The following is a 55,601-nucleotide window of genomic DNA, read 5'->3' as shown; positions in this document are numbered from 1 at the left end:
AATAATAATAATAATAATACAAAAGACTTTGAGGCATTTTTTTAAATAACATCACAAAAGAGAAAACTTTTGTCTAGATTAGTTCTGGAGAGCCGGTACCTCAGGCCAAACGGATCCAAAGAGAGACAGCAGACAGAAGCAGCACAAAACCAAGAGTAAAAAAAAAGACAAAAAGAAACAGATAATATTTCTGTGGGGACTTAATGGACCAAGAACTGATTGATGGATGTAAGCTCCCGCTGATCTCCATCATCGCTGAGTGTTTGTGCTGCCGAGCCTCTTGAGGGGTTTAAAGAAAGACCAACAGGAAAACATCTAAACGCGAAAATGAATGTACAGAATCACAGAGGAGGACAAAAAAGTCCCAATACAAACAGATAGCCAGCAGCGACGCTACATATTAAAACAAAGATTTAAAGGAGAGTATCATTTTTCTTTGCAACTTTCAGGTTTGTAAAAGTGTGAGTGTGTGAAAACTTTTGAAAGGTTTTATGTTTCATTGGACACAATGAAACAAATCTGGAAATCTAAATTCACACATTTTATGTAAATATTGCCAAAAAAAACGTCTCTCCATAAACTGCTTGTATAACAACATAGACAGTGTAACCAACGGTAACACATTCCAAAGATGAAGGAAAACTCTGTGATGTCACAACTAGAGTCATGCTTGTGATGTCATCAGCTCTCTATCTATGTAACAAACTTCTACCTTCTTGTCATTGCTTGCTGCACAACTGAGGAGTTCAGACGCACGCAAAGCGCTTTTACAGTGAGATTGTTAGCAGACTGATTTGAACAAGTACTATTTTGTCAAAACATGGCACATCAAAGCCACAATTGTTCCATCAGTGAGATAGCCAAAGGACGTCAGTATGGGTGGGTAGGGAACAGACCTCCTCCCTTTGATTTCCATATAGAGATACAACGACTTGCCTCTCTTTTAAAAATGGAGAAAGCAAAATTATTTGAGCAGAACCAAAAGCTGGACGACACACAAACAAAACTGGAGGAAACAAAAGCTGAGGTAGAGACGCAGAGAGCTCTTAAGGAGATTTTCATCGGCAGAAGCATCGAGTTGAAGACACAACTACAGGAAATTGAAATGCGCAACAATCCAGAGACTCTCAGCCCTGCAATCATCGATTTCGAGGTGGACAGCGACACAAAACAGCAGCTGCAAGAGGACTTAGACCTAGTGAAGGTAGATCATATTGCCACAGAGCGAGCGTTCATGTCAAGGATTGAGGAATTAAAAGACAAAAACACAGCACTCCAACAAGAGCTGGACGACATGAAGGCTAAATACGAGGAGCTTCAGTCCAAATCTGAAGCAGACATTAGTGAGAGGAAACGTCAGGCTGACCTGCAGATGGTCAATGAAGACAAGATCAGACAGGACCAAAATTTAATACAGAAAATGTCAAAGGAGATCAGCAGCTTCAAGGAAACTGAGAAATACCTGTTGAGAGAACTGGAACAGATTAATGGTTCATACCTAGAACTAAACTCGAGGTATGAAGCAGACGTGACTCATATGACAGAAGCTAATTTGGAAAAAACAAAGCATGATCTCATTGAGCTCATCAAGGCACTCAGAGCAGAGAAGGACAACCTCAACCAGAAAACTGCAGAAGATATCTCTTTCCTCCAATGGCAATCAACTAAGGTAATAAAACATCTGCAATCTGTCGTGGAGTTCGCAACAGTTAATTACCAAGAACTAAAAGCCAGATATGATGGAAATGTTCTGACTCTAATGCAGCAGTTAGAAACATTTAAGCAGCATATACATAAAGAGTTTAAAACTTATTCAGAGCAAATGATGAGTGACCTGAAGATTATCACCGAGCTTAAAGCTGAGAAAGACAGTCTCCTAAAACAACTGACTGCTTTTCAACAACTTCCCTCCAGCTGTGAGCTTAACTCACAGCAGCAAAACATGACAACTGATCATCAACACAAACACGAATTAGGACCTGCGATACAAAAAGAACCAAACGAGAAAGACACTACCCCGGAAAACAAGGTTTCTGACACTGCGTCCTTGGATCAGGACCGTCTGACAGAGGAAACCCTGTCAGAAAACACTGATGTTCCTGATGCCTCTCCCAACCAGGTAAACGACTTTATGGAAAACATGCAGAGAAACATAGAATCCATGGACGTGACGGACCGCTCTGTGGAAAATCTGTCGCAGGAACCAGTGGGGGCAGTCGCCAAGGAAAAATCAGTGTGGAAGAAGATACGACACTGTTTGGGGCTCAGAAAACCACAAATGTTCAAGAAGAAAAGCAAGAAAGCCTCTGAGTCAAGCGACTAGGAAAAAATGTAATTTCTGAACCGTTTGAAACCCCAAAATATATTTCTTATTTTAGATCCCCCCCAAAAAAATGACCGTGGGTTTTTCTCCGGGTGCTCCGGTTTCCCACAGATTTCCAAAACCATATAAATTAGGGTTATTGACCAAAGTAAATTGTCCTCAAAAAAGGTAGTATTAATTTCTGGAAAATTGAATTTGCAAACGGTTCCGATTGGAGAAACATTTGTGGTGAGAAAAGCAAGAAAACCTCTAAAACATGCAACTAGTTAAAGAGTCCAGGTCAGTCCTGAACCATTTTCAAAACCCCAAATTACATCTTACATTTTAGACTAAAAAACAAAAAAGGACAACACGGTGATGCAGTGGTTAGTGCTGCATCTTCACAGAAAAGCGTTCTTCACTCTCAACCAGGCGCCTCTTTCTGTGGGAGTTTGTCTGTTCTCCCCGTGTTAGTGTGGGGTTTTCTCCGGGTGCTCCGGTTCCCCCCAGGATTTCAAAAAGGATGTAAATTAGGGTTATTGACTATAATGTACATTGTCCTCAAAAAGGTAGTAATTTCTAGAAAATTGAATTTGCAAATGGTTCAGATTAGAGAAACATAGTGAGAGTTGCTCTCCACAGGTTGCTCTCCACAGGTTGCTCTCCATAGGTTGCTCTCCACAGGTTGCTCTCCACAGATTGCTCTCCACAGGTTGCCCTCCACAGGTTGCTCTCCATAGGTTGCTCTCCACAGGTTGCTCTCCACAGATTGCTCTCCACAGATTGCTCTCCACAGGTTGCCCTCCACAGGTTGCTCTCCACAGGTTGCTCTCCACAGGTTGCTCTCCACAGGTTGCTCTCCACAGATTGCCCTCCACAGGTTGCTCTCCACAGGTTGCCCTCCACAGGTTGCCCTTTGCCACCAGTTTCTAGATGCAGTCAAGGTTTTTTAATGGGATCCGTTTTAGTGGCCTTAGCATCTCGTCTCTGCTTTTTGCAGATGTGATGAGGTCCTATTGGCTTCATCAGCTGTGGGCAAATAAACTTTGTCGTAGGCCTAACAAGGCGAATGCCTGAACTGGAAAAGGAGGGGCCCTTGCTGTTGCTGTTGAGCCATGTTGCATTGCTTGATAGCTAGTTGTTGCCAGGAATAAACCCAGTCCTGTTTTTTTTCTTTGCAAAAGTTGTTCTCACTGTTGCTTTTGATATATTTTAAAGAAATGTTTATTGTCACAATAGAAGGAGCAAAGAGTCGGGGAGGAGACAACAGACCAGAGGCCAGCAGCAGGACCATGATGTAGGATCTTCTCTTACCTGAGAATAATTTGCTTAAGACGAGCAAATTATTACAGACACACAATTACTTATCTTAGAGATACGTAATAATTTGCTTATTATCTTAGAGATAATTTAATTATCTCTAAGATAATAAGCAAATTATTACTTATTACAGATAATAATAAGCACATTATTACTTATCTTAGAGATACGTAATAATTTGTTTATTAATAATAATTATCTGAATTAATAAGATAATTATTACTTATCTTACAGATATGTAATAATTTGCTTATTATCTTAGAGATAATCCACTTATCTCTAAGATAAGCAAATTATAACTTATCTTAAATATCAGAGATAATTTGCTTATGCCCTAATTTCCACACGACTCACACAAACACAACCCTAATGCGCTTCATGTAAGTGGAGCACAAAATCAACACAATGCTTATGAGCCACACAAATGTGGACACGTTGTGTGTCTGACCCACACAAACACAAACAGGCACATTGCAACACAGGCACACACATATATTCCTACATAGCTTATTTCTTACAAATGAAGTAAATCATAAAAATAGTAAAATAAACCGCAGCTAGTAGATATGAACGCTCCTCTTGCCGGTGCTCAGATTCTGTGTCTGTGACACCCAGAGGAGGTGAAATGATCCCATATGCCCCATTTATATTTTATTTGTAAATATTTCTGACAAAATGTAACTGTTGTTGCACCAATTATTACAGTAGTTTAATTTTTAGCTTCACCGCACAGTCACATTTAGATATAGAAAAATCCATATTGGAATATTGGAATATTGGAATATTCCAATGTTAGCTATTGGAACAGTTAGCATGCCATGACGGCAACACTGTCTTTAGAAGACTGCTTGATACTGGATATTACGACATTTAATTTCTATTTACATTGAACTGAATTGTTGATTTGCTGATGCATATTGGAGCATTAAATATTTGACTAATTCTGACATGTAGCAAGTGGTTTGTGGTTAAAAAATTCAAGCTTATGATTTTTTTACTAAGTGTCCAGATGAAAAGCTAACTGGGACTTAATGGCCAACATGGGAACTGGTACTTTTCCCCACAATTTTAGGAATTACTAGTGATGTTACGTGATGTGCCGAGGCTTCGAGGCGTGTGTCGAGTAATGGAGGGGGCGTATCGAAGCTTGCTTCATTTAGGGGAGGAGCCGAAAACGATGACGTCCGAAGCCTCGCTGCCTGGCTGTACCACGTGACTGCTTCGGGAAGTGGCTCAGATGTTGGCGCGGGGTTTGACAGCTTTAGAAACCCCACAGGCTGCATTCAAAATGTGGGTTGTTGTAGGCGAGTTGCGGTCAGTTGAGAGAGTGGAGAAAGAGGAGGATTTCCCCTATGTGGGAACATTTTGATTTGATAAGCCCTAACAAGGTAAGGTGAACTGAACATTTGCAGATGCATTAGGTTTGCTTATGAGGAACTGTATTTTTCACTGTTTCTTATTTTCTGTAAAGGTGAGGTGTTTATTGTGCTCCAAGGAGTTGGGGTACAATAATAACACCTCATCCATGCTAAGGCACTACTGTGCCTTGCATGAGAATAGGGAGGAAACTGGAGCTTCACCCAGCCAAGGTATTTCATTACTATATTACAAACACACTATCACAATCTTTGCATGCTGATGTTTGCTTGTTGTGCAAATAAAGACAGGTAACAGACACTGTATTTATTCCTTTTTAACCAGCCACCAGAAAACAAGAGCTGGATGAAGCTCTAGTCTCCATGATAGTGAAGGATACCCAGCCTTTCACTATTGTGGATGACGTTGGATGCAGGACATTTGTGTCTAAGCTGGATCCCAATTATGTTCTCCCTACAAGGCAGGTATGGTCCGTCCTGGTCCAGGTGAAAAATCTGGACTCGATGTAGCAGTGTGATGTTATTACACTAGATTGTAAAGTGAGAAGCTATTCCGGTAGGAAATTATATGAGCACCGACAGCTTTTATTTTGAAAAGACGACCAATCCATTTCAAAACAGTGGGTAACTTCCTGTCCCAAAATTATTATCTTTATTCAAATTTAATATGTTGTGAATAAAACTGTGAATTATTACCTTTAATGTTTAACATATTGAGTTCATAGATTGTTGTTTAAAGTATCAGTTCGAAATTTAAAAAGAAAAGTTATTGGGTCATACAATTATAATCTGTGAAAGGTTTTCCCACGCTCTCCGTCGCGCTCTTTCTGTTCGGATTCCGTGGGAGAAGGTATGAAGTTTTGCTTTCTGTGTTTAATAAGTGTATTTTAAGTGTAATAAGTGTTAGTTTTATTACTGTTTTTGTAAAACAATGGGTGTTGAAGCATTTAACCTGCAGTTAGCAGTTACCTAGCTGCTCTTCTGATACATGAAACATTGCTTCATCCATGTGCTGAAAATAGTATTGTTCATGATTAAACAGGCGCTGTGGAACACTGTGAAAAGAAAAGCCTGTTCTTGATTACTATTTTCTGCCATTTGAATGCAGGTATGTGATGTTTCATTATTATTTTTGGTGGGATCATTTGGTTTAATTATTCTGTTTAATTATTTCTTTTCTTATCCATGTACTGTTTAAGATTATTATGTCCATAATAATTTCAAACAAATCTTTGGGCTTAGTTATTAATTAGTGTTGCAATTGTTTTTATTTTGCAAGGTAAATGTGTTACTTTGCATAAGTCACACGCTCTTTCTGTTCGGATTCCGTGGGAGAAGGCGCTGTGGAACACTGTGAAAAGAAAAGCCTGTTCTTGATTACTATTTTCTGCCATTTGAATGCAGGATCATTAAAAGTGCTTTCCAATCAGCTGTGGTCTGGCTGTGGTCACTCTTCTACAAGACACAACGCAGGATCAGCTACGCTACAAAACTGGTGCCGTGACCCGTCGTCTGGTCAGCTGAAGCCGACCGCTGGTGTTGTTGGACGACGCCTTCTGGTTCCATCTGCACCTTGGAGATGCTGTCAGTGCTGAGCTCTTCGGACACTGTTGGTTGGGTTCTTTTTCGTTTTTTTGTTTTTTTACACCGGACTTGTTCATGTCTCATTCCCATAAAGGACGACAGTGAGGACTCCTCATGGAGGGTCAGAATGTGAATGAAATGTCAACTCCTAGTCATAGAGAATTTTCCATGGGTAGGGGGAGAGGGGTCTTGCAGCTAGCAGCTGCTATGCAGTCTACTCCAGAAAATCCAGGGGCTTTGGGCTCAAAATGTTCTGGGTCTAGGAGGCAAAAGAGGTTTGATGACCTGCCTAGTCAAACTTTAAGTTTCACTCCAGGTTTGAGCCCAGTGACTCCTTCGTCCTCTCAAGCGTTTTCTTCTGATGGAGAAGCGGCCTCTGCCCGACTAACTGATCTAATCAGATCCATTGGGTCAGAAATAGGAGAGTCCATCAAAATGTCCTTAATGCGGAACGCTGCTTCGGAGCCTCCACCTGTCTCGATCCCGGATCACAACAAGAACACTTCACAATCATTTCAAGGTTGCACTACTGTTATTGATGCATCAAAACTTAATCTTGTACTACGCTCTGATGTTGATGTTCCACCCTATTTCAGGGGTGACAAGTCTGATAAATGTTCTGTTTTTGAGTGGGAAGACCTCATGCGAGTCTATCTTCGACAGAAAACTTCCACTGATGCTGAACAGGTTGAAGTGGTTATGAACAGATTGATGGGGAGGGCAAGAGATGTTATTAAAGTTTGGATGCGTAGTAATGCAAATGTTACTGATGTTTCTATTATCTCTAACAACCTCAGGCAACATTTTGGTGACACTGTTCATTCAGACCTGCCTCTGGCTGACTTTTATGCTAGCACGCCATACACAAACGAGGGACCCCTTGATTACTGGATAAGGCTTAACAAAGCTGCAGAGGTGGCTGAACGGTGGTTGACTAGTAAGGGGGAATTAATGACTGACCTGAGTTCACACCTGGTTCTCATGTTTATTCGCCATTGTCCTGACAGAGAGCTGGCGCTGGTTTTTAAAACCAAGCCTTCTCGCGACTGGACAGCTAGTGAAATACAAGACCATTTGGATGAGTATTTAAGAGACCATATGGTTGTTCAGAGCCATGGGAAACAGAAAGTGGCAGTTACCACCCTTTCACATGAGGGGGCGGCTGTCAATGAACAAACTGTGTTGCCCACTGCTAGACATGTTCCGGAACCAGAGTGTTCCAAAACAGACATTGAAAACACCACAATGGACAGGGTCTTGAGTCTGTTGGAGACTGCTCTTATCAGTAACACACAGGCTATAAGCAACAGGCCCAATAAGCAGATCTCTAGACGCTCACAGAAATGCCAGGTTTGTGGCAACCTGCAACATGATACTAGGTCACATTGTAGGATGCACAGATTATGCTTTCGATGTTTCTCTCCAGAGCACATCAGTGTTCACTGTACTCAAACTCAGAAACCGCAAACACGCCCAATTGGTCAGAGACAAACTGATTCGCCTCAGGAAAACTAGATGGCCCTCATTTTACGGGGGATGGTGTGGGCCTCTGTAGTGTTTCCCCCAATTTCGACGATGACATTCAGACTGTGTACACGATGGCTTGTGATACAGTATCTAATGATAAAACTGTCATTTTCCAAAATGTGGCAAAACTGCCTATCAGTGACAGCCTATTTTGCACTACAGTGTTAGTTGGCAACAAGATTGAGCTGCGGGGGATGTTAGATAGCGGGTCTATGGCTACATCTGTATGTGGAGACATGATCCCTCAGCTACGTGAGGCAGGAGTAGTGATGGGAGAGGTAATCCCTCCCACTAACATTGTTTTGGTTGGGTGTGGTGGCAAACAGACTATTCCAGTGGGCATCTGTGAACTGAAACTTAAGCTGTTTGGGTTTGACTATGTTGTTCCAGTTTTGGTGGTTGATGGTCAGGCTGATGAGCTCATTGTTGGCACGAATGTGATGAAACCGCTCATGAACCAGTTTAAGTCTGACGGGGCCTATTGGCGGATACTGAGTAGACCTGACTCCACCTGTTTGGATGAAAATAGCAAGTTTGTCAGATTTTTGGCCAATCTTGAACGGTGGAGGGGGGAGGAAATCCCGGAAAAAGTTGGGACTGTCAAACTTAAGAGGGCTGTGACTCTTGAACCGATGAGTGAGCATGTGGTGTGGGGCCGCCTTCCACCTAAGACTGAACTCTCTGTGGGGAGTACTGTTGTTGTTGAACCGAGCACTTCACGCTGCGTGCACCGTAGTGTGATGGTCGGCAGAGTAGTTACTCCACTTTGGGGAGGAGGGTGGCTTCCTGTGAAGGTCATCAATCCTACTATGTCTCCAATCGTGTTGAGAAGGAACGCTAAGGTGGCTGACGTGTATCCATGCATTGCCTTGGAGGATTTTGATGGTGGCTTGGAGGTGAGAGTACATCAGAATGTGGGTAGGGCAGGAAGCTCTCATGGCAGCCTTACAGCCGAGTCAAGTTGCAGTGTTAGTACAATAGGTGGACCTGACAAATTGGCTGATTTGGGGTTGCAGAATCTGTCTGTTGGTGACTGTGAAGTTTCTGACATTGGAGAGAAAAACTGACTGACTTGGTTGTACAGTATGAAGACGTGTTTTCGAGACATCACTTGGACTGCGGTAAGGCTGCTGAGTTTTGCCATCGCATCAGACTTACCGATGAACGCCCTTTTCGTCTGCCTTATCGCAGGCTTTCTCCGGCTCACTATCAAAAGTTGAGAGAGACTTTAGATGATATGGAAGAGCGTGAGATCATCAGGAAGTCGAGCAGTGAGTATGCTTCTCCACTCGTTCTTTGCTGGAAGAAAAATGGTGACTTGAGGTTGTGTACAGATTTCAGATGGTTGAACGCCCGTACAGTCAAAGATGCGCACCCTTTACCGCATCAAGCTGACATCCTTGCAGCGTTGGGAGGTAATGCATTCTTTAGCTCAATGGACTTGACTTCGGGATATTACAATGTCCCCCTTCATGAGGATGATAAGAAATACACTGCTTTCTCCTCTCCTCTCGGACTGCATGAGTATAACCGCATGCCACAGGGTCTGTGTAACAGCCCGGCTACTTTTATGCGAATGATGCTCACGATTTTTGGTGACCAGAACTTTTTAAGCCTTCTTTGTTACTTGGATGATCTGCTGGTTTTTGGCAAGTCTGAGGGGGAAAGCCTGCAGAGACTTGAGATGGTGTTCCAGCGGCTAAGGGAACATAACCTGAAGCTGTCTCCATCCAAGTGTCAGTTTTTGAGAAAGTCAGTCAAGTTCTTGGGTCACATTGTTACAAGAGAAGGAATTGCAACAAACCCTGATAAAGTGCAGGCAATCGTAGGCGTGTCAGAAACAGATCTTATGGAACCTGATGGCACCACGCCATCTCCTAAGAAGATTCGTTCTTTTCTTGGAATGGTGGTGTATTATCAACATTACATTGAGAACTGTTCTGTGATTGCCAAGCCATTATTTCAACTGACTACAGGGACTGCCAAGCCATGGAGGGGAAAGGGCAGAAAGAAACAAGCTTTGTCGCGTAAGCTTGTCGCGGCTGATTGGACCCCGGAATGTAGTGAGGCAATTAGGACTTTGAAAGCTGCATTGACGGAGCAGGTTCTCCTTGCCCACCCCGACTTTACAAAGCCCTTTCTGCTCTCTGTTGATGCGTCATCTTCCGGATTAGGAGCTGTGCTGTCACAGGTACAAGATGGCCACAACATTGCCAGGCCTATTGCCTTTGCTAGTAAGTCGTTGAATCATGCTCAGTCCAAATACCCGGCTCATAGGCTTGAGTTTCTCGCCATGAAATGGGCGATTCATGATAAGTTTAGTCATTGCTTTTTTCCTTGCCTCGCAACCTCCATACGCTACATTATGCTGACCACCACAGTTACAGCATTTCACTTGTACATCCACTCCACATTCATCATATCGATGATCTCCTCCACATTTGGCACGTCTTTGTTTCCCTTTACACACTGCTGCAATATGACCATACCTTTGGCATTTAAAACAGCGCAAAGGGGGAGGGACATATGGTCTCACATAAAAACTCATGAATCCAATTTTAACCTTATCAGGAAGGACTTCTCCTTGAAACTCCAAAAGAATCGATAGACTCTCCATTTTCTCTCCATTCACATGCTTCAACAATCTTTTCAATCTCCGAACTTCTCCCCCTTGTATATTCTTTTTGAGTCTTTCTAAATCCTCCTCCAGCGGAATACCAGTGATAACACCACGTGATACTCTATTTTCCTCCAACAATTACTTTCTCACCAACTACGTTTTTGCAAATGTTGTCAATCATTTATTCTTTTGGTCTACAGATTTGCATTTTATCAACATGTTTCCATCTCGTAATGTTTTAACAAACTCTACCTCTCCTATTTTCTTTTTTATTTCTCTTGAAACTTGTATCGGACTTAAATTAATATTCATATCTTCCTTCCTAAATTTAAGAATTACCTTAAATTCTTCGTTTGTTACTTTCTTCCTAACCGCTCTATTTTCCTCATCTGAGCTACACTCTTCCAAAGTTCGCTTACTATTCTGGCTACCAATTACTCTATCCTCTTTCAAAACTTTCTCTTTACCTCTACCTCTTCCTCTTCCTACCGGAGTCCAATCGTCAAAATCCATATCATCATCCTCACCACCTCCATCTGCCTTAGTTGTCATCCTAATCCAGTCACAAACCAGTTTATGCCCGGAATCCGCCTTCTCCGACGCTGCACCCCGTTCAACGTCAACCGAAGAATGCGACCTCCAGCTGCTTTCTGAGAACATATCAGTTCATCACATCACATGACTGATCATCAGAGTCCAGGTGTGTCTGATCAGCTGCCATTGGTCTGGTTTCCTCAGCTGGTCCAATCAGCTTTCACAGGAGGAGGAACCAAGAGCCCGGCTGCCAGTGTTCAGTACGAGGAGAGGCTGACCTGGGATCAGAACAATCTATGACGTATTAACAGGATGTTGTTCTCTGTGTTACAATAAAACTGCAATCACTATTAAAATACAGAATGTTATTGCATTAACATTCCAGTTGAATAGATTCAATGTGGCAAGAGAAATGTTTGAGGGGGTTTGAAACAGATTAAAATGAAAAGTAAACTGTTTTTAAAAGAACAAAAGTCACAACCACACCTATAATTTACAATTTACAGCACCTGTTTCTGACACTTTGAGCCTCAGAGTTGAGGAAGAAGAAAGGAGCCACTACAAGGTAGTTCTGTTTTCTCTAATGTCATTTCTTTACTATTTGATTTAAGACTTGGTTTATTTTTGAATTCATATAAAATGCATTAACGGTGAAATTTGCAGCACATGGAAAATTAAATAAACTTATCTTTTTGTGGACTTAGTGATCAATAGACAGACGATAACTCTGTCTGTCTGTCTGTCTGTCTGTCTGTTATATACTCATATTACCTAGTACCTGATACTCAGATAATAGAGCATGTGAAAAAAAATGGGAAACATTTTTACTCTACATAACGTCTAAATGGGTTCAACTGTTTTATCTTCATAATGATTAAACTTTTCCGTCTCTTTCCTCTTTATCCGTCACCTTTTTGTTTTCAGGATGGTTCACGAACCACAGAGGTTATCTTTAAAGCCTTTCTTCCAAAAGGTTGTGATTGCTGAATTCATTGTTGGCTTCCTTCTCCTGGTTGACAGCTGCAAAGGTAAACAGAGATACTGGTGACAGCTCTGGCTGAGAGAGAAAAATCATCCATCTACTGTTAACTGTTAATGAAGAAATGGAATAAATGTATATGCCATCAACAAGTAATTAAGACCCTTGATAATTAAAATCTCTGATGGAGAAAAGTTACAAAGTGTTGAATTGATTTCCAGGTGAGTCTCTGGAGACGAAGCGTCCTCGGCTCGTTGCAGCGATGGCCGGTGATGACGTGGTTTTACCGTGTCACCTGGGAGTTACTGTGAACCCCGACGAGTTGGTGGTGGAATGGGGGAGACTGGACCTCAACCCCAGATTTGTGTTTATGTGGTTTGAAGGGAGTGAAAATGTAAAAGAGAAAAACGTCGCATACAAGGGAAGAACGTCTGTGTTCACAGACAGACTGAGAGACGGAGACGTTTCATTGAGGCTGACGGCTGTAAAACACTCTGACAACGGCAGATTCAGATGCTACAATCCTAAAGAGATTCAAGAATATTCTGTTGATCTGCTTGTTGGTAAGAAAACACAACATAACTCTCTTTCTTTGTGCACCGCTTGATGCTTGACAGCAAACATAAAGATAAATAACATCACTGTTGGTAAATGTGATCCACCTGATCTATGGAGCTGTTACTGCAGTGCAGAGCTGCTGCATCCTGGTGCATAAAGAAGCTTTTTCACAAATCCCTTCTTTCAGCTGTTAGATTTTATAACCTTTTTAACCTCATGATTTCCCTTGGATTTAAATATTTACTGAAAAAATATTTATTCACATATGTGTGTGTATAATAAGTTTCCAGACATGACAACTTACACCAGTGGAATGAGGGTCTTTATTATCAGTGAGCACTGAAGGTGTTTATTGTAAATAAGGTAAATATCAGATTTCCTCAAAATGTGGAACATATTTCATATAATGATGTTTCTAGTTTGTCTGTTGTCATTTGCTTTGTTTTATTCATTTTTAAAAGGTGGTTAATGTTTCTTTTACGCCGACTAAAATACCAAATAAAGATTACACCAACATTTGACTTTTAAATTACACATCAGTTTTGCATGGAGACGGTTTAGACTTTTTTTATCTAACACCAAAGTTTTACATTTTATGGAACCAGTGACAATAATGAACATAAAGCAGCTATTCTCTGCATACAGACCACTGCAAATGATCAGTGTCTCTGATTTTACTCTGTATAGGTTTATGTTTGACTAAAATGAACATTGTTCTTTTATTCTATGAACTACTGACAACTTGTCTTCAAAATTCAAAGCAAAAATTTTGTGTTTATTTACAGAAAATGAAACATGGTCAAACATCACCCCATCATTCCTTTATCTGATCATCAGGTTCTGTTTCCTCACCTGGTGTCAGTTTATCTGGACTGGATGTCAGCAGCAGCGGAGTGAAGCTGGACTGCAGCGCTGCAGGCTGGTATCCAGAACCTGAGCTGTTCTGGCTGGACGGAGACGGAAACATCATGTCTGCTGGACCTGCAGAGAAAAGCCCAGATCCTGATGGTGTTTACACTGTTAGCAGCAGAGTGACTGTAGAGAAGAGAAACTACAACAACTTTACCTGCAGAGTCCAACAGAGAGACATCAACCAGAGCAGAGAGACACACATTCATGTTCCAGGTAGGAAACTAAAACATTTTGATCAGTAAACACTTTAGTTATTTCAGTAACGGTTCTGTTTGGTCGTGTTTCAGACGATTTCTTCATGAATGAGTCCAGCTGCTCCGTTTCTATCAGCTTCAATGTGATTTTAGTCGTCATGTTTGTTCTTGGAGTCGCTTTTCTTATTTGGATGAAGCAACAAAATAAAAAGAGTGAGTGTGTTTTATCAGGAAGCCTTTAAAATCTTGAAGAAAATTTCATTCATCATAAGCTTCTTCTTGTTTCTACAGAAAAGAAAAAGCTAGTGTAAACACACACTGCAGTGTGTGTTTACACTTTCTAACCTACAAAAAACAAAATAAACACTTAATAGAAGAAACGCACTATTAACTTTTAAAATCCAGATAAAACAATCCATGCTTGTATTAATTTATATAACAGAAAAAGATCAACAAAACCCATTGGTCAAATGTTTTGAAGGTCCAACAGGACTGAAGTTTATTATGGAGAAATCCAGAACTGTCCAGTCTGCTGTCAGCAGGAAACTGGTTGTTTCTGTTTCTCATTCGCCGTCTGATTGATTATAGAAACAGTTCCACTACTGTCTGAGGAACTGCTGAGATAAAACTGTGACAAGAATCACAACCTTATCTGAGACAAGTTTTAAAGTAATAAAGTCCAGCTTTTATTGTTCATTTCACCCTTGTTTTATTTTCCTGCTCACCACAGTCAGAGCCTGCTGCAGCAGCTCCTCGGCTGACTTCCCCGTCTCGTTCTCATACACGTCGTACCGCAGAACGTCGGGGTTTTCTTTCACTTCATGGTTCCTTTTCTTCACCCCATTAACCAGGACGTATGTGTTGTTGTCATCCATGATGAAATCCCTGAGCTTCACGTCCAGCTTTTTAGCAAATGTACAAACGATGCTATTGAGAGATAATAGTTAGAAGTTATGCCACCTTATGATTTCAGATGTGTTGTTTCAAAATCAGTCAGTCGTGTTCAGATATGAAACTTACCGATGAAAGTCTGGGATCCTCATGGCTCCGATTTCTGCATGCCAGCCCTCCTCGTCATTCCTGTATGTTTCCACTCGTCCACCGATACGCTTGTTAGCTTCTATGATGGTGACCTTTTTTTATTGAAAATTACAGAAATAAAAGATTTAATTGTAACATCATTTGCTTGATGCAGATATTGGATCTAAAAGCAAACAAATATTACTTCTATTAAAACACCAGTATTATTTTTGCTGTATCACATGGCTGTCAAGTCTCCCACTTTGAACGTACCATATTTTAGCCTTTACTTCTGTTTATTCTTTATTTTTTAATCTAAAACTTGACAGGTTTTGTTTTTAATTCTACTGTTTCTGATTTTCAAATTTCACTGATTATCTTTACACCCAAATCTCTAATTAACACCACAAAGTTCATCCACCAGAGAGCGGGAGCTTTTTTATCACGTTGAATTTGTCCAAAATATTGTAATTGTACCTTATGTCCTGCATCCTGCAGGAGTTTTCCTGCTGTCAGGCCAGCCATCCCAGCTCCAACAATAACAACATGGTGACTATGTTTTATCTTTGGCAGGCCGTTTTCTGCTATCTGCATCAGTTCATCGTAGTCGTTGTCCTTCAGACAGTCGTCCAGCTTGTCTTTCAGGCTGACAGCAGAGGAGTAGCTTTGGTGCAGAGTCAGCATCAAGCCAATGACAACTGGTGACACAAAATAAGAAAGAAAGAGGCAATTAAAACCGTAGAATATGCTGTACAGATCACTGATGATTAGATAATACATCATCAAGTACAAGTAATAAAACCTTCCACCTTTTCTAGAAAGAAAAACAAAATCATATACATACTCACATAGAGATGCTTTTACAAGTGATGGATCCATTTTTGCCAACTTTCTGTCTTCTCTGAAATAATACAAACATAAAACTTGTCAATCAAATGGTTTTGAGTTATTTCCTGGTACATTTTAATTTGTAAAATGTGATTAATCTTAACTGTACCACATCAAATGTTAATTTATTTTTCCATTCACAGCTGATTCATCTCACCTGGATACTTTTACTGCATGCAATAAAGCGAAGATATAAAATTGTAAGACAGTAGTTCAAGAGTTTTACTTTGCTTATTTTATTATTTTTAATTCATTTGAGAAAACAACACAAAACAATAATTTTGGGCTATTATATTTTCCACATAACATTAATGTTTAATTATAATTTATAAATCAGTTCTTACCCTGGAGCTGAGCAGGAACTCCTTTAATTACCTGCGGTGGCGTCGGCCCCTTTATATGCTAAAACGTTGGCGGAAATAAGTTGCTTGTCTTGTTTGTCATCATTTCTAGGAACAAAAGCGTTTCTTTCCTTGGAGTTTCTGGAAAACTGTCACTGCAGTAAGATTCCTTGGAAAGCTCTTTGTATTGTTAATTGAGTTTAGCATCTTTATAATAAATAATTATTTAACAATAACACATTTTATATTAATTCATATGTTTGACAGATATTTTTACTCTTGCCTTACTACATGTTTATTTCCATTTTTGCAGTGTTTCAGACTTGAACTAGAAAACCTGCCAACGTTCAGTCATTTCCACAGAATCACTCCAGTTTCTGACAGCTGGACTGTAGTTGTATCCCAGCTCCACACATGGAGCTGAAATTAACCCAACAGTCGTTTGTTGCAAAGAGTTGGAAAAATTTAAAAGAGTCTTTAAATTTGATCAGTGAATTCACAAGCAGACATTCACATTAACTGACTCCACTGGTGAAGATGAGCGTCGATCTGCAGCTTTAGAGCCATAGTGACGAATCTGGAAAATAATAAGTTCAAATTCCTGTCAGAATCTTAGTTTTTTTTTTGTTTTTTTTGTTCTTTCTGGATTTATAGTTGCAGTTTGCTCTGCCCCTTTAAGAGGGAGGAGAAAAACCACATCAAACGCTAAAGGATGATGACATTTCTGCTTTTACAGCCGGAGGGTGTGTGACTGATTATTAGTGTTTTTATGGCGGCACTTCTTTCTTTTTTTAATACCATAATTTTGGTATTATGATGATGATGATGCCCTGCGACAGACTGGCGACCTGTCCAGGGTGACCCCGCCTCTCGCCCGGAACGTAGCTGGAGAAAGACACCGACACACCTGCTGTGAAAACTTCCTACTTTATATGACCAAATTAGAAATTTGTGTAACTGCAAAGCCCTCAGGCTCCACACATTATATTTACTATTTACTTCTGGAAACAGGTAAATATTTGCAGAATATTTACCTGTTTCTGGAAACTTGAAATAGAAACTTCAAGTTTCTGCTTCAGAAACGGTTCCTGTCAGAATCTTAGGTTGGTAAGGTTAATAATAAGTTAATAAGTTAAGTTATAAGTTAAGTTATAAGTTACAAGTTAATAAGTTGATAAGGTTCTTAAGTTTCTGAAGAAATCTACGTTTTCATCTAGGAGAATATTAAAATGTTTCAAGTACGTTGCACACAAAAAGCAACAACATTTCCAGTGAATATTGAGCAACTTAGCAGAAGTTGTTGGATCACTTCTTGTTTTCTCGCCTCCCGTCTTTATAAAAGGAGCTGAATCCAGAACAGGAAACAGGATTCTGGTTCCAGTTGGTCAGGATTTTCTCTTTTTAACACATTAACATGAGCATAAAGTTTATAGGTCAGTTTTATATAATTAGTTGTTGTAAAACCTTTAATCCATTTGAAAGGTAAACTGGAGGTGATTATAGAGATCAATGCTTCCTCAGCAGGCAGCTGGACCTCTGAGAGCAAAACCCAGGAATAAATCTCATCCTTTGGATCTGATGAAGGAACCTTCACTGACATGACAGCTTGGTTTAAAGGTTAATAAAATGTTGTACATTGTCTCTTTATTAGTGAATAAACAGCTAAAACAGCATAAATGCCTGGATCACTGACAGGACATGGACTAATGTGTTGTAATATTTTTATATTGTTCAGAATTGAGCCTGACTTTCTATTAACTGCCTTTTGTCCTCATTTTTCTAATAAATTAACCAGAAAAGAATCAGTTGACTCAAATATTCATGAATTAAAGTTTTTAAACCTGACATGACAATTATTTTTCATTATTTGAGAAAACTGTAATAAGTTTTTGATAAACTGTTATTCAATAATGTAGATCTTCTATTTATCCATTGTATGTTTACTGTTTATAGTTGTTTGGATACTATAACTCGGTTTCTGGAAAATGCTTTTGTTTATTAAGAAAAAAAACATTACAGATAAAAATGACTCTTGTGTGGATCATGTTTGAAACCACTGGGCTTCGTTATAATTAGGTCATTTAATCTCAGGATGGATCCTGCAGAGGTTTGTTCTTTTTTATTATATATTATAATGCTCTGTTTTTTCTTTTGGCTTATTCTTTTCTGTTAGTGCTTTCCTTTTGATTTTTAGATCATTTTATGATTTAGTTCTGGTCTTCCTGAGCCTCAGTATGTAATAGTTTCCCATCATGCCCTGCCTGATCCCTCATCCCTCATGTCATGAATATGTGTGTATGGCTGCACCGATTGCAGTTTTCTGGCCGATCCCTGGTTAACGATCTTTAAAAAGCCTGACCTGCTGATTTTGATTTATATGAATTTTTTTTTGTCTGACTTGTTGCTAAATACAGCAAGAAAGTCTGTAAGTTGGCAACAATGGTGAATATTGTTAACGGTAAACGTTCAGACCTGGTGGGTGGGTCTGTCAGTCAAACCTCTCACTGTAGAGCATAAGAGAACAGAGATTTTTACACCTTTGCTGACAAAGATAAGATCAGGGGATAAGATCAGCTTCACATGTCAGTATCGGCCGATAACGATCCCCCAAAACGAAGGAAATCGGTGCCCAGAAATCAACTGGTCGATAAATGAGTTGGCCAATAAATGTATCCTATTATACATGCATATAATGTAAACAGCACTATCAGATATGCAGGTGTGTGAATGAAATAATGATTGGACTGCTGATTGCTGACAGTCCACATTGTTAGCAGAGATGGAGGGCCCCAAAACCAAATTTTGCTTAAGGCCCCAAGGAGGCTTGGGCCGGCCCTGCTCCCAAACATGTGAAGTCGGTTATGTGTGGGCGTAGGAATGTACAAATTGTTTATTAACCTGCGTCTTTTTAAAATTCTGCACCTGTAGTTCCTTGGAAATGCAAGGAGGCCGTTAAGATTGTGAAACACCACTGAACACCGAAGATTTTCATTGGAAAATCATTTTCCATTGAAAATCTTTTTACAACCATAAAAAACCTGCTTTGCTTCTTTGCTACCCCTCCCTCCTTAACATATAAAAGAGGATGGGATCACTGCAGGAAACGGGACTCAGGGTCTCTGGCTGGGAAAATCTTTGGATCTGAAAGGTAAAGTTTATTCTATCATATTTGTATTTTTTTATTATTATTATTCAAAAAAACATGTTTTCTAGTACGAAAAATTACAAATGTTGTTAAAAAATATTAGATTTTTTAAACTATGATATAAAAATAAATATTTTCTGTATGTATTTAATCACTGCACAATTTGAATTATTGTTATTTCAACACTGTGGCATTTAATGTTGTTATTAATGTGTTTATTCAGAACGGAGCACAAACTTGACAACATGGACCAGATTAAAATAAAACAACATTCATGTGAGTATGTTATAGTTAATCAATACTTTTGTGAAAACCTGTTGGATTAAGATCACTGTTAGAGCAACAAAAATGAGAATTACTCTGTTATTCTTATGAAAGGTTGTGTGCATACAAACCAGACTATGTTTATGCCAGATATGAGGTTTGAAGGAACAGAGAGGGTTGTGTATGAAAATAAATACTTGGATAAAACTTGACACATGAAAAATGCAGCTGAAATATTCAGAAATTTATTTAAGTAAAGTAAAAGTTTACATGATTAGCAATTATAGTGGCTGAACATTATAAATTTAAGATGTAACTGTGAAGGGTGGAGGTTGTGGGTAGATTGGAAAAAGATTTTTGTAGATTCTATGGAGACAGTAAAGACTTTACGTTTACTCTACTTAAATACATTTCTGAATATTTCATCTTGCCAACATCCAGCTGCATTTTTTCATGTGTCAAAAAGGACAAATTTTTGGATTCGTTATTTTAATAGTTTATGTTTTTCATCTTTGTACCTCCAGTTGCTTTGGGCTTGTTGCTGCTGCTGCTGCTGTCTCTGAACCGAAGCCACTCTTCTTCTCCTGAGAGCCTTGCTAGAATCCTGGCAGATTGTTTGAATGATGCAGACTACAAAGCACTAGAAAACATAATGGAGAAAGGCCTTCCAAAAATAACTGAACCTCATCGTGTTGTTATCGTTGGGGCTGGCATGGCTGGACTCACTGCTGCCAAACTTCTGCAAGACGCTGGACATGAGGTAATGACACACAAGAATATATATTTGTATGTGGTGTGTGTGTGTGTGTGTGTGTGTGTGCATGTATAAATTGTATCTGCTTAGATATTATTGACTTTTTTGCTGTTTCTAAATAAGGTAACCATTTTGGAGGCAAGTGAGCGCGTTGGAGGACGGGTGTTGACCCACAGGAATGAAGAAGAGGGCTGGTATGTCGAATATGGGGCCATGAGGATCCCAAGTTCTCATCAGTGAGTAAAAATGTTTTCTAATATAATACTGCTCTGTCTGAAAACATGAGGTGCTGATCTCAGAAATGAAATTTAAGCCTGATGTAGAGCTTAAAGTCACCATGTAAAAACTGTTCCACAGCATTCTGCTGAAGATTATCCACCAACTGAACCTGACAGTGAATACATTCAATATGACTGATGACAACACCTATTACCTGGTGAATGGGAATAGGCACAAGACTTCAGAAGTGATGAAAAATCCCAGCATCCTGAATTATGACCTACCAGCGAACGAGACAAATAAAAACGCCAGTGAGCTGCTGCAGGAGGCATTACTGGAGGTACATGGAGGAAGTGTGGGGTCTGCTAGCTGTGCTTCTACAGACTACTTAGACTTTTAGAAGAACACACAAAAAACTTTTGTTCAGATATTGTTTGTGTATGGATGGAATCCTGTATCCAGTAAACTGATCAAATTCTGCTTCCTGTAGGTGAAAGATTATATTATAAATCATACATGTGAGGAAGCTCTGAAGAAGTTTGATCACTACTCTGTAAAGGTAAGTTTCACTTTGCAGCATCCATGATTTGTATTTTTGCTCTTTTTTTATCTGGTTTTTAAATCCTCATGGGTCAAAACATATTTCTGTGAACAGGAATATCTGCGAGAAGAAACCAATTTGAGTTTAGAAGCCATTAGGATGATGGGAGACATCCTGAATGAAAACAGCATCATGGCCAACGCTCTGACTGAGATGGTTTACCTCATGAATGACGTCAACGACTCTGTGGTGTAAGAACAAAACAAAATGTTATTGTGACAATGCATTTAATAATGTCATGTTCCCCTAAGTATAAACATACCTGGAGTCTCCAGTGGCCTTTCACTTAAAGGAGCTGAGCGTTTTTAGAGCACAAAAGACAAAAAAATTCAGAGTATATATCTCTATCTTATTTGCTACAGTGTTAAAGGATTTGTCTAAACACTTTACTTCCAAATGTTATTAAATTCAAGTGTTATAATCACTTAATCTGTGCAATATATATTTAAAGAATGATTGTTTAACAGAATTTTATGGTAAATTCTTACAAAGGCAGTAAAAGGAATCCACTGATCAAACATTCAGTAACAATTACTTGATTTGTTTCTAATCTCCAGATACAGCGAAGTGACTGGAGGGACAGATCTAATCCCCAAAGCTCTTTACAAAACTCTCAAAAAGGACACAGTCAAAGTAAACTCTACAGTCAAGAAAATCTACCAGTTTGAGAAAAAAGATCGAGTCGTGGTGTCGTATCAGTCTGACCAAACAGACGGTCTTTCTAATATTACAGCTGATGCTGTTCTGGTAACAACCACTGCCAAAGCAGCGCTCTTTATTGATTATGATCTGCCTCTCTCCGCCTCCAAGATGAAGGCTCTGAGGTCAATCCACTATGGAGGCTCCACCAAAGTTGTCCTCACCTTCAGTGAAAAGTTCTGGGAGAAAGAAGGCATCTATGGAGGAAAGAGCGTCACTGACCGACCCTCTCGATTCATCTACTACCCCAGCCACAGCTTTCCAAGAAACGATAAGATCGGCGTCCTCCTGGCTTCCTACACCTGGGCTGAAGACTCCAATCTCCTCCTGAGTTTGAGCGATGAGGATCTGAAAGAGTTGGTCCTGAACGACTTGGCATTGATCCACAGCGACCAGGTCAAGTCCCTCTGCACCGGCATTCTGGTGAAGAAGTGGAGTCTGGACCCCCACAGTCACGGCGCCTTCGCTCTCTTCACTCCTTACGAGCACCTGGAGTACAATGCGGAGCTCCAGAAGAATGAGGGCAGAATTTATTTTGCTGGTGAACACACAGGCTTCCCCCACGCTTGGATTGAGACGGCTATAAAATCTGCAATCCGAGCAGCCAACCACACAAATACTGATGCAAAGAAACACCTAAACTCGGCCAGAGATGAGCTGTAAGGCCTTTAATCCTGAGCCAGTTGCAGATATTAGGGATCTTGATTCATTTCCAATGTTTCTGAGCTAACTCTGGATGTTTATTATTATAGTACATGGTATTGCTATTCTGCATGTTAGTAGTTTTTGGCCCCTGAATGGCACCTTTTATAGTTCTTCTTTGTGCAAGTCAATCTTCACTGATTTTCAAAAATTGATCAAGATAAACAACTTTACATCATTTTAAAAAAGAAACCTTTTTTCCAGGAAACCTTTTTCCACCACTGGTATATGTGGAACCGGTTTTGTTTGTTTGTGGAATTTGTGGGATTGTTTTGGTGCATTTTCTTTCCTTAAAGGCAAATTTTCATCTTTATTTTTGTTTCTGTGCTTATTCTTCAAGATCTAAAGTACCTATTAGCTAAAAGTCCTTGCAGCATTTTTATATAATCTGAAGCATTTTACAAAAGAAAAAAAAAATAAACAGTTGATGTAACAACTATGACTCTTGTGTTTTTCTTTATGGAGGCAGGATGTGAGTTGGCCTGACTTCTGGGTCAGGTTTGGGTTAAAGCCATGAATCTAAACCAGCCACTTCCTGAGGCTAAAAACGTCTCAAAAGCTCGTCAGTCAAATAAGTAATGAAGGATAGAAAGAATGTGACTGTAAAATTATCAATAGGCCTGGAAAGGAAGAGTAGTCATTATTTCCTTTCAAAAAGGAATAACATTAGTAATCCAGAAAACATTTATCAATATACAAAAAGATGCTGGGCCTCTTGTGAAGGATGTGGTGACATGCAGGAATATATTCCTTTATGTATGACAAGATAAAGTCCAAATGTCATTCCTCTTCAAATAAAAGTGAAGAAAATAACTTTAGTTGCAACATGGAGAATTTCTGACATTCCATGAAGGTATCAGTCTCTGGACATGCAAGATCTTATCAGTGAGAAATGTTGCGTCATTTCTATGAAGTTATAATTCACTAGAGCATGTGCATACAGCCTTAAAGTAGAGAAAATGATCAGAAAGTTTTTAAATAAAATGAATAACCACATTTTTCTTTAAGATCTAATTTTGTAAAGCCTTGCAAAGACCTTTCCCACCATGATTGCATGTTACTCCTAACCCATTCCACACAGTGGATTTTCAAAAGAACCTGACTGTTCAAGCACTGCTACATCCTTAATGGAAAGTTGAGTGGAAGGAAAAGATTTTCAAAAAGATGCACAAACTATGGCAATAACTGTAGCCATGAGTGAATTGTAAAACAAAACTTATTCACAAGATTTCTGGGACATTCATTTAGGTTGTGGTACATTCACCACCTGCAGATGGAAACTTTATTTTTTCTTCTTACTGACCCAAAGATAAGGCTGGAAGAAAGTTATCTTGTAAACAATTTCATTTTGGATTTTCATGAGCTGTAATCATGAAAGTAAATATTTCCAAAACATATCTGCCCTAAACTACGGAAGAGGATTAGGGTCACTGAAAAAAAAAAAAGAATTCTGAGATTAAAGTCAGAATTCTGAGATTAAAGTCAGAATCCTGAGTTTAATCTCAGAATTCTTTTTTTTTTTTTTCGGTGGCCCTAATCCTCTTCCATACTAAACACCAGTCAGTGATCAGAGAGTAATTTAAACTGGTTTTACAGCTGGGCTGTTGTAATAACGTAGCTAAAGCCCCTCAGGCTCGGCTCTTCTCTTACTTCCAGGTGATTATTTCACAATCTTTGCATCTTGTTAACGTTTCCTTTAGTTCCTCAGAAAAGCAGCTGAAACTGCAGCATATTGGGTTACTGAGAGATTGAAAACTTTAATAGAATCATTCTGAAAAGGTCAAAGTTTCTATTCATTAATCATTGTTAATGGAATAAATTGTAATCATTTCAGTACTATTCTTCAAATCAAACTTTTTTTTCCAGAAGTTTAAATTTAAAGCTCATCTTTTTTTGTCATCCACTGTCCATTTCTGTTTTTAGAAACATGCAAAAGAGGAAAACATGCAAACTACGTACATGCAGACTTGAACTCAGAACTTTTCTTTCTGCAAGGAAACAGATCAACGCTAAGGAGCCTCATGTACTTTTACCAGAAATATTTATTTTAAAAAAGAGAGAAACTTCAAACTGATTGAAACTGATGTGGTAAAATGTATAACTGAGTTGCATTTATTTTTCATCCTGTAGCAACAAATCAGCTGCTACATATATCAGCTCCAGAAACAAGATTTTCTGCTTTCTGAGTCATTCTGTCATTCAGAGGATCCACAGTGGAAGTTAAACTGGTGCAGAGAGAAAAAGTATCAAACCAGAGGCAGGACAGATCCTAAATAATGAAGATACAACATGCTTTGAATTCAGTCACACTAATATTTACAGTTATAGCAGAAAAATAAAGAATGATTCAATGATTGTGATCAAATTTTGCTGTGAAAACTTCCTACTTTAAATGACCAAATTAGAAATTTGTGTAACTGCAAAGCCCTCAGGCTCCACACGTTATATTTACTATTTACTTCTGGAAACAGGTAAATATTTCCAGAATATTTACCTGTTTCTGGAAACTTGAAATAGAAACTTCAAGTTTCTGCTTCAGAAACGGTTCCTGTCAGAATCTTAGGTTGGTAAGGTTAATAATAAGTTAATAAGTTAAGTTATAAGTTAAGTTATAAGTTACAAGTTAATAAGTTGATAAGGTTCTTAAGTTTCTGAAGAAATCTACGTTTTCATCTAGGAGAATATTAAAATGTTTCAAGTAAGTTGCACACAAAAAGCAACAACATTTCCAGTGAATATTGAGCAACTTAGCAGAAGTTGTTGGATCACTTCTTGTTTTCTCGCCTCCCGTCTTTATAAAAGGAGCTGAATCCAGAACAGGAAACAGGATTCTGGTTCCAGTTGGTCAGGATTTTCTCTTTTTAACACATTAACATGAGCATAAAGTTTATAGGTCAGTTTTATATAATTAGTTGTTGTTGTAAAACCTTTAATCCATTTGAAAGGTAAACTGGAGGTGATTATAGAGATCAATGCTTCCTCAGCAGGCAGCTGGACCTCTGAGAGCAAAACTCAGAAATAAATCTCATCCTTTGGATCTGATGAAGGAACCTTCACTGACATGACAGCTTGGTTTAAATGTTAATAAAATGTTGTACATTGTCTCTTTATTAGTGAATAAACAGCTAAAACAGCATAAATGCCTGGATCACTGACAGGACATGGACTAATGTGTTGTAATATTTTTATATTGTTCAGAATTGAGCCTGACTTTCTATTAACTGCCTTTTGTCCTCATTTTTCTAATAAATTAACCAGAAAAGAATCAGTTGACTCAAATATTCATGAATTAAAGTTTTAAACCTGACATGACAATTATTTTTCATTATTTGAGAAAACTGTAATAAGTTTTTGATAAACTGTTATTCAATAATGTAGATCTTCTATTTATGCATTGAATGTTTACTGTTTATAGTTGTTTGGATACTATAACTCGGTTTCTGGAAAATGCTTTTGTTTATTAAGAAAAAAAACATTACAGATAAAAATGACTCTTGTGTGGATCATGTTTGAAACCACTGGGCTTCGTTATAATTAGGTCATTTAATCTCAGGGTGGATCCTGCAGAGGTTAGTTTGAGAACATCAGAGACGACTGAACGGCCAGATAAGGTTTCTCTTTTGTGTTTAGATTCTTTTTTATTATATATTATAATGCTCTGTTTTTTCTTTTGGCTTATTCTTTTCTGTTAGTGCTTTCCTTTTGATTTTTAGATCATTTTATGATTTAGTTCTGGTCTTTCTGAGCCTCAGTATGTAATAGTTTCCCATCATGCCCTGCCTGATCCCTCATCCTGTTCTTGTGCATTATTGTCAGTTTTTAATGAATACCAAATACATAAATAAATAAATAAATACAAATAAAGGCCAATTTAACAAATACCAAATTCTGCAACATCCAGACTCCATTTAGTTCATCACTGCTTTGTTTGACCTGTTTGTTTCTGTTTGTCATCACTCCAAGGAAACGGATCAAATCAAAGATTTAAACTGTAATTTCTGCAGCCAACTCCTGTTTTCCTCCTGTTTGTCCACTAGATGGCAGCATCTTCAGGTCTGTAAGGGTTTAACATGCAGCCTTGGAACAATGGAGGAATCTTAAGGAACCTGTTTTACTGACACCAGCAGAATTAAATCTACTGTAAATAATTTAACCTAGTTTAGTCGTACCAGACAATATGCAAAATGACATTAAATATTAATGTGATCAGTTATTAAGCAACTTTTAGTCTCAGATTTCTGTTTAACAGAAGACAGAGGATCTCAAATGTAGCTGTGGATGAATATGGATGAATTATGAAATGACTTTCTGATTCTGGTGGCATCACTCATCTTCTACAGTGGAGTACGTTGCAGATCAGTACATCAGGAATGACCTTTGACCCTGTACAGGAAACTGAAAGGCTCCTGTTGCTTGCATGAAGTCGTTGCTGGACTGGAGAACTCCTTCAGTCACAGACTGCTGCATCCTAAATGCACATCGTAGCGTTACTGCAGATCCTTCCTCCAGCAGCTGTTAGACTTTTATAAATATCTGAACTCCAAATAATTTTATTAAGTTCTTTCCATCTCTGCTCTTATTATTTCCATATTCTTGGACTTTTTTTGCACAAATATACAGAGAAGTACGTTCATATTTTGTAGAGTATCTCACTCAGTTACACATTTATTAGAATCTGAATATGCTAATTTTTCATAACTACAGTATTTTCCCGCCATACATTTGACCTCGCTGTAGTCTTTATTTTATTTTCTACTCTGATAGTTCTCTTTACGTTTATCTTCTTCCATTTTCCTTTTACTTGCTGACATCTTGATTTCACCACTGAGGGATAATTTTGGATATTTCTGTTTGACATTCTGTCTAAACTCTCGGTACTGAAACTTCCAGCTCTGCAGTTCTGATGTCGCTGCAGTTCAACTGGGAGGAACTGGTTTGTCTTTTGTTTCTTTTCTCTGATGCCCTGGTGGTGATGTTGGTGGCCAGATGTGAAACTGACGTTGTCGTGTTGGTTTCTGTAACTGGTTCATTTCCTGTTTTACGGCCAGCGTTGTCGTTCTCACGCCAGTCTAGATGTGGTGGGTTTTTGTTCACACATTTTCTCAGGTTGTAAATATTCTGAAGCAGAAACTGAACACAATTTAGGGAAAGTTTACAGTTGGAATAAACTACAAACATTATATTTCATTATATTTACATGTGATAGAAAGTAAATATTAATACATTTTGTGAATTATTTGCTGGTTTAGGGGAGGGTTTCTGATTTCCTGAGTAAAGGCAGGATGCTGCAGATTAACTCAGCATTCAGAAAGAGAAAAGCCTCTAACCTGCTCACTGCTCTGTAAGTAAAAGTTTTGAATAAAAATGATTTTACTTTAGTTTTCCACATGCAGGTTGAATAAGTTTCTTTTCATCAACCTCATCCTTTTATATAATTGGTTTATGAATGATGGTTTTCTGCTTAATGTTTAACTAAACAAGGTTTTTAAGGGTTGGAAATGTTTCAGTTTGACAATGTAGAAGATTTTACTTCACCAAAACACTTTTAAAATTAAAACTAAGTGTACAGTATTAATATTACTCACCTTAAACTGTGATTTTATATTTCTAAATAGACTAGAATCAGTGTTGGCATCACTTTGACAGTAAATGAAACTGATTCTACGTTTACTGTCAGTTTGAGGAGCCAGATTTTCCTTCCTGGGTAAAAAGGTTCAGTAACTGTTTTGTAATCTAAAGTTGTGGGTTTGAGTCCAGCTTTCTCCAAACCTGGATGAAGAACTTAATCCCTGTTGAGAAAATCTGGATGTTTTTTAAATCAGAAATGATTCTGGCATTAAAGTATTAATGAAATATGAACCTGTCTTTGTTTGACCTTCAGCTGTCTGGATTATTTGTGTGGCTGTTAATGTGGGCGTTTGATTGCTAATTTATCATCTGGATATTTAACACATTTATAACTTAAACCTACTTTTTCAGGACTATGGTTCATAATTCATGTTTTGGAAACGATGTAGCTGAACTGTGGTTTTCTCAGTAGTTGTTGATCAGACTGATTAAATGTGGCAGAAGGTGAGAGAGTGGGTGAGTGAGTGGGTGAGTGAGTGAGTGAGTGGGTGAGTGAGTGAGAGAGTGGGTGAGTGAGTGAACCAGAAGAGGTGATGATGGCGGCCAGGTGTCCCGTAACAGACAAAAAGCTGATAAAAAGACAAATAAAGCCAGTTGAGGCTCAGATGTTCAAAAACGGTTGGGCAGCAAGAGGCAGACATGAAAGATGATTAAAGTGAAAAAACAAATGGAGATGAGCTGATTGTGCTGCCAGGCTTCTGAACATCTCACTCTATGAAACACCAGAAAAATATGCAGAGGTAACGAGAGGGAGGATTATAAAGGAGGGAGAGACACGCAGAGGAATCGTAACACTGACAGGTTTAACAGTTTGATCATCGTCAAGGTAAGTCTTCACCTTCACTATTTATTCTGCTTTTGCTTTTTAACCTGATATGTATGAAATATGAACCTGTGTTTGTTCGACTGGAGCAACTCATTATGCCAAGTCCAGTTCAGTTCAGTTCAGTTCAGTTCTCTTTACGTCTAAAACTGTTGGATCAAACCTGAAGCAAGCAGGAAATAAAAGACACTGAGCTGAAAGTAAAAGTCTGCTTTGAAAACTTTTATCAGTATATCTTCTTTTTTTATCTTCTTTGTGGTTCTGACTTGTAAAAGGTGCTGATATCTAAAAACACATTTCATGGTTTCATTTCCTGGTGCTGACTGCAATACACTGGGCTTTTATACACATGTTTTATATGTTTATAAAAACATGTGTATAAAAACATGTTTTATACACATGTTTTTATACACATTCATACCATCATTATTGTCCTCCAAAGAATTAGATCCACTGATGTTCTTTGTATTTCTTAGAAAATAATTAATTCTGGTAATTCTAAGTTAAATAAGAAACATTTGGTCTGATTTAAGTTCAGAGATTGTGAAGAAAAACTGTGTTTGAATCTTTTTATTCAGCGTATGTAAACATCTGGTTTCAGCTGTTTGTACTTTGTGCTTATGAATAACAAAGAAGTTAAAAACTCAAAAATATTTTCTTTATCCTAGGGAGAAAAATAAAATCTGTTTTTCTGTCATAACCTCTGACTGAAGACACTTTGTCATCATCAGAGTCACATCAGGAGGATTATTCTTTGGATTGTTCTTTGTTTTATGAAACGTCCTGCTTTGTGCCTCCAGCTTAATAAAATAGATTTATTTTTACCAGTTATTGAACATTTTTAAGTCTCAGAAGTTTCAACCGCAGCAGATGATGGCAGAAGAGATCACACTCAGACTTCCTGCTTCGCCAATGAATCTAATTTTATCTCTGGCAGAAGTCTGATGTTGTAAACCAGTAAATTACTCCCAAAGCAGCTGACTTTGGTCTCACAGTTCTTGTGTAAAACATCCATGAGGTCCAAGTTCTGCTTTCTAACAGTACTGTACATTTCAGCAAACTGAAAGTGTCTTTCATGGAAACCAGAAAGCACACGTTGACCCACACAAATTAAATCCCCGATTATGAAATTCAACTTTTCTGGGGAACTTTGAAGGAAATATTTATTTTATTTATATTGCATACTAACGTTAATGTTTGTGGTTCTGTAAGTGGAGGGGAATCTCAGCTGCAGAGGGACATTTTGAATCATTTGACGTTTGGAGCAGGTAGTTCAGCACATCGTCAGCGTTGATTAAAATCCAAAGTGGATTTTAAGATAATTGAACAACTCCAATTTAATTTGTGCTTTCACTTCCTCCTGAACTTTGCTGACCCCTGACTTGGTTTCATGGTTTTTTTATGTATCATGATTTGCACTGGGAATATTGGAAATCAGTGCTGGCCATCAGCTAAACTCTCTGGTTCAAACTTCCGTCTGTTTATCTAAGTTCAGTTATTCAGATAAAAGTTTACACTAGATAAGACAAATGATTGCAGCTGCTTGAACAAAAAGCAAAACTATTTCCTGTAATAAGCAGGTACGATGTAAGAACACGACTTCGCATGAATTCAGGAAACAATAAAAAAAAAAAATCCAGACCTTTGTTTTCTGGAATTTATTCATGTGTTTAAGGTTATTTGTTTAGGCCGTATAAAAACATGAGTCATTCACTCATGCAGTCTGACTTGTTTAGCAATAAAAAGGGAAAAAACTGTTTAAAACCGAAAGCATTCGTTCAACTTCTGAAGCGCAGCAGCAAGTCTGACTGGAGTCCCTCACAAAGGTACAGAAATATCTAATGTTTTAATATATTGATTTACTTCAGAGAATATTGTCTTTTAATGTTGATATTTTACAGGGTTTTGGTTTTAAAGTTTTTGTCCTATGAAAGTAAATCCAGAATTTAATAAATTTAGTTTGAAAAGGTTCTACCTTTTGTTGTCAAAAAAAAATCACAATGTTACTAATTTTGCCATTTAAACTTAAAATGCATCTGCTCATAGATTTAAAGATAAAATGAAAGATAATATTGTGAATGTTTATTAAGATTACAGCATGAAACACATACAGTGCAGGCTTCTCTCACAGCATGTTATTTCATTTTATAATATTCTTAGATACAATAATGTGAAATTTTTTGGTATTTTCTAAATAAATCACAACAAATAGCATTTAATCGTACAGATGATGAATCCTAGAACTGCACAGATATAAAATTTAGTTACATTAAAAGATGAGACAAAAACATTTCTGATTTTATTTCCATTTCATCTTCAGCAATAAAGAGGAAACAAGAAAATAAAATCTGAGATGGGTCGGCATGACGGGAAATCCAAAACATGTGAGTATTTTCACTTGAAAATGATAAGTAGGAGTTTAAACTGTCTAACAATGTTTGTATGAATGAAGCAAAGTGATGAATGAATATGTAGAAAGTGCAGATCAGCAATATCACAGTTCTTTCATTTCCTGTCTGCAGGAAAAAACCACTGAGGAATATTTAGTTCTGCTTTATGACCTCGAGGTCAACATGATTAAAGTCTTTTATTCTCACTTAACAGCCACTGAAATCATGTGACCAAATTTAGAAGAGCTAAACTCTTGAACTGCTTTGATTTTTTAGAAAATAAAAAAAGTTTTCAATTTGTAGTGTAGAAATAAATTTGCACATTAAACCTGCAGAACTTCAGTTTATTTCAAAAATCTTCCCAGGAAATCAGGTCAGTTTGACTAATAGTTTTAGTTTCTCTTGGTGTTTCCAGTTGCCATCAGTTTGCTGCTGCTGACTGTGTGCTGCAGCCACATCACTGCTGCTAGCATGAAGGAGCATCTGGCCGAATGCCTGGAGGACAAAGACTACGACCTTCTGCTGGAGACGCTGAAAAACGGTCTTCCATGCATTAATACCTCTAATCATGTCGTTATTGTTGGGGCTGGCATGGCTGGACTGACCGCAGCTAAACTGCTTCAAGATGCTGGACACGAGGTACTTAGAAACTATAGCCTCAATCAAGCAATTTGCAATCATAAATCTTCCATATCTTCTTGTCTTGTCCAGAGTGTGTGGAGGTGTTAGGGTAGAGGCAGCACACAGCATGTCTGAGAAAAATAAACAATGAAAACAAAGGAAAACATGTGAAGTCAACTCACCAGATGGAAATTAAATCCAGGAATTAGTTAAGAGTGATGTCACTGAGTGATGACCTCAAATGAATTAATGGATAAATGAAACATACGAAGCATTTTAGAGTTTCAACAGCAGCTAGAATGACTGAATTAGGACAAAACAATGTAGTTTCCAATGGGAAACAATTGGAAACTGATACAAAGATTCTAATAGCTCCTTTGTACTTAATAGTACAAAGAAATTATTAGGACAAACCAGGAAGACAATCATTACTGGATGATCAGCTGACCGTTCTCTGAAAAGGCTTGTCGAATGGAAACTGATCTAACTATCAGAGTTTACTCATCGTTAGTTAAATGTGATTAAATGAGTAAATTGCTTATTTGTTCACTATTCATTTCTTTGATATTACACAGAGCCACATAGTTTCCTACATTAGTTTATTCATTAGTCATTCAAATTTATACATAATACTGCAAGTGCATGACAGGATTGTGTGACATTGAGATAACTCCTAAAGCTCACATTCATTTATTTAACCAGGTGACCATAGTGGAGGCCAGCGGCCGCGTTGGTGGACGAGTGGAAACCTACAGGAATGAGAACGAGGGCTGGTACGCTGAACTGGGAGCCATGAGAATCCCAAGTTTTCACCAGTGAGTTTCCCACACAAATCTAAACTTTCTAAATAAAAAAAACGACAATAAATGTGAATAGAGATGTGCTATACACATAGACATTGCAAAAAGTTTTGTGGATACATTTATGTCCAGTAAATCAAAGGGTTTCTAAGGAGAAGCAAAGAAACTTTAGAAAATTGGAGGCTAAACTAGAGTTCTGGTTGGAACATGAAAACTATCGTCCTTTTCAAACAGGTTTAACGTCTTTGAAGGTTTTAACTCCGTTTGCCAACAGGATCGTCCTCTGGTTTGTGGAGCAGCTGGGCCTGAAGTTGAGCAAGTTCACGATGGACGACAACAACACATATTACCATGTCAACGGGGTGAAGAAAAGAACGTATGCAGTCAAAGCAAACCCTGATATCCTCCAGTTCAAAGTGCGAGACAGCGAGAAGGGGCGTTCGGCTGACCAGCTGCTGCAGGCAGCTTTGAAAAAAGTACGTGGAAAAAATCACAACTATTTTCACTTGTAGCTGCAGTATGGACTGAGTTTTGATGGGTTTTTTTCTTTATTGGAGGCAGAAGCTACATGTATAAAACATTTTGGATGCATCCCTGAGCCAAACACATTCACACACACTGTGGGAAGACAAACGCCAATATCAGTGTGTGTTGCAAAAACTTGATGTTTCTATAAAACTGGTGGAAAACAAACAAACAGAAAAAATCTGAAAAAATACAAAACAATCCAGGTCAGGTGACAATCTTCTGAAAAATGTTAAATGTGTCATCGACTAATGAAACCAGACTGGAAATCTCAGGCCAGGTTTCTGAAAGGTTGAATTTGGCACCAAAGATCTGATTATCACCACAGTGAAACATGGTAGTGGCAGCAGGATGATCTGGGATTCAGATACAAATTGATGTAGATAAGATTTAGCCTTAAAATGTAATAGATTTGAATTTAGTGAGTTATGATGATCAGACACTTTGAGCTGTAGGTGAGATACTGTGAGGGAGAAGAGCTATGCTAATTTTTTATATCTAGTATTTAATATTTTTCTATGCAGTTTCATTAGTGCAAATGTTTCCATAGTAGGAAACCACATAATTACCTACTAGTTTTAACAAAAATAGTGAAAGTTTTATTTGTTCTTGCCCTGTTTTGTGGCGCCCGTAACACCTGGAGCCCCAGCCAGGCAGGGCAGGGCCACATAGATAGAGGAGGGTTGGAGTTACATTCCTGCAAATGTAAAGCAAGATAATGATGTCATGTTATAACACGCAGCACAAATAATGAGCTGGAGTCAAGCAGCAAGTTCATGTTGTTCATGATTCATAAAAGGTCATTTCCCCTGAACAGAGCTGATTGTTTAACGTTAATGTTAAACTAAAAACTTCAGGAAGTAAAGATTTGTGTAAATATCCACTGGAGAGAAGAATTTAATATTTTAAACTACCTATATCAGCTAATATGTGGTGGAGCAAATTTCCATGTTCTTGTAATCTGTATTTCTTTCAAAAACCCAGAAAGAACTAAAACATCAATGGTTGCAGCGACAGCAAACATAAAACCTCAGAGTTTTTTCACTTCACTAATCCTGATGAAGTTTTTCTTTCTTTCTCGTAGGTCAGAGATGAAGTGGAAACTCACGGCTGCAAAGCTGCACTGAAAAAGTACGATCATTACTCTGTGAAGGTAAAGCACAGCGGCGCTTCAACACAAACTGGTTTATTACTTTAAACTGGTAAAGAAAGGATGAAAGCAGCAAATACAGCTGAAACCTTGAGCTTGAACCTAAAACATTACTTTGGGATTAAATCTAACATTTCCTTATTTAACGAACATTTACTTCTGCATGACTCTGTGGTTTTCATTTTACTGTATGGCTCTGTAGGTTTGGAAATAAGGAAAAATGGCATAACATTAATATTTCTTTCTTTGTTTTTAACAGGAATATTTGAAAGAAGAAGGGAATCTGAGCCTTGAGGCCATCAGGATGATTGGAGAACTTCTTAACGAACAGAGCATGATGTACACGGCCCTGACCGAGATGATCTACGACCAGACAGACGTCAGCGACAACGTCACGTAAGACCAGGCAGCCGAATACCACCAGAACAGGAGGGCAGAATATTTAAATGTTTACATTATGTACAGTTTATTGTTTCACTTTCAGAATCTTCCAAATCAAAATGATTCTGTATTTTACTGACTTTAGTCATAAACAAAAATATTCCTCAGAACACAAATTACATTTAAAGTAACCATCTTCTGTTGCACAGGATATTTTTTTAACCTGGCTTCACATAAAAGTTTCAGAATATAATATATAGAATATGATTTTAGGTTTTCTTTTCCATGCTGAATAGTGCGTCTGGTTTAAGCCGACATTCTCTCTGTTGGGTAAGTTGCCAGAACGAAGCTGCAGCAAAACAAAATGATTCATGGCTGGAGACTCTAGACATGCCTGAACTTGTGTGTGAGATGTATAGCCTGCAGAAACGAATAAAAAACACAAAGCAAGTGTTTTACCACGTCTTTTGTATTCAATTCAAATTAATTTTCCTTGAAATACGCAGCAGTAAAACATATGTACTGTTGATTCACCTAGACAAAGAAAAGTTAATTGACTGATTTACATCTAAGTTTTTAATTAGGTTTTGTCCTATAAGATATTATTCAGTTTTAAGATCTTATGAGTAGAAATAAAGAATAAACATAGATATAATATTTACAGCCCCTCACTTTGGGAAACTGTTGTTGTCTTAAACACTGAAATTCAGCCAAATCCAGACAATCACAATTTTCTTAGTGCAATATCAAAATTAATTAACAATAAAGTCATTCTATATCTACTAAGTTCAATGCAAAATATGAATAGTTGGATGTTTTACTCCCTTATTAACCGAATCTGTATTTATCATCACAAAACAACATTTTAGGATGAATCTTGTTGCTGATCTCAGTGTTTCCTTGTTGTTTGAAGGTACTATGAGGTGATTGGTGGGTCGGACCTCCTGCCCAGAGCTTTTCTCACGTTGCTTCATGGTCCGATTCTCCTGAACTCCAAGGTTCAGCGCATCAGCCGGTCAAACACAGGCGTCACCGTCTCCTACCAGGCGGACCAGGAATCCTCTCTGCGCCACATCGACGCCGACGCCGTCCTGGTGACGACCACCACAAAAGCAGCTCTTTACATGGACTTCGACCCGCCGCTGTCCATCCAGAAGATGGACGCTCTGAGGTCAGTCCATTACGACAGCTCCACCAAAATCCTCCTGACCTTCAGCCAAAGGTTCTGGGAGAAAGACGGCATCAGAGGGGGAAAGAGCATCACCGACCGGCCAACACGATTCATCTACTACCCGAGCCACGGTTTCCCAGGCAACGACTCCATTGGCGTCCTCCTGGCCTCCTACACCTGGTCTGACGACTCCCTCCTCTTCCTCGGCGCCAGCGACGAAGAGCTGAAGGAGCTGGCTCTCAGAGATCTGGCCCTGTTGCACGGTGACAGGGTGAGGTCGCTCTGCACCGGTGTTCTGGTGAAGAAGTGGAGTCAGGATCCATTCAGCCACGGCGCCTTCGCTCTTTTCACGCCTTACCAGCACCTGGAGTACGCAGCGGAGCTCTTCAGGAGCGAAGGCAGAGTTCACTTTGCTGGAGAGCACACGGCCTTCTCGCACGCCTGGATCGAGACGGCCATGAAGTCGGCCATCAGGGCCGCCGCCAACATCAACACGGAGGCCATATTGTTTTCAGACAGATGCAGAGGGAGAGATGAGCTCTGAAACCAAAGAAGAATCTAATTCTGTTCATTTGTAAATGAGAAACATTTTTGTAATTTGTTTTATTTGGGTTTTTGTCTAGTTGCATCTAATGGCGATTTAACAGGGACACATTGTGCGCTGGAGTAAAATTCATTGTCTGTGTATGGAAGATGATTAGTGCCACAGAAAAAAAAGAATTCTGTGATTAAAGAGAGAAAAATGTAAATATTCTGAGAAAAAATGTCAGAACAGATTAAAGTTAAAATTCAGAGAAAATAGTCAGGATTCTTTTTTCTTTTTTTTCTCAGTGGCCCTGATCATCTTCTGTAAAACTCTGCAAATAAAAACAATGTTTTTTTAATCATTTTGTATTAAATTAATTTATTCTGCATGTCTTACCTTCTCAAATGTTAGCATAAAAGACTTTACAATTATAAATTTGGCAGATTAATTTCATTTATTCATGAATTAAATTCAGATATACACACATTTCATTTTTCCACCTGTTCATTGTCACAATCTGATTAAGTCGTGTTCAGTCTGTCCACCACAGAGCAACATCAAGAGCAACAAATAAAAAACACAAGAGTTTTATAAATATATGCACGCAATGCAAATAAACTGCAAAAGATTATTTCAAAATACATTATAAAATATAAAAGATGCAGTCAGCCACTGTGTTTTAGCATCAAACTCAAACTGAACTGCAAAGAAGAAAATTCAAAAACAAAAAATAGAAATAAGACATTAAACAAGAAGAACCACAGAACAAAAACAGCATAAAACTGAAATCAGAAAACAAAGATCAACCAGCAGCTCTGGGAAGGTCAAGCTTTCAACAGAAGAGAAGAAAAATGTCAGACAAACCCGTCCTGCTTCATTTTAGGAACGTTCCTCAGAAAGCCGGTTGGTGCAGAGAGAGGAAGGACGAGCCAGGAAGAAAGCAAAAAACTGGGTGTTACGTTTTTATATTTAATACATATGGATGGAAAAAATGAAACATTGGTTTATTTTCAAGTATTTTTACAAACTTTAGGCCATGCAGGCTATGACACTGATCAATTAGGGCAGCTGAAATTAGACTGTGATCTTCAAAGAAAGCCTCATATGCAAAGACTGGAACCAACCGGGAATAAATAAAAAGTAATGAGAATTAGGGGCCTAACATGAAGCCCTGTGGAACGCCTCACAAGAGTGAAATGGAGGAAAATACAAGGTTAGAAAAACTTTGGCCTGTTAAGTTAAATATCTGAATCACTCCAGAATCTCTGATTCCAACTTCCTGGTCCTGAAGAGAGTAAAACTTTGACTTAATATCTGAATCCAGAAAGTTTATTTAAAGTACAAGAATGATTCATCTGTTCTTGGTTGGAAATGTATCATATTAAAGTGGAACTAACGCCGCTCCCAGACAAATAGGCCCCTCTACTGCCTTTTATTTCCCCAAAAACCTGGAAACTGTTTTCTAAATTACTGAAGAAGCACTGATTGCTCTGCAGAAACGATCCAAAATGGTAAATGTCTGTACTTGTAGAGCTCTTTATCAAGATCAGAAGGCCCCAAAGTGCTTCACGCTACATTCACTCATTCACTCGTTCACACACTGATGGTGGGGAGCTGCTGGATAGCAGCCACAGCTACAATAGGTAGACTGACGGAGGTGAGGCTGCATTGTAGCGGCGCCACCGGGCCCTCTGACCAACACCAGCCCAATTTATACAACTTATCTGCAAAAAACATGATTTAGGATTTGGCTAGCTCATGACTTTAATGTAAAGCTCTTCATTTGATCCTAAAGCGGTGAAGTTTATCTATTAGACATTCTTTGGAAATATTATTAGATTCCTCACACAAGTGTAACATATTTTTTGTTTTTAATTACTCCTTTTTTAATGTTTTAAGTGGGACTTTGATGATTGGGAAATGGTCATCGTGATTTAAAACTTGAGAAATCTAAAACATTAAAGTTTACTAATCAGTAGTCAAGTGGTTTTCTGAAATCGAAAGAATTTTTCTTACTTCTGTTTTTGACTCCCTACAGACAACCTTCCTGCTTGCAGAGGTCACTTCATGCATGTGACACGGAGAAGAAAATGTTTGGTTACCACATAAAAGAAGATTAAAAATTAATCTTTGGAACCATTTCCTTGTTTGTGTTTTACACATCATCAGGCAGATTTCACTGCTGTCAGCTGATTGAATGATGTGTTGGAGAAACTTCCTACACTGAGAGAGATGAGCAATAAACCACAGCAGCAGATGTGAAATTATACAGTAACTAACTTCAGCTTTGTGGTTTTGTTGAAGACAACATTAAGCTATTAAAATATGAGGATACAGAGAATCAGGGCGGTTGGCACAAGCTAAAAAAACGTTGCTGCATTAATGAACTTTTACCGGATGATCATGAGACTTGAGTGGTTGATCAACTGTTTGCATGACCTGATTAAAAGTGAAACCAAAATCAAACCAACGGTTTCTCTATGTATTTAAAGGAAGGCGTCTCTTCTGGGAGGGTTTGGAAGGTGAAGAACGATAGAAAAGAGACGCCGTCTCCACCGGAGCGCACGTTTCTCCTACAGCAGATCAGCTCCTCTTCAGGTAAGTTTCTTTAATTTGTCCTCTTATAAAAGTGAAATGAGAAAAGAAATATGTGTCAAAAATGGATAACCTGAACCTCGTGTTAAACAAACATCAAACTCATCTTACAAGTCATTTTCTTGGATTTATTCTCTTAAAATGTAACTAAACATGACCAAAAAATGCTAAACATATTTATATTTATATTTATGCTTTTAGTTTAAAGGTGTGTTTCCTGCTTCACCTGCTGACTATTTTCCTCATTTTTCTCAATGTAAAGAAACATGAAGATGGGGCCTCATGTGCTGCTGTGGGCCTTATGTAAGTATTTCATGACCTTCCTGAAAGTTGGGAATTAAAATCGCAGAGCTGTTGTTTTCTCTATATGAATAGTTTAGACACAGTCAATAAATCTGAGTATTATTGAAAAGTCCGTTTCTTTCATAGCTCTGCAAAAGCCTTTATTTATGAACTTATTTCAGAAAGTACTTTTATTCTGACAAATGAACGTCATCTGAGCAAATATTCTAATTTATTAAATATGACTAATTTCTGAATATCCAACCTATATTTACAGGAATTTGTCCCTGTTTTTTTAGCAACATAGTTTGAAAGTTACAGATTGATCCGGGTGTAATAGTTTATAGAAATATGACTTTGAATAATCTGGTTGTTTTCTGAAATAAAAAAAAGAAAATGCACTAAATGCAATTTGAGTTTTATGCTTAAATCTTTAAATGAACAACGTAAAATTGCTTTAAAATGCCTGGATATGTCTCTTTCTATTATATTTTAAAATAAAGCTGAAAATGTTTGTTTTTGTGTGTCTGCAGTTCCTTTGCTGCTGCTCAGCGAGTGCAGAACCGCCGCTGCGATCAGCGTTAAGGAAGACCTGGCCAAGTGCCTGAACGACACCGACTACAATGACCTGATGAACACGATGACGCACGGCCTCCCCGCCATCCAAACGCCTCATCATGTTGTCATAGTCGGAGCCGGCATGGCTGGACTGACGGCCGCCAAGCTGCTGGAGAAAGCAGGACACCGGGTTAGAAATGCAAACATCGCTCACGCTTTGAAGTTTTGTTGGATGGCAGCAGCAGATAAAAAATATCTCACATGTTTATCATTGTGTTTAAGCACGTAGCTTAAACATAATCTTATCTTTATCATTCTGTTTAAGCTAGACGTTTAAATGGCCCTTAGTGTGATTACTGTGACTACAATTAATCAAAAGTATCCAGCTGCCTTCTAATTTGGTATTTTGGTATTTTATCTGGATTCTGATGAATCACCAGGGTTTTATTTATATCTCACTGATTTAAGCAGGAGTCGTCCAAAAAAGTCAAATTTCTTCAGAAAACTTGAAGAAACCATCAATACTAAAACTCAGAGTTTAAAACTCTAAAGACCCTAATTTGCCTGAATTGATTAACAATTAAAAATAATCATTTATATGTTAACTAATAATTATTTTAACTTTAATATGTAACTGTAATAATAAAAACACAATGAAACCTATTTGTGGTTTAGTTTTTGTAGATTCACATATTTGCTGATTTTTCTGTCAAACAAAACTCAAAATTTTAAATGCACTGATCACTTAGTGATTCAATAAACCACATTTCTGTTGTCTATATGAATAAATCTACTGTGTTATTTATTACCTATAAGAGTCAATACTTAGTAAAATAATAACAACACACTCTTTTCTACTTGGTCTCTGTTTCATTCATGTGTTTATAAAAGGTGACCATAGTGGAGGCCAGTGGTCGGGTCGGAGGTCGTGTGCAAACCCACAGGAATGAAAACGAAGGCTGGTACGCCGATCTGGGCGCCATGAGGATCCCCAGTTATCACTAGTGAGTCAAGATTACAAATCAAATCAAAACCTAGTTTACATGTGAGGTTAGAAATGATATTTCAAGACCTCAACTCCAAAAGAAGTGAGGAAAACTGACGAGTTGTTTCATCAGAGCTACTTCACTAAAACTGAAGAATGAAACTGAATCAACGTCTCTATTGGTCACCAGTATGGGATGTGGAACGTAAAATAATTCAGACAAAAACTCATGAACATATCTTCCAACAGCATCATCCGATCATTAATCCAAGAATTTGGTTTGAAGATGAATAAATTTCGCATGGTTGACATGAACACCTTCTACTACATTCACGGCCTGCGGAACAAAACGTACTCTGTGATGCAAGACCCCGACGTTCTGAAGTACAACCTGCCAAAACGAGAACGCCACATAGCGCCGCTAAAGCTGCTGGAGATGGCTCTGCGAAAGGTACGCAAAGGAAACACGGAACCATCTACTGAAAACTTAAAAAGCAATCCTTTCTGTCTTTTATTCCCTGCATTACTTGACAATGTTTTAAATTTTCATTATTTTTGTTTCTGTAGGTCAAAGAAGAGGTCAAGGCTCACGGCTGCAGAGCTATGCTCAAGAAATACGACCATTATTCTGTTAAGGTAAACCACTGCTGACATCACAACCAGGGATCTAACTTAGTTCAGAAACTCAATGAAGCAACAAAAACATGCTGTAGGTACGTTTTCTCAGCAAATTAAAAAAAAATCATTAGAAAATGTTAAAAACGAGGCACCAGGTCTCTCAGTGGTGCAACGCGTCTTCCTCTTATATAAAGACCAAAAATAAACTCAAAAAGCAGAAAACTGAAGATGAAGAATAGAAAGTATTTCCACCAGATCCAGTTAGAAAGTGAGGAATATTGTTGTTTAGATATTCAGGTTTTTAGGTTATAATGAGGATTTTGACATTAAAATAGAGAAAAGTGAGAATATGTCTATAAATCCTGACCATACACAACGAGGGAAGTCAGTAAAAACATCTGGGCTGCATTATAAACTCATTTATTAGTAAATTTACTTCTAACTTCATAACCCTGCATAAAAGTGAAACAGTTGATAACCATAAGTAGCAACTTTTGATTTTATAGTAAAAATTACACAAAATAAACATTTTGGTATACATGCATATATAATGCATGTAATATAGAGCTTCAAACAGGTAAATTTATGAATGGATTTAAAATGGAGAAATGTCATTGTAATTCTTGTAGTAAACACTAGAGGGCCTCAGCCCTCCGTTTTTCCAGGTCAGTGTCCATTTCCACATTCAAGTCGTTAATTTGTCTGATTTTATTTTCATTTCACGCCGTCAGAGTTTCTGATAAGACATTAAAGCTTTTTAATTTTTTTTACTGTTACCAGATTCCTGTTTTAACTGTTGCACTGAGCAAATTGCAATATTCTGACTGGTTTGATGGATTTACAGCAAATGTTAGGATCTGGACCAAACAAACATTTTCACTATTTATACTAGAGTATTTGTCAACTTAAGCATATTCTGCATTGAACATTTTTATTTTTAACGAGTTTAATGTTCAGTTTGGTGGCTGATCTGATTACAAAGACTCATGAAATCGCAAAAAAATAACAGAATCTGAACTTTTTGATATTTAATCAATTATCATTTGGGAATTTGAACATTTTAGCTTGAACTTTAACTTAGAGCTGATCAAACAGGACGTACCACAAAACTCATAAATAAAACATAGATTATTAAGTGGACAAGCAGTCAAATAATAGTTATTGTAAAAAGTGATGAAATCAATAACTTGCAGGAAGTAAAACTAACCAGCTGAAACCCAGCAGTTAAACCAGTTTGTTTTTTTGTTTTGTTGCAGGAATATTTGCTCACTGAAGGCAATCTGAGCGCAGAGGCAGTGAGGATGATCGGGGATTTGCTAAACGAGAACAGCCTCATGCATCTGGCTCTGACTGAGATGCTCTACATCGAGAACGACGTCAGCGACGCCACAACGTGAGAACAGGACATTTCTGATGCTTTTTCTAATTTACAGTTTAGTTTTTGTAAACCAGTACAGCCAACTGGGAGAAGCTTTGTGTCTCCAGTCACCATGACCAGAATTAGATGGATTTATCTGTGGGATTGATGCCAAACTATTCAAGTGAAAATAAACTGAACAAAAAAACTTAGATACTAAATAAAAAAAGAAAAAAAACATTATAGAAACTATTTTTGCATGAGTTTTGTGTTTGCCTTATTCAGTTTTCTGATTCATTAGTGTCAATTTTTCATTGCTTTTTCTTGCATGTTGTGTTTTTATCATTAATTTTCTTTCACCCATTTTGATGATTTCATATTTTCAGTGATAAAATTGTGTAATTTGATACCTGCCAAGTTAATGTTTCATATTTATGTCATATCCTGTATTCCTGCTGTTTCATCCCTGCCTTTTTTCCACCCTAACTTTGATTTATGTGAAATTATATATTATGTCTGTTGTTATGAAATGATGATTCAAAGGGACAAAATAGTAATGCAGGGAGAAAAATGACCCAGAACAATTTTCTAAAGTTATTAGTTTATTCTTATAAGTCTTCTTGTTGAAATTGTACTTTTTTTCTCATAATTTTATGATCAGCTTTTACGTTTTGTTTATCCTTCTCTAACAACCTTTTGTTGTTTTCTTGCCTACATCAATATATCCAAGCAACAAATGTCCCAGAGTCATTATAAAGAAAGATGAACTCATTCTGATCCGTTTTGTGTGAAGGTACGATGAAATAACTGGAGGGACGGATCTTCTGGCTAAAGCCTTCCTGACTGTCCTGGACGCTCCCATCCTCCTGGACTCCCGGGTGAGGCGGATCCATCGGTCACGTAAGGGTGTGACTGTGTGGTACCAGAGGGAAAATGATCCGTCTTTAGAAAGTCTCCAGGCCGACGCTGTGCTGGTAACCACGACGGCCAAAGCTGCCCTCTTCATAGAGTTCGATCCGCCTCTCTCCACCAGAAAGATGGAGGCAATGCGCGCCGTTCACTATGAAAGCTCTACCAAAATCATCCTCACTTTTAAGGAGAAGTTCTGGACGAAGGACGGCATCATAGGAGGGAAGAGCATCACAGACAGACCCATTCGCTACACCTACTACCCCAGCCACAGTTTTCCAGGAAACGACAGAATCGGCGTCCTCCTGGCCTCCTACACCTGGGGCGACGACTCGCGCCTCTTCCAGGGAGCCAGTGACGAGGAGCTGAAGGAGCTGGCCCTCAGGGACCTGATGCACATCCACGGCAAGAACATCCGTGATCTCTGCACCGGTGTGATCGTGAAGAAGTGGGAGCTGGATCCGTACAGCCTGGGTGCGTTCGCTCTGTTCACTCCGTACCAACACATCGAGTATTCTGCAGAGCTCTTCAGGCATGAAGGACACATTCACTTTGCAGGAGAACACATGGCTTTTCCTCACGCTTGGATTGAAACGTCCATGAAATCTGCGATCAGGGCAGCTCAGAATATTAATAACGCCGTCCACAAAGATTCCTGCAAAACTGAGCTGTGAGACACCAAGTGATGCTGGGTCAACCTCTCACCTCCTTCACATTTAACAAAATGATGTCAAATGTGTGCAGGTAGTACGTTTGCAACACAGTTGATTTACACAAAATGTGTTTAACTTTGTAAATGTGGGGGACTGGTTGACCTTGGATGACCTCTGGAAACATTTTTTAATCTTTAAAATGATAAACTTCTTTTTCTTTTTTTTTTTGCACAAACATTTGACACCAATTTTGTTTAATTTGAAGAAATCACAATTTCAAACGATATATTTGGCCAGTTTGATAGTCATCCACCTCATTTTATTCCCTGTATACATTTAGAGTTTGGTTCAGTTCATTTTAAAGTCCCAGCTCACAACAAATATTTTAGATTAATTTAACAGAATCAGATCCGATTCATCTGCATAAATATATGATCACATAAAGCCAGTTGTATAAATATAAAGTTGGTCAAAATGTCTTCTAGTAACAGAAGTTCAGTCCAGATATCTTCATAAACAAAACAAAATGTTGGAGACATTTAGAAAATATTGGTTAATAAGTTTCACTATTTGTCTTTAATATCCCTGTTGTCTCATATAGTGCAGCCTCAGTTACAATCCATAAATCAGACTGTATGCAAAGTGACTGTGATCCGACTCTGACATGTATCTGGATTTTATAGTTTTTCAGGCTGCAGTGAAAAAGTTTTATTTGACTCTGATGAATGTAATGTTACACAACAAAAAGACTTTTGTTCACAATTACATCCAAAACTGAAGTAAAACTCAAAGGTTTGTGCATGTTAATGAGGAAATATTGTTAAATATTTGTTTTACATGGAATGCCTGAAATATTTTAAACAATATATTATAGACTTTTAAACAGGATTACAAGAACAGCCAGCAGATATCATAGATACTTGTCTGCAAGTTTGTTTTTGTTCTTTTTTGTGACTACAAGCTAGTCATGTTAACCAGTCTGTATTTATTAAACATAACTGGTAATGGGAAATGTATTTTATACGGGGAAAAAGCTGACTTAAAACTTTGTATTTCAGAGCGTTACACATACCTGCTGGATTTACTTGTGGCATTGACCAAAACCTTTGGATTGAATACGATTGACTGTATAAAAATTGACATTCTTTATTTTCTTTATACATGTTGAATTTGCAAATAAAGCACCGTATTTAAGTTTGTGTTTTAAATTGTAAAATACATTTTAATTCATATGATCTCTGTGTGTCGATCTGAAACAGACGCTCCATCATCAGGGCAGAGAGAAAATTAAAGAAATAACTTCAGTGAATCCCAGCTGCTTCCTTTGGTTTTAGTGTTCAACAGTTATTGTGTTTCCTTAAGTTTCATATCACTTAGCACAAAGTAAATATTGTTACTTTGTGCTAAGTGGGAAGTGAGGCATCATCTAAATATTCAAAATGAACTATACCAAAAAAAAAAATGACCACAGAGATTTCTAAATCTGAAAATTATAATACATTAAATGTATATCATATTTTTCTGAATTAAAATGTTCTGTAGAACAAATGCAAACAGCAACAATTGTCCAAGAGAAAGCAGGGAAGGTCAAAGGGTTAAAAATGAAAATGATCCTTAAACTGTGTTTTGTTTTAATTATATATGTTTTTATCTATAAAACACAAAGTCCAGAGGATCAGAAAACTGAGAAATAATATGTAAAAATGTTTCTAATATTAATCCATTATTATTTATTTATCATCAGAAAAACTAAAACAAGACAAGCTGACCCAAATTATGAGCAGAAATACAGATTTATAAAGATTAAAAGTCATCAAGAACTGCAAGCAACCTGCATCCTGGTTTAAAGACAAAACTGTTCAAAGTTATATTTGGTGCAAAAATATAAAAAATTAAGTTAAATTAAATTATCTACTTGGTCTCTTCCCCTGTATTAACAGCAGAGTTGAGCTAAATGAGCTGTTAGCTTTGCAGTAATAACTACTGATCATTTAAATGCAACAGTATTTAAAGATGTTTTCTATTTGTAAACATTTCCTCACACAGTCAATGTAATTCATTACAATTATTTTAAAGTTCACATATTGAACCGACTGCAACAAAAATCATCACTAATTATTCACACTGATGTTTTCAAACTTTTATTTCTCTAAATTCTGATCATTTTCTGCTTACATCTGATAGAAACACATTTAAGATTAGATTATTAGGATATCAAACAACTGAAAAGGTTCATACAGAAAGTATCCTTAATGCCTAGTTTCTTATTTTTAAAACTGTACTTTTATTCTGAAAAGCGAGTCTCATCAAAGAATATTTTCTGATTTAATGAATACAATTAATTCAGATTAGCCAAAATTTTATATCAGAGAAAGATCACTGGATGTCTTACAAATAGTTATTAAAAATAATTTCACTGGTATGAATGGATGAATTTAGGTCATGGCCCAACATTTCACTTGGACACAAGTAAAAGTTTAGATTGTTTTTACTTTAAAGTCATTCAGAAATGGACGTGGTGGAGGAATCCAGATTATTCTGCTGCTGCATAACCAAAGTCTGAACATAAAGTCACAACCAGAAGGCTGCACACCCAACTTATGCTGAAATTAAATGAAGTAAATTGAATTTACATTTTGAAATTATGAGCAAAATGAAACATTCAGACATTTAGAAACATGTCTAAACCAATGCCATCTGTGTTCTCGACACAAAAAGCAGAAATCGTTTCCTGTTCCTATTTCCCTGAGTTATTTCACTTTATAAATACTTATAATTTGTGGTTAAATTATTTCTGGATTTGGTGTCTGTGTGGATTACTTGGATTCTTAAACACAATTTGTATCAATTTCATGAGACCTTAGAAAAAAAGTCACACAGAAAAAGTTTGAGTTACACGTGTTTTTTTTTTTCCACAGGATTTGTGTTTCCAAAGGATCCATTCAGCAAATGCTTTGCTAAGTTAGTTAGTTAGTTACTAATTAGCAGGTTGGGACTAAAGCTTCTTTGCTTTGCGTAGAAACAACAGAGGTAAAGCTACGTTGCATGGAATACCACACCACTGGGCAGACGTTAGAATCAGACATGCATTCTCATCAATGAGCAGATTTAGGTTTTTCACAGCAAGAACAACAATGCAGGCCACAAAATACACGAGGAGCGCTGCAAGGATGGCCATGATGGTCTGGAAAGCTTTCCTCTTTGCTTTAGCTGCCTTCTCTTTTTTCCTGCCAGTTTGACCCGGTCCTGGATGAATCAGAACATAAAGAACAGAGACGCTGCAGAAAGAAATGCTTATTATTGAGGTAGCAAAGAAGCAGAAATATGCAACATAAGGCAGCTCAGGGAAAACAACAGCGACTATCCCAAGCCATCCGAAAGAGATCAGCCAACCACAGACGATGCTGATGTTCCTGATCCGGATCCCATCGGACTGAGTCAGCCCCCTGTAGGTGACGGGATGAACAACGGCCAGATAGCGATCCACGCATGTCAAGATGTGAAAAACTATTTCTCCAGGAAAAGCAATGCTGGCTGCATAAACCCCCAAAATAAAAACACTAAAGATGTGAGCGTATTGGCCACAGAGGTACAAAACAGCTGCAAGTCCAAAGATGAGTTGCAAGGCGGCAGAGTTGTAGGTGAACAGATCAGAGTGGCTGGTTTTAGTGGAGCGCCGTCGGAAACCCAAGCAGAGCACGACGATGGAGACCGGAACGACACACAGAAACCGGACGATCATGAAGACTGTGGAGAATAACTCTGCACTTTTATAAGAACCACAGCTGTACATTAGGTTGAAGTATCCGTCCGACGCGTTGTTGGACATTTTGGTTTTCAAGTCTTTGAGCTTAAAACAGAAAACATAGGAAAAGTATGAGATGGCAGAATATAACTACAGTTAAAGTCAAAAAGTCATGAATCCACTGAGATTTAGAGCTGAAGTCATCGTTTGATTTTACCAGGTTTTACTTTGAACATTAGTAAGAGAGAATTTATGGAGGCAGATAAGATTAGGGTGATGGCAGTGAGGCCTTCCGACCATAAAGATTTGTAGCTCATCACAAAATATAAATGGACAAAAGTGGAAACATGCAAAAAACATTTTAGCAACTGTGAGGAATGTTGTCATAAAAAAACACTTTCTACTAATTGTTGAGAAGGATAGAAATATTTGACATGTTGTGTTAATATTTAAATGAAAAGATATTTTCTAAAATTGCTACCCCTTATGTATTATATTATATAGAATATATTTTTCTCACTACATGAAAAGGAAAATAAGTGAGGATGTGACGAAGCTGCACTTTATTTCTAAAGAAGTGAACTGGACAAAGACGGCTTAGACTCTGCTTCCTGATTTATTTCTATCTCTCCTTAAATTTTTAGTAAATTATTATTTGATGTATTTTTTCTGTGAAAAACAAGTGATAAGATCTATAAAATACTTTACAAGGCTGCAGACTAAAGAAACACCATTACATTTTAACTAATTGAACAAAATGAGACTTTTCTCATTATTTTAATTTCACAAAATGTCTGTACTGGAGATAAATGTTATTTCAACCCTCAGAAAATAGATAAATGTTATAAACAGTGGACAACAATATGCAGTCACACTGTGGAACCGCATGTGTGGAGAACAGCAGTAAAATGGCAGCTGAGGTCACCAAAACAAACCCACATGGTCTGACCTGCAGTCAGAATTATACAGTCATTTTTAAAAGTGAATATAACAGGAAACAACATAAATGACCCACCGTGTGTCTTGTGGAGCTGCAGATGAACTGCTTCCCACCAGCACTGACAGGGAATAAAAAACAAAGATAGAAATGTTTTTGCATGAAAACAAATCCTGCTGTCAAAGCAAAAAGACATTTATCAGAATATAAACGACAAACTTTGTTTCACCTCATTGCAGGTTGCATTTTAAAAGAAACTGAAAATCTTTTCAACTTATATTATCTGAGCTTTTAGTTACGTATTAAAGTGCAATAAAACATTTTTTCTGCTGCTTAAACTGTGAATTACTGAAATATTTTTTTTATAATGAGGCTGTTCATTGTTAATGTCCAACACAATTCAAATTAGTCATAAACAGAGGCTGGAGGCAGTTTCTAAAATACATTTATCTATTTGCATGTGTTTGTCAAGAGATCTTGATTTATTTCTGAAGTTATTTTTCAGTAAAATTTAATCATTTTCTTTAGAAATTAGCCATGTCTTAAGTGTTAAAATTTACAATACAAACAGGAACAGATTACAAAGAAATCCTACTAAATGCCTTCCTTACAGAGAGAACAGTTCATCATTTCAGCGGCCAATATTATACACAACTATAGCTGGAAATACGCCAAGATAATAGAAAGTTTATTCCCTATATTTATTGTTGTGACTTTTTTCAATTTAAACCTGTAACCATCCTTAATTCAAATTATTTGCTATAATTTTACATGAATGTGATTTAAGAGCTGGTGACCTAAACTCTTTTCTGTTCTGTTTTAGATTATTTTGTCATTATTCAGATCCAGTTGTTGACATATTAGACTTTATTATTATTATCACTTTGATAAAAAATGTACAATAAGAAAAAGCAGCATGCAGTGTGTGTGTGTGTGCTGTTGATTCTGCCGCTGTGTGTGTGAAGCGCCTTCACTTCTCAGTTCTGTCTCAAATGCTGCTATAAGTGCAGATTCGCTGTTCATTAGAAAAACCTGCAGAACATTTGAATTGTGTCAAACCTTGTGGACTTTCAAAATGAGTCATAATGTTTGTTGTGGAAACATGTAAAGCAACTTTATTGGCAGAGAATTTTCATTTAGTGAACTTTGAATATAACCACAGAGATGATAAATAGCAGAATAGATCTGCTTTAACCAATCAGTAAAAACCAGGAATAAAAAACAGGCGAGTCAGCTGGATGCAGAATTTAGTTCTGCAAAACAAATAATGATGAAAACATGTAATAACTCGCACAAATTCATATTTAGTTTGTTAATTTATTTACCTATGTAAGCAAAACCTAAACATCGTCTTTAGAGCAGTGAAAATAATAAATTTGACAGAAATAAAAAACATTGCAGTAACAAACTATTTAAAATATGATCACATGGATAAGAATGTAAAAACATGTTTTTTTCTTTGTTTATATCTAATTCTGTTTAGATTATTAAGACTTCTAAGTGTATCTAAAATTAATTGTTCACACTTAAAGATGTAATAAAATGTAAGATTGTGTGCCATCATATTTCAGCAAGACTAATAAAGATGTTAAGCAAACATAATATATTGTCATATTGGACGTAACAATCACTAAGTAGATATTAAACACATTTTTTATCGATTTTATTTTCATCTATGATGCACTTTTCATACAGCCAAGAATAAAAAAGTACATTAAAAACGTTAAAAAAACAGAATATATTTGACACACAGAAATTATCAACTAACATTAGCTATTTAAGATCAAAGCAAAAAAAAAAAACATTAAAATACCAAAAATTATAAATTCTGACAGAGAACCAAAATTCATCTCAGGAGTAGAACATTAGAATAGAATAGAATAGAATAGAATAGAATAGAATAGAATAGAATAGAATAGAATAGAATATAATTACTTTATTCATCCCAGCAGGGAAATTATTTCGCAGTTACAGCAGCATAGAGACAAGACACACAACAACCACCACTGAGTAGCAATTGTAGACAAAATAAAAATAAAAATAAAATATGAACAATTATTAATAATCTGTACAGATGCTGTATTGTCACATGTTCATGTTGTCACATTCTATATTTTAATTTCTCACTACGCCTATTTTGAGCTAAACAACTTTAACCAGGTTTATGCCTTCATCTACTTAATGCTTTTGTTACAACCACAGAGAGATTACTATGGCAACCACAATAAACTGAGTCCTTACAAATGTAAAAGAAATAATATATATATACTGTATTTCAACAAGGGAACATTTTGAAATGTAATAATTACTACAATGCAATTCTGAAAACACCAGGATGTTACCATTCAACTTGATCAATCAATATAATAATCCTACAGAAATAACCAATCAGTTATTGGCTGAAAGACAGATTTCAGCTGTATGGTGTCCCTCAGGGTTCAGTTCTAGGTCTCATTTAAGTATTTTAGATCATTTGCAGGTCAAACTCAGTTCATATCCATAAAAAATAATGTAATATAAATCATAATCCAGCTGCATTTACATGTCTCATGTTTTCCCTCTGCAACAAAACACTTTAGTTTGAATAAACATCTTTCAATGTCTGCAAGTCATTTAAAACTAATATGCTCCTAAAACAACATTTATATTTCAGTAAATATAGAAACATATTAGTGGACTTCATTAGTTTAAAAACACATTTATATACTGATGAATTAATTTTATGTGTTTCAGCCAGATATTTTGCTCTTTTGGTGCCATAAGCTAGAATATTGGTCAAAAAGTAGCCAAACAACAACAGCTGTTGAGGTATTAGATGTAGAATACTTTCTGCTAGGTGTTCATTTACACATTACTTGACGTACCGAAGCTACTCTGCATCAACATGGTGTGTAGCGAGTTTGACTTATTTGGTGAGGAAAATGTTGAAAAAGAATCTGTAGATTGTATTCTCAGTAAATCATGTTTTTGTGATGCAACATGCAAAAAAATCAAGTGACGTGAACTCAACGGAGGTAGCAGGTGAGTCTGTTCACACACCTGGAGCACACCTGGAGCACAGCGCTACTCACAGGGTGAGTTCTCTAAAAATGATTTGGTCATTTTATGTATTTTTTATATACAAAAAGGAATTACTAAGATTCATATTAACTCTGGCTGATACATTTTTATAAACGTAAGTTGTATGAAACTACCAGTACTGACCAAAAAACTTAGATAGATAGACAGACACAGACAGATTACAGTTAATAATATTAGATATTTCTGAGTTAATTTCTGATTTTTGTGTCCTTTCTTCCTCTCTCTGAGGGTTTTCATCATTCACTTTAACAGAAAACACAGTAACTATGTCAGTTGACTCATCTGCCTCCAACCACAGTCTCCTGGTTGTCGGTTGTGCCTTCACAGAAGTAGGAGTTCTGGTCAGCACTGTTTTGACTTCAACAAAGGCCATCCTCATCCTCCCTCTCTGCACCTTCATCCTCTACCTGGGGTATCAGCGATGGCGCCAGCACCGCTCGTTTTCAGCATCCAGCCACTCTGACCTCTTCACGTACCACCTGGCTGCCATGGAGCTCATCTGGGCCTTTGGGTTGGCTTGCTACTTTTTAGGAGAAAAGATTAAAAATGTAGCTCTGATGAAAGCAGGGCTGTGTGCTTCCATCCTCACTCTATGGGGAGAGATAAGCTTTCACATCCTCACCTGTATGGAGTGGTACCTTGCTGTTGTTCACCCCGTCACCTATGTGGGCCTGAGGAGTTCTTATGGACTCAGGGTGAGAAACATCAGCATTTTGTGTGTTTGGATGCTTTGCTTTGCAGCAATGTCCATTTATGGAACTGTAGAAAATTACAACGCCACGTTTACTGTGTTCGCCGTTTTGCCTGTTTCCACTCTTCTCACATCTTTCTGCAGCGTCTCCGTTCTTTGGGCTCTGATCCGTCCAGGACCTGGCGATGGAGGTAGAGTAAAGAAGCAGGTTGACCAATCAAAGCAGAGAGCTTTACAAACCGTCATGGCCATATCCAGCATGCAGTGGCTGTGGTTCACTGGATATATTCTCGCCAATGTCTTTGAAATGTCTCCCCTGATAGATAAAAGCTTTAGCTGTATTTTCTTTATAACTGTAATCTGGTTTAATTTACCCAACAATTTGGTTTTACCTCTGCTGTACCTCCATAGAGCAGGAAAGTTGCCATGTTGTTTTTCTGGCCATAAGTGACTAAATTTCTGTGACAGAGAATTTCAAAAAGTGGGCAAATTTCCATGAACTGGTGGACTAGTCACACTAAATGGGATTTATTTGAATCAGGGTGACCAGAAGTAGGTGCAACAAACAAGGGCTATATATATATATATATATATATATATATATATATATATATATATATATATATATATATATATATATATATTTATATATATATATATAATTAGTGAGGATAATTAGTTAAATCAAGTCAAATGTACAAACTCCAGTCATTACAGTAAGTTTTTCAACAGTTCAGTTCAAACTTTAGAGATGACTCTAAAGAAACTCTTTAGCTATTCCTAACATGTTTTAAAACTTTCTCATTTATTTTGAAGTCTTTGAAAATAACTTGATTCTTATGTTTAATGAAAAACATGATTTTACTGTTTTTTGTAAATTATTTGATGACAGCAGTTAACATCATTTAGATTGTTCATAAATGTTTTCCATTGATTTTATGTAGTTGTGAATTCAGTGTGTGGAGAATATTTTTGCATTTACTAACATTATTAGTTTAGATGTTTAAAGAAGAGAAGGAGAAAAAGTCATATTACCATTAATTTCCATTGCTGGATTTTCTTTTATTTTTGTCAAGTCACATCCATTGAATGTGTTTATATTTGTGAATATTGCTGTACTAAACATAACTTTGCAACAGGTTTAAACTGCTTCTTCAAAAAACTGTAAAAATAAAGTCTTACTTCATTTTCAAAATTGTTTAATAATCCATTTAATGTTTATCATCTGTTATGTGCATTTAGACCCTGTCTGAGGTGAACCCAAATGTTTGCGTTATTATATCTAGACGTGGAAACAATATGGAAAGAAAACTTTCATGTCAGAAAGTTGTTAGGTTTTTTAGACATAGTTAAATTTATTCTGTTTGTCAGAAAAGAGAAACAAAGACAACAAAATTGTTTTAGAGTATTTTATTTGCTGTTTGTTACTTTCCACAGTTAAACGTCATGCATAGGTAAATTGTTCTAATCTTGAATAAATCATGGTTGGATGTAGGAAAAGTTCACAAATAATCACACAAATAATAGTGCATGTAATAATAATTAAAGCTACAGTTATTATTCATTTATGTACTATATTAAGTGTTTAGATATCGACAAATAGAAGTAGATTCAGTAGACACAAAATGAGTTCCCCATGTAGCAAACCAAATTTCTCACAAAGTTAAAACAACAATCAACTTAAATGTGGCATAAAAAGTAAATGGAAACTAGATTATGACTGAGAAAACTGAAACATGATTAAAATTATATAACACAAGACTAAAACTAAATTATTTTATAAATGGTAAGTTTTAATTTTTAGATTGTGTTTTTTTTAGCTCTGATGTTTAAAACAAATGTTACTGTAACTTAAACTGTTATTGCAATAAATACTACAAACATTTAATATGGAAAGATAAAACATGTAACATTTTAAGATGATAGTTTTGCTGATTATTCAGTGTTACAGTTAGCAGAGATCGTAGAGTCATGTGATCCTCAGCCGGACTCCGATGTGTGTTTACATCCTGGTAGTTTCCCGTTTCTGTGCAGAAATAGAAGCGGTAACACCAAAGAGCCGGGCAGGTGGAAAATCATCTGTGAAGCTCGTATTACACACTGAAGACTGTCAGCAGCCTGTAGCGAGGAGCTCACTGTTAGGCAAGCCAGATTTCCTGCAAACTTAAACAGCAGGACCCCCATAATGATGACAATAATGTTGAAAGCCTTTCTCTTTAAGGGGTCAACCTGAGCTCTATCAACACCTCCGGCCCCGGGCGCTGGCCGGATCAGAACGCACAGAACCGACACGCTGCAGAAACATACTGTAATTACACAGAACACTGATGCACAGGCTTGCACAATGCTGAGCTCAGGGATTGTGATCAGAGTTTTTACTGACAGCATGTTTGCAGTGCAGAGCAGCAAAATCACCGCAGTGCAAATGTTTCTGATACGGAGTCCAGCTCTCTGCCTTAGCCTTACGTAGGTGATGGGAAAAACAACAGCCTGGTAGCGATCCAGGCAGATCATGACCGGTAAAAACATCTGTGAGCCCCAGGTAAACGAAAAAATAACAATACCCCAAAACATCAACTCTACGTGGTGGAGAAAAGTGCTGAAAATGTGAAGGATGGTTCCAAATATTCCAGTCA

The 55,601-nt window shown here is 37.4% G+C and overlaps 3 protein-coding genes and 1 long non-coding RNA gene across 5 annotated transcripts; all 4 read left to right on the top strand.

The window, feature by feature from the left end:
- Positions 1-5,836: 5,836 nt before the first annotated feature.
- Positions 5,837-6,465, top strand: LOC111611245. Its single transcript, XR_002753952.1, has 3 exons — positions 5,837-5,848; positions 6,041-6,106; positions 6,403-6,465. It is a non-coding gene; the product is annotated as an uncharacterized LOC111611245 (long non-coding RNA).
- A 12,129-nt stretch (positions 6,466-18,594) lies between these two features.
- LOC102218509 (L-amino-acid oxidase-like) lies at positions 18,595-22,500 on the top strand. Its single transcript, XM_005816652.1, has 7 exons — positions 18,595-18,613; positions 20,089-20,324; positions 20,442-20,554; positions 20,676-20,877; positions 21,028-21,096; positions 21,193-21,329; positions 21,696-22,500. Exons 1-7 carry the CDS (start codon positions 18,595-18,597, stop codon positions 22,498-22,500), a joined length of 1,581 nt encoding a protein of 526 aa, XP_005816709.1.
- Positions 22,501-27,829: 5,329 nt separating this feature from the next.
- LOC102228075 (L-amino-acid oxidase-like) lies at positions 27,830-36,907 on the top strand. 2 transcript variants are annotated; one of them, XM_023346593.1, is made up of 9 exons: positions 27,830-27,880; positions 28,894-28,993; positions 31,311-31,374; positions 31,796-32,019; positions 32,704-32,816; positions 33,076-33,277; positions 34,411-34,479; positions 34,736-34,872; positions 35,771-36,572. In XM_023346593.1, exons 3-9 carry the CDS (start codon positions 31,344-31,346, stop codon positions 36,570-36,572), a joined length of 1,578 nt encoding a protein of 525 aa, XP_023202361.1. In that variant the 5' UTR covers positions 27,830-27,880; positions 28,894-28,993; positions 31,311-31,343. The 2 variants fall into 2 exon arrangements, with proteins under 2 accessions (XP_023202361.1, XP_005810822.1); XM_005810765.2 differs by lacking the exons at positions 27,830-27,880; positions 28,894-28,993 and adding an exon at positions 30,711-30,816 and having other exon boundaries at positions 35,771-36,907.
- Positions 36,908-38,902: 1,995 nt separating this feature from the next.
- On the top strand, positions 38,903-45,816 carry LOC102227815 (L-amino-acid oxidase-like). Its single transcript, XM_023345884.1, has 8 exons — positions 38,903-39,152; positions 39,412-39,452; positions 39,965-40,179; positions 40,881-40,993; positions 41,224-41,425; positions 41,542-41,610; positions 42,849-42,985; positions 43,743-45,816. The coding sequence occupies exons 2-8, from the start codon at positions 39,416-39,418 to the stop codon at positions 44,530-44,532; spliced, it is 1,563 nt and encodes a 520-aa protein (XP_023201652.1). The 5' UTR covers positions 38,903-39,152; positions 39,412-39,415; the 3' UTR covers positions 44,533-45,816.
- The last annotated feature ends 9,785 nt before the right edge of the window (positions 45,817-55,601 follow it).

Source organism: Xiphophorus maculatus, chromosome 14 (genome assembly GCF_002775205.1).
Source record: "Xiphophorus maculatus strain JP 163 A chromosome 14, X_maculatus-5.0-male, whole genome shotgun sequence".
NCBI classification, from domain to species: domain Eukaryota; kingdom Metazoa; phylum Chordata; class Actinopteri; order Cyprinodontiformes; family Poeciliidae; genus Xiphophorus; species Xiphophorus maculatus.
This window is presented reverse-complemented; position numbering and strand designations above follow the sequence as displayed.

What these genes read in the sequence shown, in the direction of transcription:
- LOC102227815 (XM_023345884.1), top strand. Translation starts at nt 39,416, where the DNA reads ATGAAGATGGGGCCTCATGTGCTGCTGTGGGCCTTAT. An exon ending in TGTGCTGCTGTGGGCCTTAT is followed by an intron (nt 39,453 to 39,964) that starts GTAAGTATTTCA and finishes GTGTGTCTGCAG; the next exon opens with TTCCTTTGCTGCTGCTCAGC. An exon ending in GACGTCAGCGACGCCACAAC is followed by an intron (nt 42,986 to 43,742) that starts GTGAGAACAGGA and finishes TTTTGTGTGAAG; the next exon opens with GTACGATGAAATAACTGGAG.
- LOC102228075 (XM_005810765.2), top strand. Translation starts at nt 31,344, where the DNA reads ATGGGTCGGCATGACGGGAAATCCAAAACAT. An exon ending in TGACGGGAAATCCAAAACAT is followed by an intron (nt 31,375 to 31,795) that starts GTGAGTATTTTC and finishes TGGTGTTTCCAG; the next exon opens with TTGCCATCAGTTTGCTGCTG. An exon ending in ACGATCATTACTCTGTGAAG is followed by an intron (nt 34,480 to 34,735) that starts GTAAAGCACAGC and finishes TGTTTTTAACAG; the next exon opens with GAATATTTGAAAGAAGAAGG.
- LOC102218509 (XM_005816652.1), top strand. An exon ending in TGCAGGAGGCATTACTGGAG is followed by an intron (nt 20,878 to 21,027) that starts GTACATGGAGGA and finishes TGCTTCCTGTAG; the next exon opens with GTGAAAGATTATATTATAAA. An exon ending in TTGATCACTACTCTGTAAAG is followed by an intron (nt 21,097 to 21,192) that starts GTAAGTTTCACT and finishes TTCTGTGAACAG; the next exon opens with GAATATCTGCGAGAAGAAAC.